The sequence below is a fragment of the Tenrec ecaudatus genome, chromosome 13, assembly GCF_050624435.1.
Source record: "Tenrec ecaudatus isolate mTenEca1 chromosome 13, mTenEca1.hap1, whole genome shotgun sequence".
NCBI lineage: Eukaryota > Metazoa > Chordata > Mammalia > Afrosoricida > Tenrecidae > Tenrec > Tenrec ecaudatus.
Window position 1 is genome coordinate 122,194,808 of NC_134542.1, and position 72,089 is coordinate 122,266,896.

A 72,089-nucleotide genomic window follows, 5' to 3' on the forward strand; every position below is an offset into this window, starting at 1 on the left:
TTATAAACTGAAGATTATTTTCTAGAGGAACTATAAATTGTAAAATCACTTAGAACAATGTAAAACTCACCATCAGGTAGAATTAGATGTATAAGCTGCTGATAGGACACAGGAGAACTGCTCTACAGTTTTGAAGACTATAAAGCCATGACAAGCAGTTGATGGGTTTGTACCTGTGACCTGGAGAATAGCAGTCCAACTCTTAACACATGTCAAAACCAGGGCTCCATATAAACACTCATATAGCATCTATTAGATTGAAATTTATATATAGATGCTGGAATGAAGTAAGAAGTATATATCCCCAATAGGGAGGGCACTTTTGAATACGAAGATAAATAACATTTTTAATGTAGCATTATTTGTAGTAACCTAACGCAATTTGATAGTTGACCTAGGCAGGCCTGTAGAGATGAGCTGGCAGGAAAGGAGTGCAGGCAATCTACTTCTAAGGTATTCTCCCTGAGGGGAAGATGATCTACATCTTTGGTTAATGATCAGAAGGAATTCAATTGGCACTCATTCAAGGTGGGGACACAGCAAAGAGACACTGTGTTGTTACTGTCATCAACAACCCAAACCTAAAACCCAACTCACTGCCATCAAGTGGATTCCAATTAGAGCAACCCTATAGGAGAAGGTGGAACTGCCCCTGGTGGCTTTCTGAGACTGTAACTCTTTACAAGAGTAGAAGCCCTGTCTTTCTCCCTAGGTGTTACTTGTAATTTGAACTGCTGACCCTGCAGGTAGCAGCCCAATCTGTAACCACTAGGCAACCAATAGGCCTTTTGCAAATTGATTACTTACCCAGTGAATCCTATCATTCAGGGAAATGCGAAAAGAACTTGGACCCTGATGGGCAGGACAGCCTGGGCCCTTGTACACTGGCACTCTCCTAGAGTCAGATCCCAGGAAGCATGGATCCCTCCTGCTTCCCCTCAGGCTCCTCCACCCAGCTCTGCCCCGAGGAACCCCAGGGTTGCTCACCCTGTCTGGAGCCAGGTGAATGGATTTGGTTCACAACCCAGTCAGAGGTTGAAATGCTTTCTTGTGATGCTTCAATGTGCAAGATACTACTGTACAAGCTTCAAAGTACAGTAGTAATAGATTTCTAACTCCCTAGACTGGACTGCATTTCACTGTGGAAAATCTTTGTTGACGAGCAGACAATGTTGAGAAAGGCTTGGCCTGTACTTCTTGTGCTAGTGACCACCCCCAACCCCTGGGATCAAAACCATGCTCTAATCTGAGGGTGTCTGCATTAAAAACAGAGCTGACTCTACGTTCACAGAGAAATTTTACTGATTTCTCAAATATCTTTATCAACTTTGGATCCACATCTGTATATTCATTATTTATTTTCAGAATAAGGTGGAAGTTTTTAAGGTCTCAAAACTCTCAAGCTCCATGGAAGGTAAACATCTTTTCACCAGTTGTCTAACTGAAAAAAAAAGTTTATTTTATGAAGAATATTCTTTGCCAGCCCACACTGCACCTAAGACCATATTCCTTGACATATTTGGCTAATGTGATCAAGTTGAATCATGCTCATATACGCCACTCCGACCGATGCTGAGCTTTTCATCAAGTTTAACCTGCTCCAATTCCCTGGCCTCCTGGGTACTCTTTAGAATATCTACTGTATGTGAAGAAATGCCTATCATTGGGTAGCCCATTTATGCACAGTAGAGTGTGGTAACTACAGAAACTTTCTATAGAGGTGGACAACGAGACAGAGGGACACCAATAGGACATCCGAAATGTACCTTGGCCAAGACAGAGATATCCTAAATAAGAAAACAAGCCAGGAGAATCCTTATTTGCTCCTCTCTTAAGCTATTGGATTTACAGTTGTCCAATTTTAAAGCCTTTGTGGAAGACTGCAGCCTATAGTCAAGGAATGACAAGGGGTAGGTAGGTGGGTGATGCCAAGAGCGAAGGTGAGGGCAGAAGCTTAAAAGTACAAGATGCATCCAGGAAAGAGATGAGTTATCAATGAGTTTGTCATCTTGGCCTAGATTCTGGATTCCAAGCTTTCTAGGTAATGCTGACAGATTGCAAACACCACAAACTGTAGGAGATGGGTTATTGGCTTGGGTCAAGGATATCCAATACCAAGTTTTGGTCTGCTAGGGAGAAGGGCAAAAGCTAGTGCCTAGGGTTGAGCTTGTGAAACATGCTCTGCCAGGAACCTAGTTTGGCAGGAAAACAAAATGAACGTGGTGGGAAGAGGCTGTGCTGTGATAAAGTAGGAGGCAGTAGTCTGAGTGGCTAGTTGGATATCATTGGCACTGCTCTTTTGCAACCCCCAGGGTGTCTCTGAAGGCAGGGGTGTGTGAGGTTGCAGTTGTAGGATCAAGGGTGCAGATTAGTGCTCCTCTAAAACTAATCAGCAAGTCAGGCTACTAGAGAAAAGCATAATTTGTTTAATGCCCAGTCATCAAGCATACTTTAAGGCTCACCATACCACCAAGTCTTAAGGACAGGCTTCAACTCAGGGGTCTTATATTGGTTGGTTGCAGAGAAAGGTTGCCTTCCAGGCCCCTCCGTGAGCAACATTCTTAATGTAAGCTTGACTAAGTTCTAACTCCTTCCAGAAAACTGAGAAGAAGAAGAAAAGAAGTAGAGGTGCAGTGAAACATAGGATTCACTCAACTAAATGGACTGACACAGTGATGGCAACAATGGCTTTATCCTAAAGTGTGCGTCTGGCAGAGGAGAAGGCAGTGTTTCCTTCTGTTGTGTACTGGGTCCCTATGATGTGGAATCAACTCAATGCCACCTAACAATGACAACCTCAGAAACCACTAATCAATACACAAGACAGGCACAAAATACCAGTATGTTAGTTATGTTTACAAAAGTTATTTCCATGGTACCGAATGCCAAACCTTTCATGTGACCTTTGCTGGAACATAAGCTCTCTTATTGAAAAGAAGGAATGGTCTTCCTTTGTTTAAAAAGAAAAATAGAACTAAGTGATGATAAAATCAAGAGGAATTCCTGTCCCTCATTGATTTACACCATTCTCCTGGAGGTGGGCTGAAGGACATTCTCTACAATCCACCCAGCATGTCTTATGACAGAGTATTTTCAAGTATGAGGGCAGCACTCAGTCACTCAGGTGTGAGCGACTATTTGTCTGTCAAAAGTAGTGTATATCATTTATCCCTCTATTCCAGCCGTTCTCAACCTGTGGGTCGCAACCCCTTTGGGGGTCCAATGACCCTTTCACAGGGGTCACCTAAGACCATTGGAAAACACATATTTCTGATGGTTTTAGGAACCGAGACACTCTATCCATCTCCAGGCAGGTTTTCCAACATGCAGATATACCCACATATGAATATCTGATGCTACACCATGCTTCAAGATGAAATTTCATTTATTTGTACTTCGAAATAAAATATTTCACAATATATAATTACATATTGTTTTTGTGATTAATCACTATGCTTTAATTATGTTCAATTTGTAACAATGGAAAAACATCCTGCATATCAGATATTTACATTAAAATTCATAAGAGTAGCAAAATTACAGTTATGAAGTAGCAACAAAAATAATTTTATGGTTGGGCATCACCACAACATGAGGAACTGTATTAAAGGGTCACAGCATTAGGAAGGTTGAGAAACACTGCTCTACACTGAGTGGTCAGCTGCAAGACCTGAGGATCCAGCTAGAACAAGTCATCTATGAGCTGAGTGGATTTCAGGATGCTCAGAAGGTCTACAATCAACTGAATCACAATTAAATTCCATGAGAAACTTCAAGGCTAACTGTATAACACATTAAAGATGAAAGGATTCACACAGTATGAATAAACATTTGCTTTTCTTGTTTAAGTTCAAGTTATTGGGTGAAAACATAATAATGGTTATGAGAATACACTTACTAATATTTTCTACAAGACCAGTAATAACTTGTTAACAAGGTCAGATAATGATACTTCAAGAAAATTGTAGACCAATATTTATAATGGATCTACATGAAAAAGTTCTTGAAAATATTGGGAACTGAGTCAGACAACACATTGAAATAATTATATACCATAATTAATTGAAATCTGTCCCAGAGTTGATTTAACATAAGAAAAGAAGCACCGTAATATAGCAATCAATGCAAAAGAGAATTAATTATCTAAATAGACAAATAAAACATACTAAACAAAGTCAAAGGTTTTTCATGTTAAAAAGATACCTCTACAAATCTAACATGAAATAATATTGTTCAATATGTGAATATGCTAATATACATTCCTATTTGTAAAAAGTCAAAATATCATACTTTGAGGAAAGAGAAAAAAAACATCACCCCACCTTAGAAAAAGGACAACCATAAATGTCCATGTTCACTACTGATATTAAAAAATGACTGTATCTTCTAACTAGAGCAATCAAAATAAGATTTTTTAAGGAAAAAAAAGGCTTCCAAAAAGAAATAAAATTTCCTGTAATCATAAATTAATGATCATATCCATAAAATATTCAAAATATGGCACAAATAGCTAATAAATATAAAAACATTGTAGGCTACATTTCAACATGCAAAAATAACTTTTGATACTTAACCCACTAACTATTGATTGCTAATCAACAACTGCCAAACCATTAACCCTTACACCTTAACACACTGAGCATCCTTACAACACACTGATAATCTCCTAAAATGCTGAACCCCTAACTACCTGAAAAGCTCCTTACCATCCACAATGTCTATTAACACCCTGAGCACTCCCTGGTACCCACAGTCAATTGAAGGAAAAAATGAGGACTTCCGTAACAAATCCTAATACCATACACACTCAAACTAGTCTAACTCATTTATCCCAATTTTTTGAATCAGGAACACAACTTTGACTATATTCTATAACCTTAATCCTAACTTTATGACACAATATCTCAAAATCAGAAACCATCTTCCGAAACTATACTGTTTAAACCATAGCTCTACATCTTCTATACAATAACACATAAGCCCCTAAGCAACTCCAAACATAAGCAGGTAGGCAGGACACATTCTAAACATAAAGCCCTTTCATCTGTCCACCAACATCTGACTCTTAACTCCTGACACTTATGTTCTATCTCTATCCATTGACTCTTCTTCTTGAACGGGGAACATTAATCCCAGGACCTAGATTCCAATCATAAGTACAGACTCTGACTCTAGCACCCTACAACCCAAAACTGAACCCAAATCTAACCTATCAAGGAACTCATTGCTAATTATGTATGTGGAGCTGTCGTCTCTCGCAGACTTTACCTAAATGTAAGGAACTACAGTAGGTAGACAGCCACAACCAGGAATCACAAGCACATTTTCAGTAAAATTTTAAGGCATTTGCATCTGATTCATGGCAGGCGGTAAAATAAAGTGATTTATAAATGTTTATATATGATAAACAACAACAAATGAAAAACTCATTAGCAACAAGTATACATGGGAATTCCCACACTGGAAAAATAAATGGATCATGAAGAAGCACTAGCAAAACAGTAAAACAAAAGAGGCAATAGTTAGAAGAAATGCAAATGAGGACTCTCAAGTTTACGACCAATATGTGAAGAGCCCAAGTCACCATTCCAGTGCCCAAGGAAAAAGGTGACCAGATTGAACTCAGAACACACAGGTTTTGTTCTGTTGCATATTAGAAATTTTAAAAAAAATCACTGTCATTGAGTCAATTCTCACAGCATCCCTATAGGGCAGGGTACAACAGGCCCTGTTTGTTTCTGAAACTGCAACTCTTTAAGGAACTAGAAAGCATCACCAGTTAATGGTTTTGAATTGCTGAACGTGTGGTTAGCAATCCAACACATAACCCACTACATCCCCATGGGTGCATCGTGTCGTTCTAAAGTGGGGAAACTAGATGGCAGCTCACAACTAGCAAGCTATTCTTTTCACTGCCTCTAATGAATTCATCTAATTAGGACCCTGAGAAAACATCTGTCCTCAAAACCCTGAGAGTGACGCATAGGTACACGCTCAGTTGATTTCTACTGTGAAATCATTCTATGAACTTGCCTATGGGACTGTTTTGTTTAGTGGTGGTTTTCATTCTATGCCCTTAGTAGTCTAAGTAATTGAATTCATTGAAAACAGTGATTTGAAGGATGTGATGGAATTAACTAAGAGATAGACCCAAAGAGTTTGTTCCAGGAGAAAATACCTTCTGAAGTTAGCCATTAAAAATCTTACGGAGTAAAGATTTACTCTGAAAACACATATGGTCACTGTACAGAATCAAATGGTGGGCCAAATAATCGCTATTTATCAAATTATCTAATTAAGATACAAGGAGCTCATTGGTAGCCAATCCTTCATGCCATGAATGCACAAGGGGGTTTCAAAAGTTCATGGAAAAATGGAATAAAAACAATGGAATTTATCCATGATCCTTTTGAAGCCCCTGCATATCTGTTCCTAATAGCTAATGCTAAACAGTGTAGTAGTCTTATGCTAAACAGAATAAAGTATAAATCTTTTATAATTCCTCAAATATTATACTTCTTAAAAAATTTTAGGAAACCTGTCCATCTTCCATGAAAATTCAGAAATAATATTAAGAAATTTACATAGAGTACCTCTCTTGAAGATCTATTAAATTTGATATTAATTTTCTCTAGCTTTGGTAAAGAGACCAGTTATGTTACAGTATAGCTACACAATTCACATAGAAACTTGTGAGAGCTGAAAATTAACAGAATGACTTTATTTTTCAGGGTCCTGCAAATTTTACATATTCAAAAAGGTTACAGTTAAAAATTCAACCTCATCGTATAGTTTTGAGTTTTCCTTCTTTGAAAGATTGCTAAGTTACATAGGTTCTGGCATGTCTGTACATGCATGCATGTGTACCTTGATTAGGTTGTGCTGTCCCTGAGCATTATAATGGTTAACATGGATAGGTGTTCATGGAAAGTCTGGAAGTTTATGTCTATTCAGGGTCTACAGGGAAGAAAGCCTGGGTGATGCATTTTGAGAAACCAGTCACAGCAACCCCTCTGCAACATCGCTGTGCTCTGACACACATGGAGTCTCCAGGCGTCGGTGTGGGTTTGATGGCATCTGTTTGACCTGGTTCATTTCTAGGGGGAAAAAGAGAATCCTGGCTTGATTTGCTACCCTCAAGCCTGGCAGCTCAACTGCACCAGCAGATCTGTAAAAGAAAAATGAGGCTGGTTGCTCCTGTATAGATTTTGAATCTCACACACCTATATAGGAACACTATGAGTCAGAACTGACTTTGTGGCAGTAGTTTGCTCTTTAGGGTTAAGGACAATGAGGGTTTGCAGGTGGCACAAACAGTTTGAACTAGACTGTTCCACTGAGGGTTGACGGATTAAATTCAGCCAGCATTACTGTGGAAGACAGGACTGGAGATCTGTTTCCACAAATGATACTCCAGAAACGCTATGGAACTGTTCTGCTCTACAACACATGAAGTTGCCATGAGATGGAATTAACATGACATGGCACCTAACCAAAGGGAAAATTAAACATGATGAAAACATATACATGTCTATGGATGCAAATTGGTTTTATGTTGAAAATATGACTAAATCATAAACACAAAAATAATTTTCATTAAGAATCATCATGCCCATAATGAAAAACATGTAAGCCTACTGGCATATCTAAATTACTTAGTGAGGAAGCCCTTCTGCTCCAGTAAGTGATTGGCAGCTCCATGAAATAAAAGCAGTTGTGTCCCATGATGTGGCAATTTGTTCACATATTGATTATAGCCTAGAAACCACAAGGAAGAGTTTAAGGTCCTATGGCATCACTAATGGAATGTACCTGAGAACAATAAACCAGTGAATAAGACAAGCCTTTTACCAACAATACTTGGATAAAAGCTTAGAACACTTTAATATTACCATGCAGTGGGAGATAGAAAATGGTGACTTTATTTTAAATAAGACAATACCTTACTATATATATCTGGATGTTACCTTGTATTAGGAATAATTATGACCCAATTTTCTTAAATGAGGAGCTTACAAAAGTAGGACAAAGTTCTCACACAGTAAAATCAAACAAATGGAAGAACAGTTAACTAATATAATAAATAAATCAAAAGGATTAAAGGAATTTACACAATTAGAATTGGGTTCCATGAAATATCTTCTGTATCCCCAGGATAACTGATAAGTGAACGCTTTAAATACTATGTCACTGTGGAAATAACTAAAAACAACCCCAAAATGCTTACCTTGAAGGCATGTGTCACTAAAAGATAATATTAAAGCACAAAACCAAAACTCACTGCCATGGAGTCAATTGTGACTCATCGTGACCTTATAGGGCAATGTAGAACTGCCCTCTGGATTTCAAAAACTGAAACTCTTTAGTTAAAGAAAAGCTATTCTTTCTCCAGATTAATACACAAAAGGACCTGAAAACAAATAAAATAATTGCTGGATTCTGCAAATCAAAAGGATAATAAAGGAAACCAAAACTCCCTATTCAAAAAATGAGTGGGCATTAAATCTGGGCCAGCAATGATGAGGGGGTGGTGGCAGGGGTGGAAGATCGCAGTGTTAAAGAGAGATGAGCCATTAACACAACCAATCTCTGAGCTGAGGTGCTCTTCACACTCCAAGTGGAAAGGTCAGCATCAGCAGAGACAAAACCCAGGAGCTGTATTAGAGCTTAAAGTCTTAGTGCCCCAGTTACTAAAGGGCTGTGGATGGCAGTGCATGCTTAAAGTCCACTTGAACGTTATCCCCATAGATTAAATACGCCACTGAATTCTTTCTGATCATTAATAAAGGTTCTCCTTCAATTTTATTCGAGATTGGAGTCCCTTTTGCAGTCTAAAACAGAGCGCAAGCTAGTTTCTGGTGGGCAGCAATGATTGAGGAAGAAGACTCAGTCAAGATCTGTTTTAGAGTAAAAAGGAGACCCCATTTTAAATATAGTTTAATGAGAACATTTGTTAAATCTTAAGAGACAAAGCAAAGACACAAACAAATCACCTATCTGGATGAGAGAAGCCAACAACAGGAGGTGGAAATGGCTTCCCAGGTCCATAATTGAGATGTAAATTAAAGAGGGCGTGGGGGAGGGGCAGGGCAAAGGAAACTGCCACAAAAGCATGATTGGTGGTCAGTACATCACAATGGCAGACACTTCCATCCTCAGATAGAGGGCTTAGGAGATGGGTCCAGGGCCTCCTGACCAATGCAGTCAGGGCAAGGCTGATGGCTAATGCCTTCGGTCTAGGAGACCCCCTGTACTGTCTCCAGCTTGGTGACCTTCATCAAGGACACACACGTAGGCAAACCTCCAAGAGAGACTGTTCTCCCTGGGCTGCCTGGAGAGGTGAATCTAATCCACACTCCAAAGTCCTCTGCCAGGGCAGAAAGCATTCAACAGAGGCTTATTCACTGCAATCCCAGTCAGGACCTAATCCGTGCGAGGATTTGGGGCTGTCACTGCTATTGTGCCCTCTTGCAAAGCACAGTGCTCAGAAGTTAAGCTCTAATGCAGACCTGGGTCATCAGTGGGGTGGCCTGATGACTGCAAGGCTGGCCTCTCCTTTCAGTAAAGGCCACCCTGGGGTCTCCTGCTCTCATGCTCGGGGGCCCCAGGCAAGAACCCACCCCCAATCGAGCCTTTCTGGCTTGAGGGGGTTAGGGTGCATGAGGGACTCTGGGCAGCATAAAGGAGGCAGAGTATCCCCATCCCTGAATGCACTGAGGCCTGTACCCAGCTCAGAAAGGATTTAAATGGAAACGTCTCAGAGGATCGTGGCGTCCTGGAACCGGGCGGACAGGGGGAGGGAACTGTAACGTCCTCAAGAACCAAGACACAGCTGGGAAGTCACCCTGCAGGGGACTCTGCACATGGGATCGACATACAAACATAGAGACTCACCTGTCCTTGTGGGAAACTCAAGCTGAACCTTCTCAGGCGGAGGAAGTAGGTTCAACAAGAAATTGCATCATCTAGGTAGGGCGTGGGGAAGTGACTGTCCCAAGGGGTGTGGCCTGGAAGAGTTGAGGTTGTTCTGGAGGGAGGGGCAGGGAGGTGAGGTTCAGCACCTGGAGTGGCAACTGATTCATTCTTAGTTTCTTAGTCTGGAAGCCCTGCTGAAACCTGTTCATTTTGGGTGACCCTGCCTGCATTTGAAACAAAACAACACACAAAGACAAACTGACAGAAAATGGTGGGTGGAGCTCATGCTTCCCAACTGGGAATTTTCCCAAGAGACACTCCAGTTGCATGGACTACAGTCACACTTGACAGCACTGAATGTCATCTGTTCCACTTGACTACGCCTCTGCTGCCCCATATGGCTTTCACATGAACTCCTCCAACCACGCACGTCAAAGAAGAGGCCTAAGCCTTGTAGAATCAAGAGCCACAATTGGAAGACCCTTCACAAAACTTCTTCACCCTCAAACACTGATTTCAGGCTCTGCTTCTTATGCTACACCACCCAGATTCCAGCCTCCTTTTTCCTGGTGCATGCTCAGGTGAGCGTCTAGATTAGAAATTCCTGAAAATGCCACAGTTGTCTTCTGCTCCTCCTCTTCTCCTTCCCGTCTCCATCTCCTCACTGTGATAGTTTATTGTCTCATTAGAGAACCCTGTCTAACACAGTTAAAGACTTATTCCCCCATCTGTAGGTTCTGTATTACTCTTTTGATGAGACCTTTCTGTGTGCATAAGTGTCTTATTTTCAGCAAGTTCCAGTCAAATAATTGTCCTTCACTGACTGTTTCCTTTAATACATTTGTTGTGTTGAGGTCTCTCCCTTCCATTTCTATATTATTGAGTGTTTGTATCAGGTATGGTGTTGGATATTGTCATGTGTCTTTTCTGTATCTATTAATATGATCACAGGGTTCTTATTCCTTGTCCTGTTTATGTGGTTGGTTACATTAAGAGTTTTTCTAATGTTGAAACATCCTTGCATCCCTGGTAATAATCCCACTCAGTCAAGGTGAAATATGAACTCAAAGGCAGGGACAGGTGCACTGTAACTCAATCCATCCATTTCCACAAATCTGTTGATAAACTATGAGGGTGTTTGAAGTAATCCTCCTTCTCAACTAATTAGTCATGAAATCATCAAATTTGTTACTGTGTTGTTAAAACACCACTATAATATATCCCGTTGTAGAGAGTATTTTATAAATACTTTTACCCCACATTCTCTGTAGTCTTAAAATTGTGTATTAAAGTTTCTCATGCATTAAGATTAAAAAATAATAAAGTCCTCATGCAAATCTACAGTTGTTCAATTTTGTCTTTGACTATTGATTCATCTTGCAGTTATATAATTTAAATCATAATTGCATGTTTTCAACAACTATTCTGGAATGATTATTACTTTACTGCTTATTAAAAAAACACGCTAACATTTTAGTACTTATTGTACATAGAGTCAGTGTACAAGGGAGGTTGTTATTGTTCGGTTTCATTAAGTGAGTTCCAAATCATAGTGACCCTGTGTACCACAGGGAGAAACACTGGCCTGTCCTACAACATCCTCATAATTGTTCTTATATTTGAGCCCATTGTTTCATCCTTTGTCAATCTAAAAAACTTTCCTCTTGTTGGGTGCCTCTCTACTTTACCAAGCACCACGGCTGAAATGATATATCTCTTGTATTTGCCTCTGGTTTGCAAATACACACTCTAAGGTTTTACTTATATGGAATAAGAAAATGCATTTAAAAGAAGATCAATAAAGTCAGAGGTGTCATGTGATTATGACTCATAGAACTATAGAGAGTAAAAGCTCCTTAGGCTTTTCTTTCCATTTCATAGAACATAATATTTCATCTTTACCACAGCAGGTGGTGTCCTTATAAACAATAATCCAAAACTAGACAGGTGATGTAGTGGTTTATTTTCAGAGTTTCAGAAATGGATTAGCACCACATGGAAGTTAAAGTGTACTTGACTATCCAAGTGATGAATAAAATATTGTTTGTTTTGTATAAAATTAAAATTGTGTTGATATGGGTGAAGTATATTGTTAATTATTTTATGTGGCCCTGAGGTCAGCTGTGAGATTCTGTTGTAAGAGAATGCTATCATGGGGCAAAGGGACACTTTCCAAACCACCTAGAAGATTCTCAGACTACTGAGGTGTCCCAACCTCCACTAATGCCCTGCTGCACTTATTTGGGTCAGATCTGAACTACGCAGGCCCCGTTTGGAGTAAGCTGAAGCAGGTCCAGGCCCTGCACGAGCTGCCTTGCACATCCCCAAGGTCAGCAGCGGCTGGCGCCAGATAAGATAACCAGTGAAACCAGATGTTAGGGGTTCAAAGAAAGCAGCAAGGAGTCGACCAGCAATTCTCCTGGTTTCCACGCCCCATATTCTAATTATCCTGCATTCCTCACCACCCCTTTATAGCCCTCGCCCCCAGCTGCTGAGCACGACTTCCCTGACCTGTTGGCCTAGGTCATAGAACTCGCCCCGGAGTTCCCCTCACCGAGTAAAGCTATTTCTGTTTCTGCTCTCTCTTGTCCTGTCATGTCCGTCTTCCTCCCTGTTCCTGAGTTTCTCTTTTACAGCACTAACATACTCTCACGGACACTCAACCATTTACTGACTGTGGTGGGCTGGAAGGAATGACACACAGAGCTTGTTCTGAAAACCTTCCCAGGTAGTTCTCCTACTCCGTTTCTCAAAGTGCCAATGAATTAATGATGCTTGTTTGATGATAATCAACAAAATTATTCTCTGTGAAAGATAAAAAAAGAGAGAATGATATCCTGACCCACTATCAAAGTGATTCAGGCGTCACCGTTTATGATGTGGATATTCAGTGTCACATAGGTAGGTTGATGCCTTTAGCTCAGTCCTTGCTGTTTATAAGGTGTGACTTTGATCATGCATCTGCTAATAATCTAACCGTTTGTCAGGATAAGAATCTTTTTCCACTAAGACCTGTACATTGTATTATTTCCAATTCATCAGAATTCCTTCCTGGATGGTGTTATGAAGAACAAACTTTCCAATATGTTGGTGGGAATTTAGGCACCAGGAACCCTGTTTATGACGTTATATTAATCTCTTCCACATCATGTAAGATCCATGTTTTCCTGAACGCCTATGCTTAATGAAGTCTTATCTCCGGATTGATTTTTCACCTACGTGTTTCCGGATCACACCCAGGACTATGCTCCTCCATTCCGAGTCTTGGTGAGATGGGGGCGGAAGTGGCGGTGTCCTAGCCAGAAGTGAGGATCAGAGCGCGAATCTTACTTGCAGTGTTGGGGCGTGGTGCCAGAGAAGCGCCAGCAGCCGGAGCCGTGTGTCGTGGGTGCGCCCAGGTGGGGGTCGCTCCAGACCATTTGGGGTGACCCTGGTGCACACAGCAGCCTGGCTGGGGTGCAAGCGCCCTTCTCCTCCCTCCCCCTCCCCGAGCAGCGCCCCTGGCTTGTTGGGATGTGGGAGGGTGTCCCAGAGGCTAGTCCCTCCCCCCCCCCCGCCCCTCTCGCCTCCCCCTTTTGGGAATTGGTTGGGGTTCGCAGGGAGAATCCCTGTTGGACAAGGGGGGATCCCAGACTGGGGCTTTGGTCATACAGGTTCCTTATTCTTCGCTTTGCGGGTCTCCTAGCCCCCTCCCTTGTTTCCTTTCACACAGCGGTGCCTCCTCCCCGAGACTCTTTGGAACGTCTTTAGCTCAAAGGTGAGCCCCGGGGTCTGTTATTTCTCTCACCAGGAGGAAATGGCTGCAGCTGGTGCACAAAACCGTAGAGCTTCCTCCGGAGGTTTGCCCAGTCTTGTCACCTGTGCAGTACCCTCTCCCTAGAGCGGGCGGAGATGAACCCAGTCCGGAAAGTCCCTGTGCGATAACTTCCCCCAGGAGCTGGGTGAACCTAAGTCACAGGTCTTGAAACGCCCTGGCTCCTTCGTGCCGGCTGGCCGGTAGGGCGGCTGTGGGGAGCGCGCTCAGCCTTATGGTTGTTGAAGTGATATTCCAGGCACCCACCGCGCACGGAGACATGATAGGCATTCCCAGGTTGCTGGGGGTAAGTCTTTCAAGGACTAGGGGCCTCAACAGAGGTGAACCAGTTTGGTGACTATCAACACTCTGGCAGGTGGAAAGTAAAAGGAGATAGAGATGGGCCCAGCTGTACAAAGATGGGGTTCAGTGGGCAGGAACACAGCCAAAGTGAAGGCCAGTCGTTCTTTAGGAAAGCATATAGGTCTCCATAGAAGGGCAAGACCCCTTAAGTAGGAAGATCCCTTTTCCCACATACACAAATCAAACGGAAGATCCCCCTTTCCCACATACTCTTAAAAAATTTTGCATGTTGTTTAATTTTTACAAAACCCAGTTTCTTTTAAACAGGAGAAAGAAGCTGGAGGAAAGCTTTCACAGTGGAGGACAGACAGCTGGAGGGAAGGTTTCTTTAAGAGGGACTGGAGAAAACTGCCCTCAATAGTAATTAATTGTCATGCAGAGAAAGTAGCCAGTAAGACACCCAGGGAATTGAACTGGATCCATTATCTCAGCAAATTTGCTAGTGTGGAAGCTGTGCCTGCTTATTGCCCAAAGGGATATTTCTGTTTTTGTTGCCTCTGAAGTGTCTAGTAGCTTGTCCTATGTTTAGAATTATGCCAACTCTATTTAAACTGTGTATTCCCACCTGAAATTGTTAGGTCTCTCTCTCTCTCCTGGCTAGATTTCAGCCTCGGTCCTTGGCTCTGCGCGAGAAAGATTTCACGCGAAGCCATGCTCGTGATCCAAGTGAATTTAATGAGAGTTAAAAAAAGCTTCAGGTTTTACGCGGCACCCATAGGATTCCTTTGACCATGCGGCCTGACAGAGACTGCTCAGGGTTCCGCAAGGATCTCTCTCCCAAGTTTCCTCCCACGAAGACAACCAGATAAGACCCCTCTCCCTTGCAGTCCCTGCCTTTTCAAAGGTTCCCTGGGAGGCGTGGTGAACGACCCCAGGTCGCTCCCATTGGCTGAACTGCAGTCACCTGGCCCAGATGGGCTGCTCCAGGTGTAACGCCCATCCGCGCCCACAGGTGGGAAAATCCAGCTTTGTCCTATGCTGGCTCTCCTGGGCATGAGTAAATGGACTTCCCATCCCTGATGCTAGCTACCTAACAGAACCATTTTATCCCTTTTCTAATGAAAATTCCCTGAGTGTGTTGCTTGGTTTGGGTGGTTCTTTTCGGTTTGGTTTTGTTTTTGAATAAGAGATTTTAGAAAAAGTTCCAGGTTTAATGAAGCCATGAACCAGGAACTGAAGGAGGCCGTAGAGCTGCTCAAGGAGATCATCCAGGTGGGTGTGGCTCTGACATTGAGGGACTGAGCGGCTGGCCTGGTGCTCCACATGATTCTTTGAACACGTGCTTGCATGATAAGTGGTAGTACTCCCCTCCAAACTTACTGCTGGTGATTCTAACCCAGAGACCATATGGACAGGGTCGAACTGACTCTGGGTTTCCCAGACTGTACCCACTCACAGGTGTAGAAAGCCTCATCTGTTTCCAGCCAGTGGTTTCCAGCTGATGGCTTTGTGGTTAGAAACCCAACATACAACCCACCAGACACCAGGATACCTGCTCTCTACTGTAGTCATAATTCTCCAACTCCCAATCTAACGGTTCTAGGAAAGCTCATCCCCACACCACATGGGACTTCCTACAGCCCCTCTGGCCAGAGGGAAGTTCTGCTCCAGTCCCTGCCTGAGTTTGGAGGGTGATTCATATCCAGAGACCTGCTCTTGTTCATTCCATGAAGGTTCACACTGTACTGTCTAGATGTCAGCTCCTGTGTAGAGACCAAAGCCCACAAACATGTCTGTGTAGGCTGAGAGGCCCTACAGTCAGAATTCTACAGACAGATCACATTCTAGTGCTTCTAATCATTAGCTGATTTCCTTGGGAAAGTCAGCCTCACTGGGCCTCTATTGGTTTGTGTCTCAAGTGGGCCAGATGTTTGCACTTGAGGGTTAAGTGACTCAGGGCAGGGTCTGCCAGGCAGTCAGTGGCTTCTGTGATCTGTGCCGCCGAGAGGCGTGCAAACACATCCTAATGATGGGCTGAGTGGAAATGAAGGTTATGGGAGATTTACACCTGAGCATGACGGTGCAGGAAAATTGCTTGAGCCTGTCCTCGGGGGCACGGGCATTTGAAAGGACAAGAAGGAGCTGGGCACAGGCCAGCCAGGTCCTGGTGCTAACAAGCCTCAAAGAACTCATATTCGGCTTCTTAGTGAGGACAGGGGACCTTTGGAGGGAGTTGAGCAGAGCAGGGACATGGTCACGGCAGCATTAGGTTTATCACAGGGGCCATCCCTACAATTGTGTTTGAACCTATGTGGCAGCCATTGCCAATCCATGTTATTCAGGATCTTGTTCTTCTTCAGTGACCCTCCATTTTACTTAGTGTGATATCCTTTTCCAGTAACTGGTCTCTCCTGACGACTCGTGAGACTAAGGCTTACCATCGTCATGTCTTAGGAGCATTCTGGCTATTCTTCCTCCAAGACCAATTTGGTTTATGCTTCTGACAGGTCACTTCCAATATTCTCTCCAAGTAGAGTTGACCTTAATCTGGATGAAGCAAGTTTTCGGGACCTTCATTGGCTAATATGGCATAACTCAAACGGAGAAGAAACTGTTGAAACCGTGCATTAATCAGGATGTGGAATGTACAAAATATGCGTCTTGGAAAATTTGAAAGCATCAAAAATATTTACTATGCTGGGAATTAACAATTGAAGAGGAATGGGATTGCATTTATCTTCTCCCTGAACACTGCTGAAATTGTGTTGCAAATTATCATTTTAAATTTCTAAAAGTGCAAAGACACCACTTTGAAGACTAAGGTGCTCCTTACCCGAGCTGTTGTATATCCAGTGACCTCACCTAGATTTTTAAAATGAACAATCAATAAGGGATGCCTGAGAAGAAATGATGCTTCCGAACTAGGTGTTGGTAAGGATTATTGAAATTTCAATTGAGTGCCAGATGAATTAACATGCGTTTTGGAGTAAGTACAGCTGAATGGATGCCAAGACTTCTCTCATACTTTGAACACATTATCAGAAGGATATGTTATAAGGCCTTGGAGAAGGACATTGTGCTTGGTAGAAGGATAACAAAGAAGACCCCCTACAGGATGAATTGATTCAGTGGCTGTAACAATGGGCTCTAACATAATAGTAATTGTGAGAATGGTGCAGGACCATGTACTCTATTATATATAGGGTCGCTATGAGTCTGAACTGATTGGATGGCATCTAACATCAAGCACCTGGTGGTATGTTTACTATTTTGAGGAACTTCAAGAGTGTTTCCCAAAGAGGCTGTACCATCTTTCAGTCCATAAGGACACTGATTTTTCAACATCCTAGACAATTTTTGTTATCTGTTTCATTATAGCCTTCTTTTGTGTGTAAGTGGCATTTCATTTGCATTTGCCAAATGATGAATTCTTTTAATACTTTGTCTTCCTGAGCTGCCTTTTGAGATTTTCTGTTCAGTTCTTTGACTTCTTCATTTTTTCCATTTGTCTTAGCTACCCTACAATTTTGAACAATTTCAAAGTCTCTTCTGACATCCACTTTGATTTTTTTCTTGATTTCCTGTCTGTAATGATCTTTTGCTTCCTTCACATATAATGTTCTTGCTATCTCTCTCACACACACACACCGCCCCATTTCATCAGGTCATTAAGTCTTTTCTTGAAATGTTCCCTTAAATCAGATCGGATAGCGTCAAAATATTATTTTGGCTGTCATGGACTTATTTTAATATTCTTCAGTTTCAAACTATTTACAGAAATTGTAGACTAAATCTATACTAGAGTTGTATAGTTTATGTTTAAAATACTTATAGCTTTAGAGTAGTAACTAACTTCTTGACTAATTTTTAATTTGTTGTCTTTTAGTTGTTGACTTGTAGCAGTTCTTCATATTATCTGAATACTAGATTATTAGATATCGCACTTAGAAATAGTTACTAATGTAGGTTGCCTTTTTCAAATTCTTAAATGTGTCTTTCTAATTAGAAGGAATTTAAAGTTTGATGAAGTTCAAGTCATATACATTTTCCTTGGGTTGCTTATGCTTAAGATGTCATAATTGCTTACAATGGAAGATATCTTTTTTTAAGAGAATTCTTTTGTTTAATTAGGGGATCATACAATTCTTATCACAATCCATACATACATCAGTTGTTTAAAGCACATTTGTACACTCATTGCTCTCATTCTCAAACATTTGCTCTCCATGAATCCTTGGTAATTTACAAATTATTTGTAAATTCTCCCTCATGAATCCTTGGTAATTTACAAATTATTTGTCATACCTTGACCTGTCCGACGTCTCCCTTCACCCACTTTTTTGTTGTCGGTTCCTCGGGGAGAAGGTCACTTGTATATTCTTGTAGTCGGTTACCCCTTTGCAACCCACCCACCCTCTACTCTCCAAGCATCACTATTCACAACACTGGCCCTGAAGGGATCATCCGCCCTGTATTCCCTGTTTCTAGTTCCTATCTGTACCAGTATACATCCTCTAGTCTAGCCATATTTGTAAGGTAGAATTAGGATCATGATAGTGGTAGGGGAGGAAGCATTTAGGAACTAGAGGAAAGTTGTATTTTTTTCATAGTTAAATCGCTTTTTACTTTTTTTACGCTTTTTTTTAAAAAAACATTTTATTAGGGACTCATACAACTCATCACAATCCATACATACATCAATTGTGTAAAGCACATTGTTCATTCTTTGCCCTTCATTTTCAAAGCATTTGCTCCACTTAAGCCCTTTGAATCAGGTCCTTTTTTCCCCTTCGCTCCCCACTCCCCCCTCCCTCATGAGCCCTTGATAATTTATAAATTATTATTTTGTCATATCTTGCCTTGTGCAAAATCTCCCTTCACCCCATTTTCTGTTGTCCGTCCCCCAGGGAGGAGAGCTCATGTAGATCCTTGTAATTGGTTCCCTCTTTCCAACCCACTAACCCTCTACCCTCCCAGTATCATCCCTCATACCCCTGGTCCAGAAGGTATCATCGCCCTGGATTCCCTGTGCCTCCAGCTCCTATCTGCACCAGTGTACCTCTGCTCTATCCAGACTTGCAAGGTAGAATTCGGATCATGGTAGTTGGTGGGGAGGAAGCATTTAGGAACTGCAGGAAAGCTGTATTCTTCATCGGTGCTACATCGCACCCTGACTGAGTCATCCCCTCCCCTAGACCCCTCTGTGAGAGGATCTCCAGTGGCTGACAAATGGGCTTTGGGTCTCCACTCTGCACTTCCCCCTTCATTCACTATGGTAAGTTTTTTTTTTAATTTTTATGATGATGACTTATACTTGAACCCTTTAACACCTCATGATCACACAGGGTGGTATGCTTCTTCCAGGTGGACTTTGTTGCTTCTGAGCTAGATGGCCGCTTGTTTACCTTCGGGCCTTTAAGACCCCAGACACTATCTCTTTTGATAGCTGGGCACTATCAGCTTTCTTTGCCACCTTTGCTCATGCACCCGTTTGTCCTCAGTGATCATATCATGGAGCTGTGCACCCAATGATATGATTTTTTGTTCCTTGATGCCTGATAATGGATCCCTTTGGAACCACGTGATCACACAGGCTGGTGTGTTCTTCCATGTGGGCTTTGTTGCTTCTTAGCTAGATGGCCACTTTTTATCTTCAAGCTTTTAAGACTCCAGACGCTATATCTTTTGATAGCTGGGCACCATCCGCTTTCTTCACCACATTTTAAACAATACTGACATCTTAAGCCCAAGGAAAATGTGCATAAAGTTGAACTTCATCAAAATTAAAGTCCCTTACGATCGGAAAGAAACAATCAAGAATTTCATGAGATATCTAACAATCTAGTATTCAGAATATATAAATAAGTTTTACAAGTCAACAACTAAAAGACAGTAAATTAAAAATTATTCAAGAAGTTAGTCAGTAATCTAAAGATATAAGTATTTTAAACATAAATTATACAACTCTGGTATAGATTTAGCCTATAATTTTTGTACATTGTTTGACACTGAAGAAAATAAAAACAAGTCCACGAGAGCCAAAATAATATTTTGAGGCTATCCGATGTGAGTTTAGGGAACATTTTAAGAACAGACTTAATGCAATGAACACTAATGACCTGATGAGCTGGGGTGGGTAGCGGGGCCGATATCAAGAACATCGTATGTGAAGGAAGCAAAGGCCATTAAAGACAGAAAATGAAGAAAAAAATGAAAGTGGGTATCAGAAGAGACTTTGAAATTGCTCATAATTTCTTAGAGTAGCTAAGGCAAATGGAAGAAATTATGAAGTTAAAGAGCTGAACAGATAATCCGAAGCACAGCTCAGGATAACAAAGTATTTAAGATTTGGCAAATGCAATCAAAATCAAAATGATATGCCTGTGGTAGTATGGGTACTTTAGAGAAACAAATCCACAGAAACGCATGTATAAGAGAGTGTTATACAACCTTTAATATTAAGTGTACTTCAAGAAAACATCCCAACCCAGTGCTGCCTAAGCCCACAAGTCCAACATTAACCCATTAACCAACATGTCCAGCACCAATTCACAAACTCCTCCTCCATCTCGCAAAACAGACACAATGACACCGACTGCAGGAGGAAAGCTGAGTCGGTGAATGTGAAAACATCTAAGCTCTGGCAGCAGTCTCCACATGGGTGCTCTAGCACCCAGGGCTGCATTGGGGTAGGTCCATGTGGCTTCTCAGGGATATCTTGCAGAAAGTGAGCCTGGCCAGCTGAAGCAGGGAACTGGTTAAGGCAGTGGCACCCTGGTCTGACCATCAGAAAGCAAGAGACCCGAGAACTAGAAAGTCGATGCTCACTGAGCCATTTATCCCTCTACCCTCCAATTAACTCCACATGTGTTTATCAGCCAGGTTGGCACAATAAACTACCTCAATGACACAGACACAAGAAGGCTATAATAAAACAAATAACAAAAATTGTCTAGGATGTTGAAAATCAAGTGTCCTCATGCACTGAAAGAAGATAGTCGGTTTGGCAAACAGTCTGGAAGTTCCTCAAAATAGTAAACATCCCACCACGTGGATGTTGTTAGATGCCATCCAATCAGTTCAGACTCATAGCGACCCTATGTATAATAGAAAGAAACACTGCATGATCCTGCCCCGTCCTCACAAGTACATTAGAGCCCATTGTCACAGCCACTGAACCATTTCATCTTGTTGGGGGTATTCTTTGTTATCCTTCTAGCAAGCACGATGTCCTTCTCCAAGGACTAATAACGTATCTTTCTGATAACATCTACAAAGTATGAGAGAAGTGTTCGCATCCTCGCTTCCAAGGGCCATTTAGCTGTACTTACTACAAGACACACGTTAGTTCATCCGACATGCTATTGTAATTTCAATATTCCTCACCAACACTTAGTTCAGATGCAGCATTTCTTCTCCGGTCTCCCTTACACATTGTCCATTTTAAACATCCATGAGGTCACTCTAAATACAACAGCTAGGGTAAGGAGCACCTTAGTCTTCAAAGTGGTGTCTGCACTTTTAACACTTAAAAAGATAATTTGCAACACAATTCCAGGCAGCAGTGTTCAGGCAGAAGATAAATGCAATGTCATGCCTCTTCAATATTTAATTCCCAGCATAGTAAACCAGAACCTGGTGTGCTGTGCCCAGCTCCTTCTTCTTGTCCTTTCAAATGCCTGTTCCCTAAGGACAGTCCCAAGCAACTTTTCTGCACCTTCACCCTCAGCTGTAAGTCTCCCATGACCTTCATTTCCACTCAGCCCAACATCATTAGGATGTGTTTGCACGCCTCTCGGCGGCACAGATCACAGGAGCAGCCACTGACTGCCTGGTAGACCCTGCACTGAGTCACTTAACCCTCAGTTGGAAACATCTGGCCCACTTGAGAGACAAACCAAAAGAGGCCCAGTGAGGCTCAAAGACTTTCCCAAGGAAATCAGCTAATGAATACAAGCAGTAGAATTTGCTACTTTGATTACTGGAATTTTGTTACCTTCAATAAGTTTTATAGCATTTTGAAAATTAGCTGCTTGATTGTGTACAAACTCTAGCCAAATGTTTGAAGAATCTTCTTCAAAAAACTCTTCTAAACTTCTAGGACATTTATTCTGTGATAGAAAGTAGGATTTCATAGGATCGTATATTTTCAAATTTCTTTCAACAGCTGGCAAAAGAGTTAACCAGCGTGTTTTACTGTATTCAAGTATGTTCTGATATTCGACTTCTGCAGTTTCACAATAGTCTTTAAGCATTTCAACACACAGTGTATATATAGAAATAAGAATGTATTTTAATAACAATATTTTCCACATCTACAGGCAACAAATCAGCAACTGTTTGAATGGCGCTATGTATGGTGTGCGCTGCACAACCAACACAAATAATGTTTTGATTAAGGTTTTTGTTTAACTTATGAAAAATATTATTTGTACCTCTTCTCGCTTTTCCTCCAAAGTTTGCGTTCATGTTGTATGCACAATATGCAATCATGCCATGTTTTAAGATGTTTTTTCCAAAATATTAATAATGGAACTGAAAATTATTTCAGAAGTTTCGGGGGACACAGAAATGAAATCTAAAATTCTAATTTTTATTCCAGTTTCCAAATCAAAAAATCTAATAATGGTTGGAAATAACTTTATATCCTATGATTAGAAGTGTCAGAATATATGGATATAAAATTAATGTTTTCTAGATTTTTGTTAAATTCTAAAAATGCATATAGGAAAAGCATATTACACACAATTGCCTCAGATTTTGTTCTAGCACAAGCAAATTTCTGGTTGATTAACTTTTTGAAAACTTGTGATATACAGTCTATAGATCTGAAGGAATGATTGTGACTAATAGCATGAAAAGACATAAGTCCTTCTGCTAATGCTAATTTCTTTTCTTTGTTTCCATAAGTTGTTTTCCAAAAAATTTCCTATATTTTGGAGGAAGAGGCATTAGTATGTTTTATGTTTCTATCTCCAAGTGCTTTGAAATATCATTCTTTCCACCGTGCGAAATAGAAAATTCATCATTACATTTTTCATATTTTACCATGTAATCGCTTGTTTCTTTTAATAAAAGGAAATCCACTCGGATCTAATTTACATCTTTTTTTCTTACTCATTATGTTAAAAATCTAAAAAAAAATAACTTAAAATTATATAAATTATTATATACCTATTGCTTAAAAGCACAGCAAGTAGGTACACAATTACATGAACATATTTTATTGTTAGTTTATAAATTACATTAATTGATGGTTATAAAGTAACTACATTTTAAAAATTATTTTAAATTTGATCCTATATTTCTTTCTAAATAAGAATACTCACTTGTATTAGTTTTTCCCTTAATTTGCTGTAACCTAAGTCTTACGTGTCACTTTCAAGGCCGGCGCTAGACATTTTTGTCGCCAGTATAAAATATAAATAATACGAGTACTGTCTGCTAAATTCAAGAAAATTTATGTATTTATGAAATAAATTACTTAGCTAAATTATCTGAATGGCTGATTTGTTGACATCACTTGTTTAGCACGCAGTACGATTGTATCGTCTAAGAAGAGACAGTTACAAAATGTTTTCCTCGTTGCCAACGCCCTAAAATGCCATTGTTCATTAAACCCAAACAATGGTGGCGAATTCCAACAATGCGAACTTTGATAAGCAGTTCTCGATAATCAGTGCTCAACAATTATTTGTTATTATTAAATTTTAACGTTATAAAATTAACAAAAATAATATAAAACTCATATCCTGGCGAAATAGCCACATGGCAGCCGAAAACAGTATATTCCAATTTTCCCGCCTTTCCCTCGTTTGTCTGCATTCTTTCCAAAAATCGGGACTTTTTTAAAACGCTGCGGGGTGCGGGGCGATTTGTTAAAAATCGGGGCTGTCCCGCCAAAAGCAGGGCGTCTGGTCACCTTAGCGTTGGGCTCCAGCTGCAGCCACTCGCTTCCTGACCGCATTCATCCTTCGTGGTGAGAGAAGCACCTGTGAGCTGCAGACGTGCAGAGACTCCGGGAGGGGGCGCCGCTGTGCGAGAGGAAACAAGGAGGGGGGTGAGGGGAGACCTGCAAGGCGATGAGGGAACCCCGACGCCCAAAGCGCCAGTCTGGAATCCCTCTTTCTCCAGCAGGGAGTCTCCCCACAAAGCCCTACCAATCCCAACACTGAGGGATGGGACCAGTCTCTGGGACACCCCACCACATCCCAACACACTGCTGCTCGGGGAGGGGGGGAAGGGCGCTTGCACCCCAGCCAGGCTGCTGTGTGCACCAGGGTCACCCCAAATGGTCCGGAGCGACCCCCACCTGGGCGCGCCCACTACACACAGCTCCAGCTGAGGGCGCTTCTCTGGCACCACGCCCTGAGAATGGCAAGTAAGACTCCCACTCCGACCCTCACTTCCTGCTAGGACACCGCCACTTCCGGCCCATCTCAGCGTGACCCGGAATGGGAGGAGCACAGTCATGAAACGGTGTAAGTGAAAAATCAGTGCGAAGATAAGACTTCATTAAGCATAGGCATTTAGGAAAACACGTATCGTACGTGATGTGGAAGAGATTAATATCACACAAACGGCAGTGCCTAAATTGCCACCACCATATTTGAAAGTTTGTTCTTCATAATACTGACCATCCAGGAAGGGATTCCAATGAATTGTAAATAATACAATGTGTAGGTCTTAGAAAAAACAAACACCCAGATTCTTATCCTGACAAACAGTTAGATTATTATCAGATGTATGATCAAAGTCACATACCCCAGTGACTGAGCTAAAGGCATCAGCCTCCCTATGATACACTGAATATCCACATCATAAAAGGTGACACCGGAGTCACTTTGATCATGGATCAGGATATCATTCTCTTACAACCAGAATCTGACAGCTGTGCTCAGGGTCACGCAAAAACAATTGACAATGTACTTCTACCATATCAACACAATTTTAATGTTACACAAAACAAACAGTATTTTCTTCATCTCTGGGATATTCAAGTAAGCTTTAACTTCCATGTGGTGTTTATCCATGTCTGAGAGTGAGAAAATAAACCACTACATCACCTGTCTAGTTCTTGACTATTGCTTAAGGACACTACCTGCTATGCTAAAGATGAAACCGTATGTTCTATAAAATGGAAAAAACAAAAGCCTAAGGAGCTTTTACTCTGCTCTCTATGGTTCTGAGTCAGAAATCATACAAAAGTTCTGACTTTATTGTTCTTCTTTTAAATATATTTTCTTATTCCATATAAGTAAAACCTTAGAGTGTTTGTGTATTTGCAAACCAGAGGCAAATACAAGAGATACATCGCTTCAACCATGCTGCTTGGTAACAAACAAGAGGAAAACTTTTTAGATGCACAAAGGCTGAAACAATGGGCTCAAATATAAGAACAATTATGAGGATGGTGTAGGACAGGCCAGTGTTTCTCCCTGTGGTAACAGGAAGAAACATGATTTGGAGATAGCTTAGTGACACCTAACAACCACCTCCCTTGTACAGGGACTCTATGTACAATAAGTACTGAAATATTAGAGTTTCTTTTTAAAATAAGCAGTAAAGTAATAATCATTCCAGAATCATTGTCAAAAATATATATTCATGGTTTTAATATATATACCTGCACGATGAATCAATAGTCAAGGACAAAATTGAACAATGGTAGATTTGTATTAGAAACTATATTTATTACGTTAATGCATGAGAAACTTCATAAGAAAATTTTAAGACTACAGGGAATATGGGGTAAAATCATTTATAAAATACACCACAACAGGATATATACTGGTGTTTTAACAGTAAAGTAACATATTTGATGATTACATAACTATTGGTTTAGGAGAGTGATTAGATCATACATCCGAGCAGTTTATCTTTAGATTTGTGGAAATGGATGGATTGAGTTAGAGAGCACCTATCTCCACCTTTGAGTTCATACTTTAACTTGACTAAGAAGGATTATTACCAGGGATGCAAGTATCTTTCATTAGAAAAACCAACCACATAAATAGGACAAAGAATAAGAACCATGATCATATTCATAGATGCAGAAGAGGCATTTGATAATATCTAACACCCATTCCTGATTAAAAAAATACTCAATTACATAGAAACAGAAAGGAGAGACCTCAACACGTGAAATGTATTAAAGGAAACACAGTCTGCAAAGGACAATTAGTTGACTGGAACTTGCTGAAAAGACAGTTATTCTCATAGAAAGGTTTCATCAAAATAGCAATACAGAACCCACAGATTGGGAGGAAATAAATCTTTAGCTGTGAGGAGAGAGGGCGAGAGCAGGGGAGGAGAGGAGGAGATGGCAACTGAAGGACGGTGGCGTTTTCAGGAATTCCCCATCTCCATGCTCACCTGCGCATGCACAAGGGAAAGGAGCCTTGAGTCTGGGTGCTGAGGCACAGGGAGCAGAGCCTGAAATCCGTGTCTGAGGATGAAGCAGGTTGTGAAGGGTCTTCCTATTGTGGCTCTTGATTCTACAAGGCTCGGGCCTCTTCGAGTTGGGTGGTTGAGGAGCGTTCAGGGGGAACCCAGGAAAGACATGGTCAAGGGGAGCAGATGGCATCAGACGCCTTTAGTGTGGGTCTGTGGTCCTAGCAGCTGGAGTTGTCTCTTGCGGAAGTTCTCACTTGGGAAGCATGCCTTCCACCCCCCGCTGTGTCTGGGCTTGTGTGTTGTTGTGATTCAAATGTTAACGCATTTCAAATGCAAGCAGACCCACCCAAAGAGCACAGGTTTCAGCAGGGTTTCCAGACTAACAATGAACGAATCCATTGCCACTCAGGGTCCTTCCTGAGCCTCACCTCCAGGCCCCGCCCTCCCCAACTCTCCCATTATCTCCAGGCCCCGCCCCTTCGCACAGGCACCGCCCCTCTATCCCCACATGATGCAATTTCCTGAGGACCCCACTTCCTCCGCCTGAGAAGATCCGAGTGAGCGTCCCACGTGTTTCTACGGGTGAGTGGGTTTCGTGTTTCTGTGCTGGGCCCAGGTGCGGAGTCCCCGCAGGCCTGGCTCCCCAGCTGTGTCCGGGGTCCTGCGGACGTTACGCTTCCCGCACCCCGTCCGCCAGTGTTCCAGGTCGCCGCCAGCCCCTGGGACATTTCCAGTGAAATCCTTTCGGAGCTGGCTACAGGCCTCTGCCCTGGGCCCGGGAGTCCTCTGGCCGCTTTTCTTGCTCAGAGCTCCGCCTGCACCCTCACCCCTCCCTCCCGAAAGGCGTGGGTTCTTCCTGGGGCCGGTCCTTTCCGTGTCAGGTCACGGGCCTGAGAGCATGGGGACCCCAGAGTGGCCTTACTAAGAGTTTAACTTCTCAGCACCTTGCTTTGCAAAATGGTACCATCGCAGCACGGTCCCAAATCCCCGCATAGTTTAAGTCCTCACAGAGATTGCAATCTCCCCACAGAGTAAACCTCCATTGAGTGCTTTCTGCCCGGGAAGCAAGATCGTAGCTAATATGACCGCCAGGCAGAGGGGGCTTTGGAGTGCGGCCAGCTCCAGGAAAGCTTTTCATTTGGACCTTTTCGGTGTGGACCTGAGTAATCTTGAGACCTGCATAGAAGTTTCTTGGAACCAAATTCTAAGTATGTAAATTCTTTTTTCCTTTTGAATTATTTTTTCATATGTTAACTGTTTCACCAATTTGTTTGAATTTACTGTGTAAGAACTGTGTCCTATAATAGCTCCTCATTTTAAAAATGTGTCATAATTATTTCTAATACAAGATAACATCCAGATATATAACTCTTGCATATCGTAAGAGAGGATCTTATTAAAATAAGCTACCATTTTCTCTATGCCCCCACTGCATGGTAATGCTGGAATGCGCTAGCCTTTTATCAAAGTGTTCTTGATAGAGGCTTGTGTGACCCTCTGCACTGCAGTGGATTCTGGGAGTGATGCCATAGCACCTTAAACTCCTCCTTATTGTTTCTAGAATATAATACACGTGGTACCAGATGGCCACCTCATGGGACACAACTGCTTTCATTTCAAGGAGCTGCCAGTCCTGTAACCACTGGAGCAGGAGGGCTTCTTCACAGACTAATTTAGATAGGCCACGCTGACATGTTTTTCATTATGGACATGGTGATTCTTTATGGGAATTGTTTTTGTTATTTTGATTTGGTCATATTTTCAACATGACATCCATGTGCATACTTAGACATGCATATGTGATCATGTTCAATTTCCCCTTTGGTTAGGTGTCATGGAGGTAAATCCATCTCGTGGCTACGTCATGTGTTACAGAGTAGAACAGTTCCATTGTGTTCTGGAGCATCATATTGGTGGAAGCAGATCTCCTGTTCTTCCACAGTAATGCAGGCTGTTTACCCCTTGAAGCCTCAGGGGGGCAGTCTAGTGCAAGCTGTTTGTGCCACCTGGAAAAGTTCATTGTCCCTGACCCACCAAAACAAACTCACTGCCACAAAGTCAATTCTGACTCATAGTGTTCCTCTGTAGGTGTCTGAGATCAAAATCTACACAGGAGCAACCAGCCTCGTTTTCCTATTGCAGATGTGCTGGTGGGGTTGAACTGCCAGCCTTGAGGGTAGCAAATGATGCCAGAATCCATTTCTTTCCCCTTAGAAATGAACCAAATCAAGCAGATGCCATCAAATCCGCACCAACTCCTGCAGACTCCATGTGTGTCAGAGCGCAGCACTGTTGCAGAGGGGTTTCAGTGACTGGTTTCTCAAAGTGCATCACCCAGACTTTCTTCCCTGGAGACTCTGAGTAGACACAAACTTCCAATCGCTCCATGAACACTTATCCATGGTAACCATCTGTAATGCTCAGGGACATCAAAAACAAAGCAAGATACCCATGTGTGCGCATACACACAATTAGAAAAGCCAGAACCTGTATCAGTTGGAAATATTTCAGAGAAGGAAAACTCAAAACTAAAGTGAAGTTGAGTTTCGAACTATAACATGAGAAACCACACAGTTGAATTTGTAAAATTTGCAGTGCCCAGAAAAATAAAGTCATTCTGTTAATTTTCAGCTATCAAGTTTTTATATGAATCATACAGATATACTGTAACTGAACTGGACTTTTTACAGTAGCTACAGCATAAAATTAATATCAACTTTAATAGATCTTCAAGAGAGATGTTATATGTAAATAGCTTAATGTTCTTTCTGAGTTTTCATGGAAGATAAATCCTAAAGATTTTTAAGATGTACAGTATTTGAGGAATTAAAAAAGATTTATTACATTATTCTCTTTAGCATAATATTGTACTGTTAGAATAATCTCTTAGGAACAGATCTGCAGCGGCTTGAAAAGGTTCATGGATAAATTGCATCATCTTTATTCCATTTTTCCATGACCTTTTTGAAAGCCCCTTGTGCATTCATGGCATGAATGATTGGCTAACAATGAGCTCCTGTATCTCAATTCGATAACAGTTGGATAAATAGCAGTTATTTTTCCTAACATATGATTCCCTATGGTGCCCATATGTGGTTTCAGAGTAAAACTCATCGTAATATTTTCAGTGGCTAACGTCAGAAGTTGGGTGATTTCTTCTAAGGTACTGCTACTTTGCCTTCAGTCTCCAGTCTTTTGTTTGATAGCTGAGCACTCAGTTGGTTGCATTACTCGGCACTCCACGTAAGGACCTACATCTTGAAGTGTGAGTGCTTAATGTCAGAGCCCTGTATTTCCTGATGTGTCATGAATTAGCTTCCCTTACAAATTGGTGAGTGTTTTCTCTGGGGCAGCTTTTCTTTTTCTGTTGGTCTTTCATGTGTTACTAGAATGGTACTTTATTGTATGTGGAATATATCAACAAAAGCACCCCTTTGTCACAGTGGGTTAAACATTGGCCTGCTACCGCAAGGGCAGCTGTGCAAACTTGGCAGACATGCGCAGAAGATGAGTCTGCCTGCTCCAGTAAAGATGTACAGGCGTGGGAGTCCCATAGGGAGTTCTACTCTGATAGCTCTGCTGTGAGTTGGACCAGATGTGGTGGCAGGCAGTCCTGTGTGGACAAGTCAATGGCTTATTCTTGACCACTTATTGGCTATTTGACACTAAATGCAGTTAGATTCACATTTTTGTGCACTCTTGTGAAGTGCAAAAAAAAATTGCAACAGTTTTGGGAACTGATCTATTTGTGGAGGAGAGTTGTTTTGGAAATGCTACCTTTGTATTGACTTCAGTCTTTTTGTATATCTTCATTGATGAGTCAATGACACACCTTTCTGACATCTTTTATCCTTATTAAAATTCATTTGGTCAACCTGGGGCTTAACTATTAAAACATGTGAAGTACACTCCTTCCAGATGCCCTGTGGTCTGGTATTTTCTCCTCCAGGAACAAACTCTTGGTTAATTCCTTAGTTAATTCCATCAACAAACTGTTGGTTAATCCCTTGGTTAATTCCATCACATCCTTCAAATCACTGTTATCAGTGAGTTCAATTAATTCGACTATTAAGCACAGAGGACGAAGACCTCCCCTAAACAAAAGTGTCCCATAAGCAGACACGCAGAATGGTTTCACTGTAGAAGTCAGCTGAGAGAGTACCTGTGTGTCCTTCCCCCTGTTTTGAGGACAGAAGTTTGCTCTGGGTCCTAATTAGATGAATTCATTAGAGGCAGTGAAAAGAATAGCTTTCTGGTTGTTAGCTGCCATCTAGTTTCCCCACTTTAGAACGACACGATGCACCCATGCAGTGGGTTATGCGTTGGGTTGCTAAGCACACATCTCAGCAATTCAAAACCACTTACTGGTCCCCAGGAGAAAGAGGAGGCTTGCTACTCCTTTAAAGAGTTGCGGTTTCAGAAACCCACAGGGCCTGTGCTACTCTGCCCTACAGAGATGTTTTGAGTCAGAATTGACTCAATGACAGTGATTTTTTTTTAATATACAACAGACGAAACCGTGCCTTGTTCTTTAAGAATGGAATGGTGAATTTGGGCTCTTCACATCTTGATCATTAACCTGAAAGCTCCCATTTGCATTTCTTATTAACTGTTGCTTGTTTTGTTTTATTTTCTTGCTAGTGTGTCTTCATGCTCTTTTTATTTTTCCAGTGTGGGCATTTCCATGTATTCTTACTGCTAATGAGCTTTTCATTTGGTGAGTGAACATGGAGCTTCCCTTTCCTGGCCATGAAGACCTGAGTGCTCTTTGACTCCTTTAGCCTGTACATTGAGAGTTCAAGTCTTTGAGCAACTGAAATCTGAGCATTTGCAAACTCATCACAGGACCCTCCCATGTTGTTAAAATCTTGATCGTGCCAGGGTTTGCTGTTCCCTAAAGTGATCATTTTTGTTTCTCCCTACGCTAGCTCACGACATGTAAACATGATTGTGTTACTGCATAGATTCCACCTCTGTTGCATTTCTCATAAAAGTTAAGACCATTTGACCTTGTGTTTTTGTTCTTGTTAGTTGCTGTGGATTCATTTTCAACTCATAGCCACCTCATGTGTCCAGGGTAGAACTCTTGGTTTTGGAATGGTGTGTCCTCTCAGAACATATTTGCCTTGTTTTGTTTTGATGTGTTCAATGTTGTATCTGTTTGCTTGGTGTTTATATTATCTCAATCAATCTAATAAATGAAAGAGCCGGATATATGGGCCTGAGGTAAGCAGTCTTTGTCTGACACTCATGGCTTTCTGGGGAAAATGAGTTCCAGTTATCTGAATTCAATAGTTTGTTTTTTCCATCTCCTGTTCGTACTACACAGAAGCTCTCCAGATCACCTCTGTAACTGATGACTGACAGACTAACAAACTCATGGCATATGAACGGAAATGTAGCTGCCAGGCATTTAGCTGTACACTCATGGACCTGCATGCCGACCTGTTTCAACAACTCCCCATTTGAACAACACGGAAATGTACTTACTGGTTGGGGACTCTCTTCAGCTGTATCCTATTGAAAAGAACATCTGCTTAAAAGAGACAAGAGGACTAAATGAGCCAATGTGAACAAATCTTTTTGGAAATTGTTTCAAAATTGTGGTTGTGGGGTAAATGCACTGTGTTACCATGAACATGCTGTGTGAGAGACCCTAGTGGTCATTGGTGTAAATGATTGGTTGCTGACCATGGCCTCTGTGGTTCAAGCAAACCGGGCACATCAAGGGAGGTCGATGAGGCTGTTTGCGCCCATAAAGAATGAGTCTTGGAAACACTACTGAGCAGTTTCACTCACTGTTTTATATTCAGAATGGGTTAGAATTGACCCAAAAGCACTGCATGTGTCTTGTTCATCATAAAGGAATGGAACTTAGACTTGTGAAGGCTTTAAAATACGTCACTTGGTGCACTGTGCGGATGAGACTTTTGAGAGGTTAATTGGATTGACATTTACATTCCACTGTCAGAGCAGAATTGTAGAGTGACCGTGGCCACTCGTGTCACTGTACATTATAGCTGTGCTGTGAAATTTTAGCATCAAAGTACAGCCTTTTCTATGCTGTTGTTAGGTGTCATCGTGTCCACTCCAACACCTAAAACACTATCTGTAGCAGAACGAAGCACTGCCCTGCACCATCCTCACAAATGTCCCCATGTTTGAGCCCACTGTGACAGCCCCTGGGTCGGTCCATTTTGTTGAAGGCCTTTCTATTTTTTGCTTCTCTTTTCCATTACGAAGCATGATGGCCTTCTCCAGGGACTGGTCTCTCCTGAAAAAAGTGGGAACAAAAGTATGACAAGTCATAGAGGCCAGCCTCACGGCTGAGAGAACGCTAGCGGTCATCATGTTCAGCTAGTCTGCTTTCCATGATCTGTAAATGTGAAAAATCTTGGAGTGGCCCATCTCAAAGCCTGGTGTGTAAGTCCTTGCACAGTTTAACAGTTAAATACAGTGAAATTCAGTCAAAGTAAAAGAAAATTGAAATCTTAACTACTTTTTGCCAATCAGCCAAAAGAAGGGTATGTTATACAGAGTTCTCTAGAGAAACAAAACCAGGACACTTAGGATTTTATGTATATTTATATAGGTAGATAACTTAAGAAATAAACAACTAATTAATCTACACAGCAATACAAATGGCTCCATGCAACTCACTTCCAATAGACAGTTAGTGCACTGGCAGTCCTTTCAGTCTTGAGGGCCACCGGGTGCAAGTCAAGGAAGCACACAGCTGAGTCCCATGTAGAACAATTCAGACTGTCCAGCCACAGGCAGCAAACAGCAAGGCAGGTCACCAACAGCCAGATGACAGGGTCCAACAGTCTCCAGCCCAAACGATGTGCACTCCAGTAGTGTGGCGAAGCAAGTCTTGAAGATGCCTCAAACTACAGCGACACATTCCACAGGTTAGGTGTCCCACAGGTAGTGTAGCTTGCAAATTGAGGCAGAGAACCAGCTAAGGCAGCCACACACTGGTCCGATCATCACATAGCAAGAGACAAGAAAGGCAAGGCTTGCAAAACCATTTATCTCTGCCCTTCAATTACTCCCACACGTTCATTTGCCAGGTTGGTACAATAAACCTACCTATCACAAAGGGCGTGCTATTATGATACTTCACATATTGTGCTCTTTTGTCAGTATATCCTGTGAGCTTAGTGTGGATTTATGTGTGGATCCAGGTCGTTTTTGACGGGAGCAGTCCATAATAATTACATGACAGTAGCTTTACGTCTCAGAGTGGGAGAAGTTTTGCGAATACCTATGTTTTATTTTTACCTTTCACTCTCGCCCTATTTCCCTTTTCAATAGCCTAGTCTCCATGAAGGTACAAAATACACAAATGTGCAACCATAGAGTGAATGAAAAGTAGGGGAGTAACATGGAAACACTATAGAAAATGTCATAATTTCCCCAAATAATGCTCTGTTTCAGTAGGTAATATGCCAGCTCTTCATCCAAGAGAATACCATGAATTCAGGGCTTTGGGTTGCTACTTTGTTGGTTCACATCAGTAGCTCTCCAGTGGCTAATGAAGGGCTACAGGAAAAAATTTAAATTCTGCAGTGTTTTCCTGTTGTTACCTTGCTTTCACCCTGTGCTTCATGTTCTGATAAATATTCTAGGTGGTCCTGTGCAAGGAGGTGAATTTCTCCCTCCTTCCAGTGGAAGAGGGGATATAAATCTCGAGGCTTATGTTTCTGATCATTTGTCTGGTTTATGTGATCTGACTGTTCTCTTCCTGAACCGTAAAAAGAGAGAGGAATAAGCTTGCACTTGGTCACAGACAAACTGTCCGGAGATAAGCTCATTGTGCTAGAAGAATGCAGTCCTTGGGATAGCATGTCATTAGTGAGGAAGTGAGTGTAGTGAGTGAAGGGATGAGGCTGCCAGCTAAACCCTGATGGTGATCCTTAATAGAACAAGACCCCTGTGTCTAATCGCCATGTGAAGTCCCAGTTTCCCAGAACTGTCCTCTTCTCCCTTTTCACATATTGCAGTGAATGGTACCTTGCTGAACCAGATAGATGGGATGTTTTTGGACACCGTGACGGTTGAACAGGTGGCCGTGGACTTCTAGGGAGAATAGGCATTGCTGGATCTTTCTTAGAGGAAACTTCTGTAGACATATGATGAAGGAAACTTTTAGAAACCTGGCCTCAGTAGGCATGAGTATTTTCATTGAAAAGACAAATGTCTTACTCAGTGATGCTACTCTATATATGGACTGAGTCATGGGAATACCTGGTTAAATGAACTGGTGTAGTAATCTCTTCTCAGGAGCATGCAGGTCATGCTTCCCCCATGAATATAAGGCTCTTTGTATCATACTAGTGACATCGAGTGTCACTATGAGTCTACTAAGTGTCCTTACATGTTAGAAATGTGAGTGTTGACTTTTGGTGCAGAGAGAATATGTGTGTTGTTCCATGCAAGTGCTCTGTGTTTTTTACAAGGTGACCATGATTCTTTTATTAGAAATAGAATTACACCCACCTAAAACCCACAGACCTAGAGGAACAGAGCATTGACGCGGTGTCAGGGAAGTGTTGGTTATCTTTTCAGATTTTCCTTGTGATGTGCCTTTCTCCAAGAGCAGCTTGTCAGATTCACATTCTCGCCATCATGACACAGTGTGGTGGGGACCTTAGTTAGCCTAGCTTGTCTAGGACAATAAAACTATAGACACTGACATATGCATAAGGAAGAGCTTTACATTAAGAAGTAAACTCCCCCACCCCCATCATGATCCGAATTCTACTTTGCAGGTCTGACTAGAGAGGATGTACACTGGTGCAGATAGGAGTGGAGGCACAGGGAATCCAGGGCGGATGATACCTTCAGGACCAGACCTGTGAGGGGCGATATAGGGAGGGTAGAAGGAGAGTAGTTTGGAAAGAGGGAAACAATTACAAGGATCTATGTGTGACCTCCTCCCCGTTGGACAGACAGCAGAAAAGGGGGTGAAGGCAGATGTCGGACAGGGAAGATATGACAAAATAATAATTTATAAGTTATCAAGGGCTCATGAGGGAGAGGGAACGGGGAGGGAGGGGGAAAAAGAGGACCTGATGCCAAGGGTTTAAGTGGAGAGCAAATGCTTTGAATATGATTAGGGCAATGAATGTACAGATGTGCTTTACACAATTGATGTATGTATGGATTGTGATAAGAGTTGTATGAGGCCCTAATAAAACGTTTAAAAAAAAAGGAAAGGAAAAAAAATAAACTACTCCCCATGGGTCCAATGATAGCTGGAGCATCCATGACTCAATGTGTTCTAGTCCCCAAACTAGTTTTGCTGTGTGCATCAACCCTTTCTGCTGTCCAGCTCAACACATGTGTATGTTTCATATACATATATGTAACTATGTAGTCATTCTATGTGCACAAAAATTCCTTGTTTTAGTCCATAAATTCATCAGAATGTGAGGAGCTTCAACACTACAGAAAACTTTCAGGTTCTAATCTGAATAATTTCGCACTTCCTTTTCTGTAAGATAAATGCTGTAATCTTTATCATGCTGTATTTTCTTTAATCATGTTTGAAAGACTTGTTTTATTCAGCAAGGCAACTCGCTTGCCATTGTGTGCCCGTTTCTTCGGTATGGGATTAGAGTACAGCTGGATTATTGCAATTTCATTGTCTATCAGTCAGTACACATACGTCTTCACTGTTTGAAGGGTGTTCACAGCTGTTAGGGAACCTTCATAGAGCTGGAGTAGATCTTGTGACCTTGCTGTAGGACAGTAACATTTCCCTATTGCACATGTTATATTCACAGCTATGAGAGATAGGTGCAGAATTACAAGACACGTTCAGCACTCCTCTAAGGCAGCTGCTTTTCTAGGGTTTGTTTACAACCTAAGGGAGATCCCTCCCTTCAGACCTGCAGTTAACACCTTCTTTTCTGGTCATCGATTTCTATACTTTCTCTTAAATGAAAACTGGCTCTGACCGAAGTGATGATCTCTAAAGACAAATAGTTCACATACAGATTATTTTAACTTCTAAGGAAGCCCGATACATGAATTCATAGATCTCAGGGCTTTGCAACATAATCATACAAATAGAGATGTTTTCTTGGGGAAACTATGAAACTGAAAATTCCAAGGCTGCAACAGGAAACCCACCCTGACAACCCATCTCTCCCTGCCTCAGAGCCTGGTTCTTGTGCTCACTTGATCATAAACATCCCTGTAGCCCATTCCTGAAGGTGCGGTTTGTCCCTGGGTTCACACTGACTTCCCTTACTGTGTCTCACACAGTGCTAGCTGGCCATGTCCCACATTCCAGCTATGGATTTATACAGGTATAGCTCATCCTTGACACTCACTCAGCTCTTCCTGGAGTCTGCATATTCTTAGCACAAGCATCAGGTTGTATTGGGCAGTCCATTGCAAGCCTTGTCGTGGAGCCTGACACACCCAGGACATCAGTGATTACTGAAGAGGAATGCAGAGGGGGCACAGCTCTGAGGCTGCCCCAAGTCTCCCCTAGCCTCCTCCAGAGTCATGAGTATACACTCCATGTTAAATAGCTTCCATGGTCTCTTACTTTCACTCGGCTTCCCCATTCCCTCTGCTTAGGTGTAGTTCTTACCTGCTACCTGTTTAGTGTTTCCTGTGTGTGTCTGTAATCAAAGGTGTTCCCAATGCTGCCCAGTGTTCTCTAAGAACACCCCCCAGAAGCAACCTACCGTCATCAACCTTGGGTCTACTCTAGCTTCATCTGGACTAACCCAAGCATGGCTGTTCCAATAAGCAAGGTACTGGAGAATAAATTATATTGATTTGTTGATCATGCTGACGTAATTTCTGGGTAATCACCATTTAATCTGTCCCTCACCACCCCTTTACTTCCCAGTTTGTGCTCGGAACCCAGGTGAGCCTGGAGACAGATAATTCGAGGTGCTGAAATGGGGGCAGATGTGGGTCTTAGATCAGGCTATGATGTGTGGGAAGGTAATAGATCGTTCTTGGTTAGATGTTTTGTGCTGCCTGGAAGGTAACAGATCCTGGAACCTGGGCAGAGGGCCTTATCCTAGGCCAGGTACCCTCAGCCAATAGGTATGGATGACAGGCTCAGGGAGGAACTCTGCCTTTTGCCTCTTGAAGCCTCTGGGAATGAGCTCAAAGGTACTCAGTCCTGTGCCATTATCCGGATTTTGAAACATCCACTAGTGACTTTTTATTTGCTGATTTGTCTACACCAAGGCCTCACTTTCACTGCAGAGTTTATTGAGATATCCATGTGCCCAGGGAGCCTGGTCAGTATTTCACAGGGAAGGTCAGAGAGGGTTTGGCCTGCTGCTGTTATCCTGAGACAGTCTTTGAGGACTTACTTCTCCATGAGTGAAGAACCCCAGTGTGCTCTGAGGGGAAGTTCCTGGCACTGGACACACAGGGTGCCCATAGGATTGACACGTTTCAAGTATGGGGGTGAAGATAGAGCCCCACTTGCTGTATGTCCTGTGTGGTTAAGTTGTTGGCTCACATCAATCCAAAGGACACAGGGAGCCAAATAGTTTAGGGCCACCAGCTAACGCTGGTAGAGGGGGTAAACAAAATCTTTCTCTGGACCTTTCCCTAGGTCTGGGCCAGTGTTAGTTTTGAAACATGGATACAGTGGTTTCAATGTATGCACCTTAAATTTTCTCCCTCCTATATCTCTTGTGACATGAGTGTCCACTGGGAATGAGTGGCAGGAGCGGATGATGACAGAATAACCAGTAATGAATATGCCTTATTTGACATGGGTTTTGAAATTGGGATTTACAAATTAGTAAATAAATACAGTTGAACCCTCCGGCACCTTGCTTACTGGTTAACACATCCCTGCATTTGTGAAAGGGCAGAAAAGGCTGCTTGAGGCCAGGACACAGTAGAGGGGAGCTCCACAAGAGACCTGTGATAGCCCTTGGACATGTTATTTATCACATATAAACATTTATAAGTCACTTTATTTTGCCAACTACCGTGAATCAGACACAAATGATTTGAAAGTTTGCTGAAATGTACTTGTGACTCCTGGTTAGTTCCTTGCATTGAGGTAAAATCTGAGAGAGAAGACGGTTCCACATACATAATTAGCAATGTGAGTTTCTTGATGGGTTAGATTTGGGTTCAGCGTAGGGTTTGTAGAGTGCTAAAGTCAGAGTCTATGTAAGATTGGAATCTAGGTCCTGGGATTAATGTTCCCTGTTCAAAAAGGCGAGTCAGTGGATAGAAAAAGAACCTAAGTGTCATGAGTTAAGAGTCAGATGTTAGTGGACAGTTTAAAGGGCTTTATGTTTAGGATGTGTCCTGCCTAACAGCCTATATTTGGAGTTGAGTTGGGTTTATGTGTTATGGTATAAAGATGTAGCATTGTGGTTTGTAAGATTGGTTTGTGAATTTGAGACATTGGATCACAAAGTTAGGATTCAGATAATAGAATATACTCAAAGTTGTGTTCCTGAATTAAAGAATGGGATTAAATGAATAAGGCTAGTTTTAGAGTGTCTGGTGTTTTATTTTTTTTCATTGGTTGTGGGTATCAATGAATCTTCAGGGTGTAATAGGCATTCTGGATGGTAAGGAGCTTTTCAGGTAGTTAGAGATTATCAGTGTGTTGTGAGGATGTTCAGCATGCTAAGGTGTAAGGTTTAGTGTTTTGGGGAGTTTTTGATTAGCAGTTAATGGTTAGTGAGTAAAGTACCAAAAGTTATTTTTATGTGTTGAAATGTATCTTATTATGTTGTTGTATTTATTGCCTATTTATGGCTTATCTTGAATATTTGTGGATACGATCATTAATTTATGATTAGAGGAATTTTAATTTATTTTTGGAAGCCTCTTTTCTTCCTTTAAAAAAATCTCGTTCTGATTGCTCTAGTTAGAACATATAGTCATTTTTTAATATCTGTAGTGAAATTGGATATTTATGTTTGTCCTTTTTCTGAGGTGGGGTGATGTTTTTCTCTTTCCTTTAAATGTGACATTTTGACTTTTCAAAAAATAAGAGTGTATATTAGCATATTAACATATTGAACTATATCTGTTTCCTGTTAGTTTTGTAGAGGTTTTTTTTAACATGAAAAGCCTTTGATCAGTATGTTTTATGTTTAGATAATTTTAAAAATTATTTGCTATATTACAGTGCTTATTTTCTTATGTTAAATCAACTCTTGGACAGATTCCAATTAATCATGGTATATTAATTATTGTAATGGGTTGTCTGACTCAGTTCCCAATGTTTTTAAGAACTTTTTCTTGTAGATCCATTTTCAATCTTGATCTATAATTTTCTTGAAGTATTATCTGACCTTGGTATCAGGTTATTACTGGTCTCATAGAAAATGTTAGTAATGTACTCTCACAACCATTGTTATGTCTGCAGCCAATAACTTGAACTTAAACAAGCAGAAAAAGTGAAGTGTTTATTCATACTGTGTGAATCCTTTGTTGTCTAGCTACCAGAACCTTCAACTTTAATCAGTCTTACGGTTAACCTTGAAGTTTCTCATGGAGTTTTATTTTGATTCAATTGATCATAGACCTTCTTAGCATCCTGCAACCCATTCAACTCTCACAGATCACTTGCTCTGCTTGGATCCTCTTTTCTTACAGTTGACCACTCAGTGTAGAGATAAATGATTTACACGACTTTTGACTGACAGGCACATCGTCACTCACACCTGAACAACTGTGTGCTGCCCTCACACTTGAGGCTGTGTGGGAAATACTGAGCCATAAGACATGCTGTGTGGATCTTAGAGAATTTCATTCAGCTTACCTCCAGGAGAATGGTGTAAATCAGTGACACAGGAATTCCTCAGTGATTTTTGTCATCACTTTGTTCTGTCATTACTATTATTGTTTAAATCATTTTATTGGGGGCTCTTACAACTCATCACCATCCATCCATCCATGTTTCAAGCACATTTGTACATTTGTTGCCATCATCATTCTCAAAATAATTGCTTTCTACTTGATCCCCTGGTATCAGCTCCTCATCCCCCCCCCGAACCCTTGATAATTTATCAATTATTGTTATTTTGTCATGTCTTATACTGTCCAACATCTGCCTTCACCCACTTTTCTGTTGTCCGTCCCCAGGGAGGGGGTTATATGTAGATCCTTGTAATTGGATCCCCCTCTCTCCTTCTTTCCCTCTACCCTCCCGTTATCATCACTCTCACCACTGGTCCTGAAGGATTCATCTGTCCTAGATTCCCTATGTTTCTAGTTTCCATCTGTACCACTGTACATCCTCTGGTCTAGGCGTATTTGTAAGGTAGAATTGGGATCATGATAGTGGGAGGGAGGAAGCATTGAAGAACTGGAGGAAAGTTATATGTTTCATTGTTGCTACACTGTGCCCTGACTGGCTCATCTCCTCCCTGCAACCCTTCTGTAAAGGGATGACCAGGTGCCTACAGATGGGCTTTGAGTCTCCACTCCACACCTCCCCCTCATTCACAATGACATGATTTTTTTGTTCTTTGATGCCTGATACCTGACCCATCGACAACTTGTGACACACAGGCTGCTGTGATTCTTCCATGTGGGCTTTGTTGCTTCTCAATTAGATAGCCTATTGTTTATCTTCAAGACTTTAAGACCCCAGACACTATATATTTTGATAGCCAAGCACCATCAGCTTTCTTTACCACATTTGTTTATGCACCAGTTTTGTCTTCACGATCATATGAGCATCATGGAATGCCAGTTTTATAGAACAATGGAAGGTGAGCATCATGGAACGCCAGTTTTATAGAACAAAGTGTTCTTGCATTTAGGGAGTTCTTGAGTGGAGGCCCAATGTCCATCTGATACCTTAATACTAAACCTATAAATAAATTCATGTAGATCTATTTCCCAATCATCTTATATAAATATATTTATATGTACATGCCTGTATTTAGACTTCTATAAATGCCCTTTGCTTCCCAATTCTCTCTTATTTCCTTTTACTTTCCTCTTGTCCCACTATCATGCTCAGCCTTCATTTGGGTTTCAGTACTTCCTCTTGGTTACATTGCCCTTGATCAAGCCCTACCAGGCCTCTTACACCCTCTTCACCATGGATATGTGTTTATTATTGAGCCCTGGTATTGACATGTGTTAAGAGTTGGACTGCTAACCTCATGGTCAGAAGTACAAATCCACTAACTGTCTGTCATGGCTTTATAATCTCAGAAACTCTGTAGAGCCGTTGTCCTGTGTCCTATTGCCTACTTATATGTCTAACTCTACTTGATGGTGAGTTTTAAAGTGTCTCTAAAGTGATTGTACAATTTATAGTTCCTCTAGAAAATAATCATCAGTTTATAATAGCTCTTTATACAACCCACTTAAAATGTTTCCAGATGCTTTAATTAACATAACCATCTTCAAGGTTCATTAATTTTTCATTCTCCAGAGTCACACAGTAAAGAACTGATAATTTTGTGTGTTGTGAGGTAGGGATCCAGCTTTTTTGTTTCTTCTTTTTGACATGGATATTTGATTGTGCAATCTCTATTTATTATAAAGTCATATTTTACTCACATGCCTGAAAATTATGAGTTTTGGATTTTATTGCTAATGGTGTACACGTGTTTTCTGTCACTCAATAAGGAACAGTTAACAGTATTGGGGACTTTGTGTAAGAAGAGGAACAGAACTGTAACAGCATCTGGACCTACGGGTTATGTATTACTCACATTGTATTCTCCCATCAGCCTGCATGCAGATTTTGAATCACCCGCAGCTGAAATGAAGGAGGAAGTCGTGCCTGGATTGGGTGTTACTATTTCTGGGATGTCCTCATGAGCGATTGAAGTTTGTGAACATCATTCGCGCTGATCGAGATAAGACAAACATAGAGCTTCCCAGTTGCCGGCTGTGTCCTAAAGACCAAAGAAAATAACCAAGACTCAGGTGATCCTTTTCTGTATTTCCTCCTGGAAGTGTAGTAACCTGAATTATACTGATTCGGTTCCTTGGAAAAGTAGAAATGTGAAATAGTAGAAGTTAGAGATAAACTTTGACTCTGACTTCAGCATTGGACTTGAGAAGATTAGGAATATATTGATCATAGGATTAAAACTAAATGAATCACACTGACTAATGTCACTAAGGATTTTTTGGATGACATTATCTTTCAACTCATAATTCATTATTCTTTCTTTTAATCATTTTATTGGGTTATCATGCAACTCTTATCTCAATTCATACATTCATAAAAGCACATTTGTCCATTTGTTGCTATCATCATTGTCAAAACATTTGCTTTCTACTTGAGCCCTTAGTATCAGCTCCTCATCCGCCACCCCATGAACCCTTGGTAATTTATAAATTCAGCACTGGTCCTGAAGGGTTCATCTGTCCTGGATTCCCTGTTTCTAGTTTTTATCTGTACCACTGTACATCCTCTGGTCTAGGCGGATTTGGCAGGAAGAATTGGGATCATGATCATGGAGGGGAAGAAGCATTGAAGAACTAGAGGAAAGGTGTATGTTTCATCATTGCTACACTGTACTGTGACTGGCTCGTGTCTTCCCAACGACCTTTCCGTAAGGAGTTGTACAGTTGCCTACAGATGGACTTTGGGTCCTCACACCGCACCCACCCACCCCCATTCACAATGATAGGATTTTTTGTTCTTTGATGTCCGATGCCTGATGCATCCACACCTCGTGATCACACAGGCTCCTTTGCTTCTTCCATGTTGGCTTTCTTGCTTCTGAGCTAGATTGCTGCTTGTTTACCTTCAAGCCTTTAAGACCCCAGATGCTATATCTTTTGATAGCCGGACATCATCAGCTTTCTTCATCACATTTGCTTATGCACCCGCGTTGTCTTCAGCAATCATGTTGGGAAGGTGAGCATCATAGAATGGCAGTTTAATAGAACAAAGTGGTCTTGCATTAAGGGAGAACATGAGTGGAGGCCCAATGTCCATCTACTACCTTAATACTAAACCTATAAATACATGCACGTAGATGTATTTCCCAATCATATATATATATATATATATATATATATATATAATATATATATGCCTATATTTAGACCTCTATAAATGCTCTTTGCCTCCCAGTTCTTTCCTTTATTTCCTTTTACTTTCCTCTTGTCCCACTATCATGTTCAGCCATTATTACCCTTGAAAATCCCTACTAGTCCTCTTACACCCTGCTCTTCACTGATATTGGATCACTTGTTGCTCCCTTGTCCCTGGTTTGTTAACACTACTTGTCCCTGGTTTCCTTTCCCCCACCTCCCCTTCTCCCATGTCCCCCCGGAACTGTTGGTCCGGTTGTTTTCTCCTCCAGCTTGCGTATCCAGCCTCTCTTATCTAGATAGACCTCCAGAGATAATTATATGCACTAAAACAAGACACAGCAAAGCAACAGTGACAAAAATAAAACCTTGTAAATAGTTCACTTCTCTTTGTTGATCTTTAGGAGTGATTTCCCCTCCCCCAGAAGAATTTTCTTCATTGGACAGCTCTGAAGCTACAGTTCCGGGAGAGAGATATGTCTGATATGAGCACTTGGAGCAAATGAAGTGGGTGGAAGAGAGAGTGGAGCTCATCCTGACCCACCAAGCCTTAAGAATGATACTCCTGCTCAGAGCAGCCAATGCAGAGAGAAGACCATATGGCCAACATCCGTCACTAACCCATACCCCTACAGGGGACAACACTGGAGACACTGGAAATTGCACCTGGTCTGACCCTACCACACCGAGGCAAAACACTATGGGCATGCAACAGAACAGCAAGGAGAGCAGAGCAAAGAAGTCCCGAGGGAGGACTCAAAATAGACCTGGCACCCCATCAGACTCAACGCTAATGCCTAGTGTTTAAGGACAATAAGATCACTTCTATAGGAGAGTTCAGTATTCCATGGGATTTTTGTCTGCGTAAATTTCTTTCACGCTGTCTGAGGTGATGTGTTACATATTCTCCCAAACAGCAGCCTTCTCTTTAATGCCTCTGAAATGGGCATTGTAGCAATAGGAGTTCTAAAATGGTTGACAGCTTCTCCCCTCCTCAAACTATAGTTGTAGGACAGAGTCAACCGTCAGCCTCAGCCCTGATTCATGCGAGGCAGAACTTAAATATACTGATACCCTCCAGTACTTTTCCACTTCTGACACCAGTTATCTTTCCCACAGTCCTCTCCTTCTCAGCTCATTAATTGTTGCAGTGGCCATGTACAGATTACACAGGTACAAGTTTTATTAAGTAGCAGAATATAACTTGGTATGAGAATCAATAGGCTACATATTAGGATTCATATTAAAGAACCATGTAAGCGAATTTGCTCTTCTTCAGGGCAGGCCTGTCTCTCTGTCCGTCTCAGACATTTTCCCTGAAGGTAGGTTCCTTTCTCAGTTCTATCTGTTTAGGCTCCTCTCATCTCCTTGGGGTTATCCTTCTCTTGATCTTACCTGCCTGTCCCACTATCTTGCCTTAAAAGCGCTTTCTGGACCTGTCATCTTTGGCTCTGTCACTATGTCCCTCTGCCCTGGTCATTATCTCCATTGGTACAACTCTTGACCCCTGATTATTACAGTTCATTGTGCAGGAGCAGCAGTAGACCAGTCCTTGTGAGGTAGAGGTGCAAGATGTTCCATGATTTGCTCTGCAGCATCTCACAAAACCAAATAGCCATCAAGTAAATAAGTCTGCAGGATGTGGAGACTGGTGAGTCCCAAATCCATAGGTCAGGTGTCAGTCTGGAGGGTTGTCCTCATGGATGTGTTTGCCAAGGCTGATGAACCAGATCATCAGATCGGACAACAGTCCACTTCACTACAAGGTGAAGTTGTAGTATCTGGTCAGAGAATAGGTTGCAGGGGTTGAGGGACCCACATTGAAAGGTCACCGAGCAGGCTGTTGGTTCCTGGAGTGGAGGAAACTCTCAAATCAGGTCTCATGGGTGCTCCCAGTTGCAGGGATATCAAGGACATGGCTCATGCATTTCTGGAACCTGGCAACCCATGGATTCATTCTGAACTCTGTGGCTGCAGGAGCAACAAAACCAAATCAACAGGTCAGATTACAGGCCAATGTCTCACTGTTTCTTCTCAACCATACCTGCAGGCAGTTCTCTCTCTCTCCCTCCCTCTCGCTCTTGATATGATGACTTCATGGGCCAACCTTGTACCTCCATGCCCAGGCAAGACTAGGAGGGCTCCAGAGGTCGAGCCAATGGCAACAGAACTGGGAGGGGCCCATTGGAGAGCATGTGATGAAATGTGGCAGGTCAAGAGGAACTTGTCATTACAGTTAAGGCAATACTGTCCGAAGGTAGTTGAGAGGAATTTGTCCTAAGATAGGCAAGATATGCTTGTCCTTAGGTGACCTCTAAGAGCTTAGAAAGTTGTTCTCCACTCAGGAAGGAAGATTTTGCCTATGAGCTTTCTGATCTTGGTCCTGATTTGTTGCTTCTTGGTCCTGATCCTGAATTGTACCTTTTTCATTAATGAACCACTTTCATCTATGAGCTTTGTGTGGCCATAGAAACGGATTATCACATCCAGAAGAGAGACAAAGAGTGGTGTAGGTGGAATGACTTGTGTAAGATCTGAGGTATGTTTGACCTCCCACCTGTAAACTAAGCCTGATAGCTCGTGCCACGGAAGGTTCAGAGCCTTGCATAATGGTAACAATGCTAAGACTCCTGATTCCATTTCCCAGCGTACTGCAAACTTGTTTAATATAAACTGGTATCGTTTTATGTATTGTGTACCATTTTTAGCTCTTTCAGATCATTTCACTGCTACTCAAAATTCTAATTTTATGAGTAGGTGCATTATTGTTGGGGTATGATTGTCCGCAGCACTCAACGGTCCACAGGAGTGACTTTGATTGTGGGAAATATCAGAGAGAGACTGACAGCAGTGCACAGGGGTTCCTCATACCATGCCAGGACTGAGAGAGTGAATATATTTTTCAATGGATATATATAATGTAGCATAGGGATCTTTCATAAGGCATGCATGTCACACATTTAAACGTATACATAGTTGATGGATAATGTCATAAGCAGGTAATATAGTAAACAAGCAAGGAGGTAAGTCACCATCTATCTGGACCTAGTGTTAGTTGACCTCAAACCCCGTATCCCCACCCTGAGCCATGCCCAGGGCTTTACGATGTTTATGGTGGGTTGACTATAGGACCTCATTGCTCTCATCTACAGATAACCTTCAGGCATAGTGAAGTATCCAGACCCAGAAATGATTCTTCTACTGTGATAGCTTCTTTAAGGCTGCTCCTTAATGGAGTGTGATTGGGCTGCGAGGGGGCAGTAAGAGGGGGGAGTCTCACACACACACACACACACACACACACACACACATTATTTGGCCTGGAGAAAATGTATTTCAAAACATTCGTATCTCAGAACCATGGAGATCTTTCTCTAAATAGGACTTGTTTTCCATGCTATAGTTGAAATGTAAAAACAAAGTCAAATACTCTGTACCAAATCTTCAGTTTACCACACATTGTTGAATGCACTATCATAGAATAGTTTTTATTACTGCAAGATATTTTTTGAAATCTTCAACCAGAAATACTTTATTAAACAGACTCCTTTTACTACAGGAATCACTGACATTCAATGATGTGGCTGTAAAGTTCACCTGGGAGGAATGGCAGCTCCTGAACCCTGCTCAGAAGACCCTATGTCAGGAAGTGATGTTGGAGAACTATCGCAACCTGGTTTCGATTGGTGAGGAGAATTCCTACCTTATGTGTTAAAATCTTTGCATAAAATTTGGTTTTCTCAAAGAGGGCGATTCTCATTGCATTCTAGTTATGGTACTAGGTTAGTGGTACAGCCTTCTACCCTTGAGAGAACACCCTTTATTTTGTTGCTTTGAGCATTAGTTTTTCCAGAAATTAAACATTTTGCAGACTTCACACACTTAAGCTTAATTTTGGTGTCTGAGGTTCTGTAAGTTCTCATCAACTGGTTATCTAGTTGTCCCCTCAGAAGCTTTCTCCCAAGTAGAACAAGGAGAAAACTGTGGTCTGTACTAGAAAAAAGCCATAGTGCAGTTTTTCAGGTGCGTGAGCAAAAAACCTTAAGGGGAAATGGCTGGGCGTACTGATTTAACTGGGAGCAGGCCTCACATACACAGTAAGTGTCAGATAGTACGTTAAAGTGTATACTTCTTTGAATGCGAGACCTTACTTTTCCTAGAAGTTTTGAGAAATATTCCTCTAACTCTTCTGAGATTAGATTTCCATTTATTTAATTTACAATATTGTACATTTGTTTCCACAATTTTCTTTCTTGAAGATTCTCAAGCCTTGCCCTCTTTCATGTCCTTCTACCTTACTGTGAAACCCATCGTGCAGGTCTCTCTCCAGTAGCAGCGCCGTCTTGGATCTTGAGCTCCCACCATAAAAGTTCTCCTTTGTGTTTCCTTAGCTTCCCCCTTGGAGCTTCTCTAAGTTTTGGTTTCCATTTTCTCGTTTGTTCTCCTAACCCATTAAAGTTTTCTTCATTCTGGTGATACAAGTTCTTTCTGTTTTCTAATAGAGATGGTCCAATTTCCATCTCTGTTGGAATTAACTTAAGAACTATATTTTAGTTCTTTTTGTGGAACATGTTTATGACTTCTCATTTTTTCATTGTCCAAGATCATCTTCACAGAAGGAACATTGTTATCACCTTGGGATGTCTAAGCAGTATACCTTCAATTTTTTTCCACGGATTTTCTTTTTTTTCCTCAAAAAATTATTTTTTTCAAAATAATTTATTACAACTCCACTCCGGACAGACCTATGTACAAGCTTGAGCCCGACTACCCTGCCTAAGGGGTCTTCTTCTTTCCCCAGGCCCTTTGGACCTCCTCAATCAGGTCTTTCAGTTACTGGATCTCCTTGGCCAGTGAATGCACCCTCTCCTTCAGAGCCTCGTTCTTCTTCTCCAGCACCTTGCACTCACTGGCCAGGGCCTCCTGCTCCGCCCGCTTCTTCTTGTGGTACTTGGTGGCTGTGGTTTTGTTCTGCTCCATCTTTTTCAGCTTCTTCTCCAATTTCTCTCCCTTGACCTTTGCTGCCACTACCTTCTCTCCAGGAGGGTCATAAGGCTTAGAGCGAGCAGAGCCACCAAGAGCAGGTGAAGGCAGCAGTCTACTTGGGGAGTCCCCAGAGGTGGGGGGGCTGTGCTGGGGAGACGCCAGGTAGGGCTCTGGACTCAAGTCATTATCTGAGGGAGCATCATCCTCCTTGATGCATGGAGGGGAGACTGTGCTGAACGAGTGAGGGTCGGCCTTCCTGCCCCCCTCAAAGATGTCCACTTCGCTGCCGAGCTCTAAACTAAAACAATGATCTGGAATGGAGGTCATGGCCCCCAGGGACTCGGGAAGAGACTGCAGGAGGGTGAATGGAGCAACCTGGTCAGTGTGGGGACGACTTTCTGGGAGATGCCCAACTGGGTTCACTGCTTGGGGGGCTCCTTAGGGTCAGTCTCCTGGACCAGAGGATCAAAGAGATCACAGGTGTCATCCAATGTGGCCAGAAGCTCTTCAGGCATGGTTTCCAGGCCACCCAGACTCAGCAGGACATCGAAGTCAAACTCTTTCAGGTCCATCTTCTCCACCATCCAGTCTGTCCCGGAGAAGGCATCCTCCTTGCCGTAGTTGGAGGCATCCGACCAGTCAGCCACTGCCAGCCACTCGGAGGAGCCTGCATTAACTTGGTCCCTGGTGAACCCATGTGGTCAGAAGTGCTTGGCCACCTCCAGGTAGTCATCTAGGAGACCGAGGCTCTCTTCAGTCCCCAAACCCGACTGGTTGAAAGGGGACATCAAGTCCCCACCTAACACCTCGCTGTGCGTGAAGCTCATCTCGGTCATATCATAAGGCTACGCTGGAATTGAATAAAGTGCGGGATTCCAAGACGTCTTGGTCGATTACAGCAAGGCTGCTGCTGAGTTCCGTGAGAAGGCGCCATGGCTTAGGCTGCTGTGGTTGCCGCTGCAGAGCCTGGTGCTACTGCCGCCGCTGGAAGGGCCTACGTTGCCACCGCACTAATACGCCATGGAGCCTGTGGGAGGGGAGGGAGGGGAGGGAGAGGACGTCGCGGAGCGAGGCGTGTTCTACATCAAAGAGCCAGCGAATCCACTTGCAGGATTTTCTTTCAGGTTGTCTGCTCCTCTGATAATTTTGCATGTGGAAAGGACATTTTTAACATCTTACATTCTTGGGTCTTTCATTGACCTTGTATACTGCCTGCTCTGCAGTATGCCGTCCTTAAACCTGCCTCCTCCTAACATGTCCAATATGGGAAAGATGACCTTTGCTTCTCCTATAGAACTTTTTGGCTGTATTTTCCAGCACTGATTTTTTGGTTGTTACTCAAACAATGCCTTGCCTGTTCACTATTGCTCTCTTTTGTTTTCTGTCTTTTGATAGCCTTTTGGTTTCCATATGTGTGATGTTCCCAGTCTCATCCCATAACTCATCTGGTCTCAGCCATTAGTCTTCAGTCACCAGTCCTTTATTTCTCAAGTTTATTCTTTAGATAGTCTTGAAAGTCAAGTGAACAAGGCACTTTGGCTACTGTGGACTTCCTTGAACTTTTCTCCAGTTTCAACTTGGATTTGAGCAGTTGATGATCTGTTCTACAGTTGAGCCTTCATCTTGTTTTGACTGATGAGCTTCTCCAACATTTCTGTCTACATATGTGATTGATTTGATTTTTGTGTAATCCATTCATAAAAGTCCTTATGCATAGTATCCATTTCTGTTGTTGACTAAGGAATTTGCTATGAATTCATCATTAGTCTCAAACTTTTATTGTTAATGTTGTCTATCATTTCTATTACTAAGGCTACATTGTCAAACTACTGATATTGTTTCCAAATTTTTCTTGATAGTAGTTCACACATTCCATCTTACAATTATTAGTGCATATTTTCAGCTATTTTCTCTCATTTTCAGTCATGCTTTGTCACCCACTGAAGGTCCCCAATGCTTTGCTGCATTGACATCATTGCTGTTGTCTGGATTTAGGGAATTTAAAACCTGAGGGTCTCTTGTTCCAAAAGTAGATCAACAGGTCCTCCTCCCAGTCTGAATTTCTGGAAATTCCACTAATCTCTGTGCACCATGGGCAACCCTGCTTGTATTTGAAATCCTGAGGGGCTTTGCTTCTGTAATGACAGCACCATGCAAGACACTACAGGACAATACTGGAAGATGACTGGTTAAGCTAGGCTCCATAAGCATAAGGAATATGTTTGTGTACCGTAACGCCTTTTATAAAAATGTGTAAAAATGGAACATTCTGCATTTTTCACACTCCCAACGTTGTCTAGTACTGAGTTGTCTTTCATTAAAGATTGATAGAATGAATACAACTGATCTCTAGCAATTGAAATCAGCAGGTCTTACTATCCCTGTGGTCTTTGGGTCTCAGTGTCTTGCATATATTTACATTCTTAGTATATATTCATGGTCCTATTTAAGCAACTACCAAATCAATGTTCATTCATTATTTTCACACTAAATCTGGTTTCTACAGTCATTGCTTTTACCATTTGTATTGTTTACACAATTTTATTTCCACCATTGTCCAAGAAACATTAAGCATAGTGTTTTATTTGCATTCATTAAGAGTGCTGTCACTAAAGAGCTACCTTGTATCAATCAAGGGGTGTTTTCAAGGTTCCATTGTAAATGAAAATAATGAAGAGTTTCAATGTTCTGTTCTTTTATAGAGATCCCAAAATTTGATCATTTGCTCGATCAGTCACAACATGGAAGGAATGTCGACAGAACCGAACAGTTCTATAAATTTAATACATTGGAAAATATTCTTCATCAGCACAAAAACAATTTTCCTCGAAACAAAAATTATGAGATAGTTCGCATACATGAAAAAATAGGAAAACCAGATTTAATCATACAAGTATTAAATCAAAAGAGTAGTAGCGAAATAAAGAAGTTAATTGTGCTCAATGGAGATGAGGATACTTTTTCGATTGTTGAAGAAAACCAATTTTGTACAGAAGTGAAATTCTCTGTGTGTGAAAAATCCAGTAGGATGAAGTCACAAAGCATTCAGCATCAGGAACCTGACAAAGTTGAGAAACCAGGCATAGGTAATAAATGTGGGAAAAACTTCATCAAGGAGTGGTTCCTCTGTGAGGATGTACAAGATAAGACCTATGAATGCAGTCAGTGTGGGCAGGAATTCGACAAAGTGTTCAAACTCACTGCACATTGTCGAACAGCTCATAAAGGACAAAAACCATATACATGCTTGGAATGCGGCAAAGCTTGTCACAGTAAATCATACCTCCAGGAACATCAGAAAACTCATGTGGCAGGGATGCCCTGTGTATGCAGTGAATGTGGGAAAGGCTTCACCAGGAACAGTGATCTCAGTGCTCATCAGCGAACTCATAGTGGAGAGAAAGCCCATGTACGTGGTAATTGTGGTAAAGCTTTCAGCCAGAAGCAATGCCTTACAGCACAGCAGACATTTCACACAAGAAAGAAACCCCATGTATGCGGTGAATGTGTAAAAGCCTTAAGCTGTAAACAATCCCTTATAGCAAATCAGACATTTCACACAGGAATGAAACCCCATGTATGTGGTGAATGTGGAAAAACCTTTAGCTGGAAGAATGTTCTCACTGCTCATCAGCGAACTCATACTGGGGAGAAACCGTATGTATGTGGTAGATGTGGGAAAGCCTTTATCAGGAAGAATGCTCTCACTGTTCATCAGCAAACTCATAATGGAGAGAAACCCCATGTATGTGGTGAGTGTGGAAAAACCTTTACCTGGAAGCATTCTCTAACTGTTCATCAGCGAACTCATACTGGAGAAAAACCCCATGTATGTGGTGAATGTGGAAAAGCTTCCAGCTGGAAACGATATCTTACAGCACATCACACATGTCACACAGGAAAGAAACCCCATGTATGTGGTGAATGTGGAAAAGCCTTTATCAGGAAGAATAACCTCACTTTTCATCAGCGAACTCATACTGGAGAGAAACCCTATTTATGCGGTGAATGTGGAAAAGCCTTTAACAGGAAGGATGGTCTCACTGCTCATCAGCGATTTCATACTGGAGAGAAACCCCATGTGTGTGCTGAGTGTGGTAAAGCCTTTATCAGGAAGCATATGCTCACTGCTCATCAGCGAATTCATACTGGAGAATAACCTTATATATGCAGTGAGTGTGGTAAAGCTTTCAGCCGAGAGCGATCCCTTACAGCACATCAGAAATTTCACACAGGAATGAAACCCCATATATGTGGTTAATGTGGGAACACCTTTATCTTGAAGAATGAACTCACTGTTCATCAGCAAACTCATACTGGGTCAAAAGCACATGTATGTGGTGAATGTGGTAAAGCTTTCAGCCAGAAACGATTCTTCATAGCACATCAGACATTTCACACAGGAAAGACGCCCTTTGCATAACATGAACGTGGAAAATCATATCTGCCACTCAGGTATCCATCAACATGAGAAAATTCTTAATGAGAAAACTTTTCAATGGTGTAAGTGTAGCAAAGCTTTCAAAACCCAGGAAGCGGCTCTAGGGTTTGGCCTGGGCTTTTTGTGGGGCCAAACGGTTGTGACTTAAAATGTGGCTACCCAGTTTGTGAATTGCTGTCCCTCTACTGATGACCCACCATTGTGGGGAGAGGGAGAGGAGCGTCCAGACCTTCCCAGGGCACATAGGCACCTCATTTCTCTTCCAGCTTCCAGTGCCCAAAAGAGAGTTGGATCTCCTATTTCTGGATCACAGCTATACCAAGCAGTAGAGTGCCCACCCAAATGCCAGGAGTGCCTGCCCCACCTGCGTGCTCTTTGTTACACCCCACCCCCTACCCCCCGACAGCACAAAAAATAAGAATGAAGGAAATGGAAGACGTTTGGGGATAATTAGTCCAGATGACTTAAGGATCACAGCAAACCTCAGCCTCCACAACCCTGAGACCAGAAAAACTAGATGGTGCCGAGCTACCACTGCTAATTACTTCAAAAAGGATCACAATAGAGGGACCTGAGGAGAGTGAGAGTGCAAAGTGGAACAAAACCCCCAATCATAGACTAGGCTTACTGCTCTGATGGATACTTGTAATCCCAACAATGTCCTTTAGCAGCTTCACTCCAGAAATTGTACTTCCTCCTCTGACTCAGCTTTCAGCCAAAAAACATACAGACATGGAGGGGAAGAATAACATTCGAGAGGTACACACTCCACAATATTACCAAGTGTTCAAAACCAAAAGGACAGCATTTGCTAATGGATAAAACTCTTGAAAGCAGGAAGGGACAGGAAAGAACGATGAATAATTATGGGGGGAAACAGGGAGGGCGGAAGTGGGAAGAGTGCTTGTTTTTCTTGGGAACTGCAGTCAATGTACAAATTGATGAATATAAAACCAATTTACCCTGTAAAATTTTAAATCAGAATAAAAAATTCATAAAAAACAAAGAGCTCATGTCTCATCGATAATATGGAGGACAGTTACCATGTAACTGTAATGATTTTTACTTGTGTTCCAAAGTTTTCTTGACATAAACACAGAAAAATGAAAAAGTTTTAAATTCTGTCAAGTTGGGAAAGCTGTCCCTAGGGAGTCGTGTCACATATCAGTGATCGGCAGATGGAAAACCCTATCAATCTAGTGACTTTGTATAGGTCTTCTCTGGCTTCTCTCATGTATCATTAAACCTCAGTGGCATCCTAACTGATGTAGTTCTGGTGGGATGGCTTTTAGCCAGAAAGGAGTCAAGTGACAATAGACAGTAGAGTACAACAGAGAAACCATATGAGTACAGTGATTGTGGCAGTACGTATGCGTTTAGTGACTTTGGTATCAAATTATGTTTTGTTTTATAAAGCCCATAAGTTTAGCTGTGATTCACTAATTGGATAGGAGGGTTGAACAAAATGTCTTCCTCATTGTATGACTACAGTAGGTATCCTGCAGGAAATCATGAATACAGAGCCTGGGAAAGCCTGATAGACTCATCCTGTGTGTTTATACACATTGATATCAAGACAAATCTGATTTTACATTTGATGTCCCTTTTGATCCATGTTAATGTACTTTAAGTCTTAAAAAAAAAAGTGAAGAAAAACAACTCTCACCTTAGACCAAAAATGTGAATGGCCTTGCTATATCATGTAGAATGCATTGGAAAGTGAATTGTTGCAGATGCCGTTAGGTTAAATTATAACCCTTTACCCTCTGAGCTCCTTTTTGACTCATTTTAAATCTATTGTACTTTCTAATGTTCTTTTTTATATTGAATTTTATCTTTTAATTTGTTATTGGTAAATGTATATATATACATCTATACACACACAAAATCCATAATGCTTAATAGTGGTATTGTTGGATCATATGGGATTTCAATTTCTGGTAACTTAAGTAACCCCATATCGTTTTCCACAATGACTGTGTGTATTTATAAGTCCGACAGCAGTATATATGTGTTCCGATCTCTCCATGCCTTCTCCTTTATTTGTTTTCTGTTTCTTTGATTTGGGCTGGCATTGTGGGAGTAAGGTGTTATTGTGTTTTAATTTCCAACTCCCTGAAGGCTAGTGATTGTGAGCATTTTCTCCTGTGTTACTCATCTGTACTTCAGTGTTGGTCAACTTTCTCTTTATATCTTTTTTCCCATTTTTTAATGGTGTCTCATCATTTTATTGAGATGTTGTACAGTTTAGTATATTTTCATAATTAGCCCTTTGTCCAATGTGTCATTGGTAAAAATTGTTTCCCAAATTGTGGTATCCTGATGCAGGGTTTTTTGTTTTTTTTAATGGTTTTATTAGGGACTCCTACATCTCTTATTACAAGCCATACATAACATCAATTGTGTATAACACATTTGTACATTGATTGCCCTCATCATTCTCATAACATTTGCTCTCCACATCAGCCCCTCATTTTACCCCTTCCTCCTCACTCCCAGCTCCCTCATGCACCCTTGATAATGTATAAATTATTTTGCCATATCTTGCCCTGTCCAATGTATCCCTTCACCCAGTTTTCTGTTGTCCGTCCCCTAGGGGGACAACAAGCATGTAGATGCATGTAATCTTTTCTCCCTTTTCAACCCATCCTCCCTTTACCCTCCCAGTATTGCCACTCACACCACTGGCCCTGAAGGGATCACGGGCCCTGGACTCCCTGTGTTTCCAGTTCCTATTTGTACCAGTGTACATCCTCTGGTCTAGCCAGACTTGCAAGGTAAAATTGGGATCATGACAGTGTGGGGGTGGGCCGGGGGAGGAAGCATTTAGGAACTAGAGGGAAGTTAAATTTTTCATCATTGCTACATCACACCCTGACTGGCTGGTCTCCTCTAAGAGAACCTTCTGTAAGGGGATGCCAGATGGGCTTTGGGTCTCCTCTCCGTGCTCCTCTCCTCATTCACTATGGTAAGATTTTTTTGTTGTGATGATGCCTGATACCTGATCTCTTCGACACCTTATGATCACACCGGCTGGTGTGCTTCTTCCATGTGGGCTTTCTTCTGAGCTAGATGGACACCTGTTTACCTTTAAGACCCCAGACGCTATATCTTTCGATAGCCGGACACCATCAGCTTTCTTCGCCACATTTGCTTATTCACCCATTTGTCTCCAGCGATCATGTGGATGTGAGCACACAAAGATGACTTTTTTGTTGTTCCATGCCTGATAACTCTTCCCTTCAGCACCCCGTGGTCACACAGGCTGTTGTGCTTCTTCTATGTGGGCTTTGTTGCTTCTGAGCTCGAGGGCCACTTGCTTACCTTCAAGCCTTTAAGACCCCAGACACTCTTTTCAAAGCTGGGCACCATCATCTTTCTTCACCACATTTGCTTAGTCACCCACTTGGCCTTCAGCATTTGTGTTGGGAAGGTGAACATCATAGAATGCCAATTCAATAGAAGAAAGTATTGCATTGAGGGAGTACTTGAGTGGCGGCCCATTATCCATCTGTTACCTTAATACGAAACCTATAAATATATGCACATAGATCAATTTCCCCATCTGCATATATAAATATATTTGCATATATACATGTTCCTATCTAGACCTCTATAAATATCCTTTGCCTCCCAGCTCTTTCCTCTATTTTCCTTGACCTTCCTCCTGTCCCACTATCATGCTCAGTCCCCATCAGTGTTTCATCAATTCCTCTTGGTTACATTACCCTTGATCATGCCCCCACCAGGCCTCCCACAACCTCCTCACAACCGATTTGGGTCACTTGTTCCCTTGTCCCTGGGTTTGTTAACACCACTACCTTCCCCCCTTCTCCTATGTCCCCCCGAAATTGCCGGTCCCATATTGTTTTCTCCTCCAGATTGTTCATCAAGCCTATCTTATTTAGACAAACCTGCGGAGATAACAACACGCACAAAAACAACACAGAGCAAAACCAAGCAACAATATATAACAACAACAACAAACTAATTACAGAACAAAACACAACAAGAAAGAAAAGCTTGTAGTTTAGGATTATTTGGGCACCACGCCCTGGCCCCAAAGTCCACCTTCAGCATTCCCTGCGGATCTTGCCACTCCATTCCCTTGCTGTTCTGTTGCAGCCCCTTAGTGTTTTGCCTTGGTGTGGTGGGATCCTATCGGGTGCACTTCCCACACTATGTCTGGTGTTGTCCCATGTTGGGCTATGGGTCATTAGGGGCGTCATGTGTCATAGTGGGGCCGGTCATGTGGTCTTTTCTGTGCTCTGGCTGCTCTGTTTGGGAACATTGTCCTCGCAGCCTGGTTGGCTGATGCAGTGTTTTCATGTGCATAAGTGATGTCATTTAAGCATGTACAGTGGTCTATCTTTTCTTTGCTGAATGTACCTCCTCCTCCATTATACTTGGTAGTCTATGCATGCCCTGCAATAAGGTTGTTCTGTGGCGTGTAGTGTCGATATGGGTCATTGCAAACAAACAACTAATTTGGAAGAAGACTTGTCTTACATATTTTGGATATATTGTATTGTTTGTCGTGAGAAATTAATAGCCACTATAATGCCATTTATGTACAAATTGGGCGTTTTTTTCTACCTGGGGGCCATTGGGAGGATTCAAGTCTCAGAAACTCCCAGAGGCCCAAAATGATACTTAGGCTGAGTTTATAAGGACAAAGCTGAAGCTGGTTTGGCAGTAAGGAGGGTATTACATTACTTTCAGTGGGTAAGCAGGGAGGGGCTGAGGCCTCGGCATTCCTTTGAGCAAGTGGTTTACAGAGGGTGAGATAAGCATTCATCTTTTCCTAACTTTGGGAGGCAGGAGAGAATGGAGTAAGGGACAAACTACAAAGGATTGGTCTTATGGGTCACTGTCAGTACTTCTTTCAGGACCAAAAGGGATGTTTTGAGGATTCTCACTATGGGTGTGTAGAGGAGACAAAGCCTGGTCTTTTGATTCTGCAGGTGTTAATGGGGCACTTCCTTCCTGCTAGGGTTTGACAGGCAGGGGAAGGTCTGACTCCTTGGGAAGTGCAGGGTAGACTGCCTTGGAAGACTGGCTTCTGAGGGCCTGGGCTAGGTGGTGCACTACCCTTAGTTGTCAACAAAGACCCTGAGTGCAAATTTTCTAACCTAGCCTGGAGACTTGCCTTCTTGGCATTTTTTTTAACCACACTAGGTGTTCTAAAGATTTAGATTGGGGCAAGGAACAAAGGGCACTTTCTGAGAAGAGGATATTGGCATTGGATAACACACTGAAGGGGCAAAATCAACTGTGGGGTAGAAAGACTTTACATACTTCTAGGATGAAAGAGACTTGGACAAGATTTTTAAAATTCTAAAATGGGGTCACAGGAGTCAAGGTTGGGAGAGGTTCTTACAGCACTGCACTGCTAATCAAATGACTGGTTATGCTAACTCACCCAGGATGTCTTGGAAGTCAGATTTAGTGAATTCTCAGAGGTCTTAACCTTTAAAATAGAAACTCAATTCTACCTTGTTTACAATGTATCACAGCGAATCAGAATCACCCTCATGGAATCTCAAACAATACTAGACTGCTTTGGTTTTGTTTCATTTCTATAAGCATATCAAAACCTTGGTAGCATGGTGAGTAGGGTATTGACCACCTGAAATACAGCTTCTATTGGAATTGACTTGGTGACTGTGTTTATGGCCTAATTGTAAGATTTGAGTCAGGGAGCGTGTACCTCCTATTTTTTGTAGCTGGTTTAACAGCCCCTAACTGAAAATATTTCACAAGAAGTGAAATATTACTTTTTTTTTCTTCACTAAGCGTTAAACACCTTTTTAAAAAAGGACAGCAAATTGTGAAAGTCATTCCCCCTAAATTGTGCCCAATCTGAATTCAACACACTGAAGTAAAACACTAAGGGTGTGCAACAGAACAGCAATGGGACCGAACAAGGAACTCCTGATGGAATATCAAAATACGACTTTGGGACCATGGTGTGGAACCCCATCAGACTCTACCGGAAAACACTCCTAAAGGTCAAGAAACAGACCTTGAACTATTTTCAGGCTTTTCTTTGTTTCCATCATTCTTTTTGTTATTGTTTTCTTTTGTTGCTTTGCTTTGCTCTGTCTTCTTTTTTGTGCATATTACTATCTCTGCAGGTCAGTCTAGATAAGATAGGCTGGATAAACAATCTGAAGGAGAAAACAATGGGACCAACAGTACAGGGGGTGTTGGCTGGGCAAGGGAGAGAGGGAGGTGGAGGAAAGGAAGTGGTGTTAAACTCAGGAACAAGGTAAAAATAAGTGATCAAAATTCACTGGCGAGAAGGTTGTAAGAGGCCTGGTAGGGCTTGATGAAGGGCAGTGTAACCGAGAAGAATTACTGAAACCCAAATGAAGGCTGAGCACGAGAGTGGGACCAGAGGAAAGTAAAATAGAGGAAAGAACGAGGAAGCAAGGGACATTTATAGAGGTCTAAATAAAGGGATGTACCAGTTAAATATAGATGATGGAGAAATAAATATGTGCATCTATTTATAGGTGTGTTAATGTGGGTACTTTAGAGAAATCCACAGAAATCCTGTAAAAGAGTTTTATATAACGGTTAAGTGCACATCAAGAAAACATCCCAACCCACTGCTACCCAAGCCCACAAGACCCAACATTAATCCATATGTAACACCAATCCATAAATTCCTCCTCCATCTCACAACTACACCCAATGACGCCACCTGCAGAAGGAAAGCCAAATCAGTGAATGTGTAAGCATCTCGGCGCTGGCAGGGGTCTCCGCACTGCTACTCCAACACCCAGGGCTGCATCAGGGTAGGTCCATGTAGCTTCTCCTTAAGGATGTTTTGCAACATTCCGCTTTGCCAGCTGGAGCAGAGAACTGGCTAAGGCAGCTGCACCCTGGTCCAACCATCACAAAGCAAGAGACCTGTGAACTAAAACGGTGAGGCTCAGTGAGCCATTTATTTCTCCATCCTTCAATTGACCCCACATCAGTCATGTTGGCATAATAAACTGTCTCAGTCAACCTCTTGCCAATGTGGCACCTGTACATAATTCTTTAGCTTCACAATTGCAATTAAATAATACCTACACCTTAATCCTATAATCCTGTGAATCTTTTCCCCCACCTATAAAAGTTTGTAAGCCAACTACTTTATGCCTTTATTCCCCCCATTTTGGGTATCGAATTTATATACTGCCCACTTACATCAACCCAGTGCTCTGAGGAGACAGTCACATTTTTCTATATGAAGAGTCTTCATTCCGGTTGGAACCTTGTTAAGTCTGCATCCATAAGTAAAGTCAAATGTACACCAGTTCACAGGCTCAAAATTCTCCATCTGTTCGAGTTCTGGTCAATGTAGGCTGCCTCCTCAGCCTCCACAGGGTGCCCATTGGTTGCCTTGCCTTTAGACCATGGTCTCTCACCAATACTCAGCATGTCTAGCTAGCCCCCTCATATTGGTCATGAACTTTAGACCAGTCAAACTGCCCTTATTTTCTCTTTCCTGTAAACCAAGTCCACAGGTGTCAGTTTCCAAACTCAACCCATCTCTTTATTACTGCATTATCTCCTGCTTCCACTCAACAAGTAGATCCAGGTGGTCTCCTAGCAAGCCTGCCCACAGACTGCCTTTAATGTTTAGTCCCAGAGAGGATTTTTCTTCATGACTCCAGATGTTTTCCAGTTTCTGACAAAGAACATTGGTTCTCGAGTACTCCTAAACACTGTGTGGGGCATATATTTTCAAAGCTTTCTTTGCACGCATGGCCTAAACCCATCTGAAGACCAAGTTTTAATCGCTGAAAGTAAGTGGGCGTACAAGCTTTCTATTTTCATATTTCCCTTATTTTCCCCAGAAAACAACCGAGTAAACAGTGTGGCTTTATCTGACCTCTGGCTAGACAAAGAGGAAAAACTACCAGGATGGCGAGGGCAAACAAACATCTACTCTCCATCTTATGATTTGTTTCTCCAGTAGCCCATTCCCAAGGCATTGTAATGTGATAGTCTGGGTACATTAGAGAAACAAATCCACAGAAATTCGTGTATAAGCGAGAGTTTTATATAAAGGTTATGTGCATATCAAGAAAGCTTCCCAACCCACTGCTACCCAAGCCCACAAGTCCAACATGAACCCATATGCCTGACACCAATCCACAAAGTCCTCCTCTATCTCACAAAACAGACATAATGACGCTGACTGCAGAAGGAAAACCAAGTCAGTGAATGTATAAACATCTCAGCGCTGGCAGGGGTCTCCACACGGGTGCTCCAGCACCCAGTGCTGCATTGGGGTAGATCCACGTGGCTTCTTCTCGGGTGGCTTGCAGGAAGTGAGCCTTGCCATCTGGAGCAGGGAACTGGCTAAGGCAGTTGCACCCTCTCTGACTATCACAAAGCAAGAGAACTAGAAAGACGAGGCTCACCAAGCATTTATCTCTCTGCCTTTTAATTAACTCCACATATGTTTATTGGCCAGGTTGCCACAATAAGCTTTAACTGTCTCAATAGGTTTAGTATTAAGGTAGCAGATGGACATTGGGCCTCCACTCAAGTGCTCCCTCAATGCAAGAATATTTTGTTCTATTAAATTGGCATTCCATGATGCTCACCTTCCCAACATGATTGATGAAAACAGCGGCTGCAGTCCCCACTCCAGTCACTGAAACTTCTCACCACTGTTGGCCACAAAGCCATTGAGGAACTCTGTGTACACGGCAGTCTAACCCATTGCTATAGTAGGTCATATGAAGCCCTCTGAAAGAATCCTTAATAGCAACGCAGAGAAGGGTCCTCTGGTATCCTAAAAAAGGATCCAGGAAAAATCAGACCACATCACTCCCAACAACAACAATAACAAAACAGAGACAAGAGTAGCAGAGCTAATGTCTCTCATAGAAGAATCAGACACGGATCTGTCACAGAAGGAAATCTTCAGAAGTCTGATCCCAGTAATACAAGAGCTGAGGGGAGCAACGCACTATAAGGATGTAATGATAGAAGAGATGAAGTCCACAATAGAGGGATGCAGTCCACAACAGAGGGAAGAAGTTCACAATAGAGGGGATGAAGTCCACACCAAAGGGAATTACAGGAAATAACAGAGTTAGAATAGCCACACATGAGGTCATTGAATTTACCATTAGGTTTGAGGAGGCAGAGTACTGTATCAGTGATCTCAAGGACACTCAAACTGACCTAAGCAAGTGGGAAAGACAAATAGGAAAATTAAAGAAGTAGAAGATAACCTGAGATCAATGACAGATGCTATGAAGAGGAATAATATTCCATGAATTGGTCTACCTGATCACAACACACTACACAAGTCAACAGCCAAGATAGCGAAGGAGTTTCTGGAAGATAACTTTCCCACTCTAACGAGTGAGAACCAGGCGCTCACACAGGAAGCAGAAAAGATACCAGCTAGATTATACCCCAAGAAGAACACGCCATGACATATAATAGTAAAAATATCCAATATCGAGGAGAAAGAGAAAATTTCAAGAGCAGCAGGAAAAAGGAAGACAGTCACATACAAAGGAGCTCAGCTAGAACATGCTCAAACCTATCAGCAGATACCGTGAAGAGTAGAGTGGAGCAGCATCTTCGAAAAGCTGAAAGAAAAAAACACCTCCCCCAAATCCTTTGCCCTGCTAATTAACTATTAAGATAGATGGTGAGATAAGGGTCTTCCAGGACAATGAAAGACTCACATATACTGCAAGACACACGACCTTGTGGAAGGTACTGGCTGACATTATGGCCAGAGGATTAACCTCCACCAAGAACAAACAGGAGACAACCATATAGCCCATCTCCATCTAGAAACCAATGTGCCAGCAACACTTACCAGGACAGCAGAGTCTCAGAGGGAAAAGAAGACAAAATAGAAACTCCCCACACAAACAGCACACTGATATGAAGGGAGATAGGAGAACACCCAGAACACAAGATGGTATGACAACTATGAATCCATACTGAACTCCAATGGACTCAATTTCATACATTAAAATAAAAAGGATGGAGGACTGGCCTGGAAAACAATCCATCAGTCTGTTACCTGCAAGGCACAATTTAAGCACACCGACAAAAATAAGCTAAGAATAAAAGGCTGGTGGAAAGTATACCAAGAAAATGGCAACTTAAGAAAAACAGAGGTGGCTAACTTAATCTCTCACAAAAAGGACCTCAAGGTTCAGACTATTAAAAGAGACAAGGAGTAGAAGGCAAATGTGAAGGAGAATGATGGTGACAACAAATGTACATATGTGCTTGACACAATGGATGTATGTATGGATTGTGATAAGAATTGTACAAGCCCCCAATAAAATGTTTTTTTTTAAAAAAAAGAGACAAGGAGGGACACTGCATAATGCTCAAAGGCTTAGTAAACCAACAATGAGTTGGTATATTGGATATTTACGCACCCAACAATGGTGCAGTGAATTTCATCAAACTATTAAACATGAAAAATGTAATCAGGGATTAAACAATCATAGTAGAAACTGGATCTCCACATGTAAAAAAATGAAACCAGGCGTTTGCTTCACCCCATGCAAAAGAATAAACTCAAAGTGGATCACAGACTTAGAAGTTAAACCCCAAACCATCAGGACAATCCAAGAGGGAATCGGGACAAACCTAAGAGCACTGGCCCAGGGAATTCATAGGCTCATTGCAATAGGGAAGGGTACACACACAGGTGAACTGGAAATCAACAGATGGGATTTAATAAGAACAAACCGCCTGTGAACCTCAAATAACGTCACCAAGAGGGTGCCAAGAAAACCCACAGACTGGGAGAGGTTTTTAGTAATGACACATTGGACAAAGGGCTTATTACTAAAATCTATAACACCCTCATTAATTTAGTTTATTGTGCCAACCTGGCCAATAAACACATGCGGGATTAATAGAAGGGTGAGGGATAAATGGCTCGGTGAGCCTCGCCTTTCTAGTTCTCAGGTCTCTTGTCTTTCATCATTGGACCAGTGTGCGGTTGCCTTCTTTGTTCTGTGCCTCAATTTACAAGCTACACTACCTGTGGGACACCTAACGCATGGACTGTCGCTGTTATTTGAGGTTCCTTTAAGACCTGATTCACCACACAATTGGAATTTACATTTCTTGAGCTGGGGACTGTCAGACCCTGTAATCTGGCTGACTGTTGGGGCCCTGCCTTCCTGTTTGCTGCCTGTGCCTGGATAGCCTGAATTGTTCTACAAGACTGGAAGGACTGCCAGTGTCTCACAACTGTCTCATGGAAGTGAGTTGCACTGAGTCATTTGTGCTGCTTTATAACTTAACTGTTTATTTCTTGTGTTATGTATCCATCTATCTGTATAAATACATATATATATGTATAATTAACAATCTGGTTTTGTCTCTCTAGAGAACCCTAACACACTCATGGCCTGCAAAAAGAGGAAAACATTTTCCCCCCTAAGGAAGTGGGCAAAAGAACTGAAAAGAACTTTCACTAGGGAGGAGATCCATATGGCCAACAAGCATATGAGAAAGTGTTCCGATCATTAGCCATAAGAGAAATGCAAATGAAAACAACCATGAGATACCACTTAACACCCCTGAGTCTAGCCCAAATCAGCAAATCAAAGAGCAACAAGTGTTGGAGGGCTTGTGGTGAAGTAGGAACCCTCCTCCACTGCTGTTGGTCATGTCGATTTATACAGCTAATCTAGAAAGCAATCTGGAGATACTTAAAGAAAATTTAAATTGTTCTACCTATGACCCAGTTATTCCTCTACTGGGCATATATCCAGAAGAGGTAACAATTAAAACACGACCAGTCATCTGCGCTCCAATGTTTATTGCAGTGCAATTCACAAACACAAAGACTTGGAAACAGCCTAAGTTTCCATCGATAGATGAATGGATTAGTAAACTGTGGCACATACACACAATGGAGTACTATGTAAGACTGAAAAGCATGGACGATCACATGAAACACGTCGGAAAGAGTTGGAAGGAATCATGTTAAATGAGGTAAGCCAATCTCAAAGGGACAGGTATAACACGAGTCCCCCGTGGTAAGTACAATCATCAGGGCAGGAATAGAAGAATAATACTTACCTCGCAATAAACGTGTAGAAGCATAGGTAGTTGGGTGTAGGCCAGACCACACCCAAGGAGGTATATGTGAGTCCAACATAAAGAAGGGGAAAGGGGGAATGAGGAAGGAGGCCCAGGATGGGGATAAACTGACATGCTGATATGGAGGGAACAGGACACTAATCCACCCAGGGGGAGAGTATTGGTTGTGTCCCCACAAAGTTGGAATGGGCATACAGACCCCACCATGATGCGCCAAACCAGGAAGGCAACACAACACACAGAGGAATCCATTAAAAGACTGGACTATATTCCCAACCATAACCAGAATCATCCTGACTCCCACCATGGAAGGGTGTGCCACAGAGAATGACAATAGACCATCTGGTGAGGGAAAGGAACCAACCTACCATACCAAGAAGGAAGTGGAAGTGAATGAACCGGGAGGAAGGGAGTGGAGCACACCCTAGCTCACCAAGCTCAGAGGACAATAGCCCCACTTAGAGCAGCCAATGCACAGAGAGAACCATATGGACGGCCCCACTATGGGATGCGGTATCCTGTGTTGACCTATAGCCCTACAAGGGACAACACTGGAGACACACTATGGAATGTGTGACTGAGCTGTCCCCTCCACACCAAGGCAAAACACTCAAGGCGTGCAATAGTACAGCAACTGGAGCAGAATAAGGAAGTCCCGAGGGAGTTTCAAAAAAAGACTTTGGGGCCAGGGTGTGGCACCCAATCAGACTTGACCGGAAAACACTCCTAAAGGTCAACAAACAGACTTTGAACTATTTACAAGCTTTTCTTTCTTTTTTTCTTCTTATAGATTTTGTATGTCATTTGCTATATTTGTTGTTACTGCTGCTGCCATTGTTGCTTTTTTTCCCTGTCACTTTGGCGCTGTAGAGATTTTATGTGCATATCATTATCTCTGCAGGTCTATCTAGATAAGATAGGCTAGGTAAACAATGTGGAGGAGAAAATTACGGGAATGGTGGTTTCGGGGGGACACGGGAGAGTGGGAGGTGGGGGAAGGGAAGTGGTTTTAACCAACCCAGGGACAAGGGAACTACAAGTGATTCAAAACCAGTGGTAAGAAGCGGGTGGGAGGACTGGTAGGGAGTGATCAAGGGCAATGTCACTGAGAGGAATTACTGAAACCCTAATAAAGGTTGAGCATGATTAGTGGGACAAGAGGAAAGCAAAAGGAAATAGAGGAAAGAAGTAACAGGCAAAGAGCATACATTGTTCTATAAAACTGGCATTCCATGATGCTCACCTTCCCGACACAATCATTGAAGACAAACCGGGTGCATAAACAAATGTAGTGAAGACAACTGATTGTGCCTGGCTATCAAAAGATACGGCGCCTGGGGTCTTAAAGACTTGAAAGTAAACATGCAGCCATCTAGCTCAGAAGCAACAAAGCCCACATGGAAGAAGCATACCAGCCTGTGTGATCACGGGGCGTCAAAGGGATCAGGAATCAAGCATCAAAGTACAAAAAAGTCATATCATAGTGTGTGGGAAGCCGCAGCTCTGCCGCCATTACAAGATGGCGCCAGGCAGTCAGGGCGGTGGCCCAGTTAAGTGGTAAACAACCACTTAGAGCATGCGCACTGCTTAGATGACAGTAGTCATAACTCCACCCTGGAGTATGCTAATAAGGGTTCTGGCGAACGCACCAATCAATGCACAGCACGTCCCCATAGAGCGCATATAAGCAGCAGTAGTTTGGGGCTTCGGGGTCTTTTTCCGCATCTGCAAATCGAACCCGCATTAAACGCCTGTGGAAGAATCCTGTTGTGGCGCGTCCTTGCTGGCGAGACTGAGCGCGCGACAATAGTGAATGAGGGGGAGTGTGGGTTGGGGATCCAATGCCCATCTGTAGGCAACTGGACATCCCTTTGTAGAGGGGTAACGGGGAGGAGTCACTCAGGGTGTAGTGTAGTATCGATGAAACACTCAACTATCCTCTGGTTCCTAAATGCCTTCTCCACTACCCCAACCCCCAATATCATGATCCCAATCGTACCTTGCAAACCTGGTTAGACGAGAGGATGTACAGTGGTGCAGATAGGAACTGGAAATACAGGGAAGGGAATCCAGGACACATGAACCCCTCAGGACCAGTGCTGAGAGTGGCGATGGGAGGGTGGAGGATAAAGGAAGGTGGGGTAGAAAAGGGGATCTGATTACAAGGATCTACATATAACCTCCTCTCTGGGGGTTGGACAACAGCAAAGTGGGTGAAGGAAGAAGTTGGGCAGTGTAAAATATGATAAAATAACAATTTATAAATTATCAAGGCTTCACGAGGGAGGAGGGAATGGGGAAGGAGGGAAAAAAAGGAGGAGCTGATTCCAAGAGCCCAAGTGGAAAGAAGTTGTTTTGAGACTGATGAAGGCAACAAATGTACAAATGTGCTTTACACAATTGTTGTATGCAGGGATTGTGATAAGAGTTGTATAACCCCCCCCAATAAAATGATAAAAAAGTTGTCTGAGCCCCAATAAAATGATATTTTAAAGTCCTCATCAAGAAAGAACAGTAGGATCCATTTGAGCCACATTTCCTAAATTGTGTATGTCTGAATGTGTGCCTGTTTGCAAATCTCACTCTTTACTATTTCATTCCAGCTGGTTAGATAATATAACCCATTCTCGAGTGTTTTTATAAGAAAGCTTACATTTAAAAATATATAAGAATGAAATAGAAGAATCATAGAATAATTAATGCTTTTTGTATTGTTTTTTGACAGGTGTGACTTTCACAGTTTCCCGGCCATTCCTCACCTCTCTTTTCTTTTCTTTCATATTAACCAAGAATTACCCCGTGTGGCTCTTAGTGGATTTTCTGAAAGAACTGGTCTAGTCCTGAAGGACCTGGGTTACTGACTCCTACCTGTGAATGACTCATGGTCTAAAGTCCAGCATCTCTACGTAAAAAAGTTTGTTCCCCTTTATAGAAAAAAGAGATTTCTACTCATATAGGTCAGGTCACGGTGTACTACACCCCATAAAAGCAGGGAATAGTTACATGAGGACGGACATTGGCTTCTGGTCCCATAAAAAACAAACAAACATATATATAATCTCTCTCGAGGAAATATAGTAAGGAATGGGAGCCCAGGTAGAGAGTTAGACTGAGCATGTCAGAATTTATGCAATTACTTGGGATGATATTTTCCAGCAACTCTTTCTACTACCAATGTTATTAATTCTTCCACCTATGTATTTAAAAACCATTTTTCAGGTTGGCAAGTCAACAAAGAAGTACCATAGAGCCAGATATGGAGGCTAGTGTGTTGAAATCTCTCTGTCTCTCTCTCTCTGATTGTTAATAAGATTTCTCTACAGGAATCTCCCCCCCCCCCCAAAAAAAAATTCTGCATCAAAAGAGTTAACAGAGAACACAGTTATGGGTAATTAGTAATCATATATCAGATCAAATTTAATCTCCAAAAACTATTGAAAACTACATTTTAGGGAAGGGGAGAAAATGGCGACCAGACAGGACTCATCCGTCCGGAACTCCTGCAGACAAACCAGAAAATTGGGAGGTAAGGCAAAAGAAGCGGGGAGGTTGAGTTCTGAAATTAGAAGTAGGATGCCAGGGTTTCTCCTGAACCCCTTTTTGTGTTGAATCTCCACTCACAAAGCAAGCCAGGGACACTTTAAAGTGCTCTAGCTTTGGCAAGCCCACAGGCGCCGGCTGTGCCCTTGCCGGGAGAAGCGATTTCTGCAGGCAGATGCCTGAGAAGGGATAGAATCCCAGGCACAAGGGGGACCCCACTCCAGAGCTTTCCGCGTGGTTGGCTGCCTTGAGCCCACATCCAGGGGAGTGGTGGTGGGTAACCATAATTTAAAGTAGAAAAAAATATATTATTACCTTAGGAAGATCGCGGTGTGGGAGAAAATAGGCAGAAAGTCGGGAGTCCAGGGAGCAAATTTAATTCCAATTGGCCGAGATGTGAACAACCACCCCTAATAAGCTGGATCTACTGCTTTCACCTTTGTTTACTCTATGAATTTCAGTTGTGAGTGAGGGTCAGTTTACTTGGCATTATTGCCACAGTCTGTGTCTTCCTCTTCCTCTCTTTTTCCTCTCCATTCATTCTTTCCTGTCACAAGACACTAGGGGCCTCCAGGCCACTCCCATCTGCCTAGGGCAACTCTGAAGGCACAACAGGGGCAGCTCTTACCCGCATTTATTGGCTTGGCAAGCAGCTGGGGAATTCAACCCGGTCCTCTCCCATACACCAAGCAGCAGAGGGTTCTTCCCTACAAAAAGTGGGGACATCCCACCCTAAATCCTGAGGCCTTACAAGTGATGGGGGGGAAACACCTAACCACCACGTGTGGGGCTTCACGCTACTGCGGGAACATCCACCCAACCTCCAAGGCGATCTCTCTGTCTACGTTAATTCCCCTGCCAGCTACAGAGCTCCACACTAAGGAGGGTACACCGTCCTCAGCACTACGGTTTCAGAGAAAAACATCACAGGACAGCCGAGGTGTTCCAATAACTGGGAAGCATACTTAGAGATCGGCCAGGGACATGACGCCATCGTGGGCCCACAACAATCCGACCAGTGTCACATGAGAGGAATATCCAACACACATTTCAAGTAACAGAATTCTGGACGGTTAGGATAAGGGTGAAACCACAGGGAGATATAGCGATAGCCTGACTTCTCAGAACACCTACCGGCAGGTAGTTCATAGAAGTACTCATACAAATCCCCCAAGAGAGAGCTCAGGGATCTTCGACTCAGGAAGATGGTTTCAGGCTCCTATAAAACAACACGTAAACAGCAACCAGTTATAACAGCTTCAACGAAAAAGCAGGTAAAACAGAAAACAACGAGGGAAGAAGTCATGAACATACGATGTGCATAGAAGCAGATAGTAACCTGCCACAAAAAGAAATTTTCAAAATGCTGCTTAAAGTCATAAAGGATATGAAGGAATCAATTCAGAAAAAAGATGAAATGATAGAGGACATAAGGGCAACGCATCAAAGGGAAATACAAGAGGAGTCACAAATAGACAAGTGGGATATACTAAAGATAAGACACCTGTGTACATCGAAAGAATTCACCAAGAGAGTAATAAGAGAGTCCACCGACTGGGAAAACATCTTTAGGAACGGCACATCAGACAATGGCCTTATTACTAAAATCTACAATACTTTTCAAGCTTTCAGTAAGAGAAATACTAATTGTCCACTGAGGAGGCGGGCAAAGGACCTGAACAGAAGTTTCACAGTCTGAAAACTGAATGTCCAATAAACATATGAGAAAATGTTCCCGATCATTAGCCATAAGAGAAATGCAAATCAAAACAACTGTGAGATACCACCTAACACCCTCAAAGATAGCCCAATTCAAAAAATCAGAAAGCAGTAAGTGTTGAAGGGGCTATGGTGAGATAGGAACTCTCATCCACTGCTGGTGGACCTGTAGGTATGTACAGCCACTATGGAAATCGATTTGGCGATTTATCAAACAGAAACTGAGTTACCATATGACCCAGCAATCCCCCTATTGGGCATATACCCCGAAGAGGCAGGAAACAAACCACGGCCAGACATCGGTGCTCCAGTGTTCATTGCGGCACAGTTTACAATCTCAAGGAGTTGGAAACAACCCAAATTTCCATCAACAGACAAAGGGATTAAAAAACTGTGGTACATACATAAAATGGAGTACTATGCATCGCTAAAAAGCGGTGATGAACACATGAAGCATATCAACACATGGGAAGAACTGGAGGAAATTATCCTAAGTGAAGTAAGCCAAGCACAAAAGGACAAGTATAACATAAGTCCGCTAAGGTAAGTTTATATATAAAAGTTTATATATATATATATATATAAATTAAAAAGTTTATATATATATGAGAACAGAAAGGTAAGTGCAAAAGAGGCACAGGGAAAAAGCTACTGTATACAAACACTCCGGGGGTAAGGTCCAGGTTGTATGGCAAGGGCCTGACCAAATGCAGGGGTACATATGGTAGCCAACTAAAATGGGGGTGGAGGGAGGAAAGGGGAAAGGGAAAAAAAAGATGTGATGGGGAAATAGGGCACTGACCCACCCTAGGGGAGGGTATTGTTTGTGGCTCCACAGGGAAAGAGGGACCAGATATAAAGGCAGTGCCAGACGAATGCAGTGTGCCTAAAGGAGTAGGGAGGCAGTGGAGGGGCCTGAGGGCTCAGACCCCATACCATCCACGTGGACAACTGCCCCTCACCCCAGAAGAATTTACTTGAGAGGATGGCACTGAAGCTGCAGCTAGGGGAGGGGCATTTTTGATCAGAGCAAAGGGGAGCAAAGAAGGGGGAGGAAGAGAGAGTAGAGCACAGCCTGGCCCATCAGACCTGGAGTACGACATTCCCGCTCTGAACAGCCAATGGACAGAGTCGACAATATGACTGATCCCACTTTGAGACACACCATCCCTTGATGGCCCAGGGCCCTAAGGGGGACAACACTGGGACTCAGGGCTGGCAGTGGCCCAGACTGATCCTGTGACACCGAGGCAAACCCCTAAACACGTGCGTCAGAGCAACTGTGGGAGCAGAGCAGGGACCCCCTGGGGGAGTACAAAGGACAGACTCTGGGGCCAAAGCATGGTACCCCATTGAACCTGACTGAAAGACACATCTAGAGATAAAAAATCAGACCTAGATCTATTTACAGGTTTTTCTTTCTTTTTAAAATTTTTTTCTTTTAATTAATTTATTCTTCTATGGGTAATTGGTTTCCTTTTTTGTTGTCATAGCTGTGTTCTCACTCATTACCTATTATGCTGTGACTTGATTTTTGGTGCATATTATTATCTCTACAGATCTACCTATAAATACAATCAATTCAAAATACCCTTTCCCTGACACTGACCTCATGGTACAACCAGCACCTTCAGGAGAAAGAGGGGTAGGAAGGGGATAGACATTTCTGAACTAAATTCATCCTGGCTCAGCAGGCTCCGGAGTCTACTCCTGAAGAGGTCACTTTTAACCAGGAACTATACCAAGTATTTCCCTATGAGTGGAACTCACTGGTATACGATCTGGGATCCATGACCAATTTGCTAATGCCACCACTCCACCAGGACAGTTTTACCAAGCTGCTTTCCGAATCAA

The 72,089-nt window shown here is 42.2% G+C and overlaps 1 protein-coding gene, 1 long non-coding RNA gene and 1 pseudogene across 4 annotated transcripts; 2 read left to right on the forward strand and 1 right to left on the reverse strand.

Annotated features, from left to right (window-relative positions):
- Window positions 1-26,902: 26,902 nt before the first annotated feature.
- On the forward strand, window positions 26,903-35,869 carry LOC142424681 (uncharacterized). Of its 3 annotated transcripts, none has more exons than XR_012779383.1 (3): window positions 26,903-26,989; window positions 27,438-27,615; window positions 31,737-35,869. It is a non-coding gene; the product is annotated as an uncharacterized LOC142424681 (long non-coding RNA). The 3 variants fall into 3 exon arrangements; XR_012779385.1 differs by lacking the exon at window positions 31,737-35,869 and adding an exon at window positions 31,079-31,722; XR_012779384.1 differs by lacking the exon at window positions 31,737-35,869 and adding an exon at window positions 28,622-29,037.
- An 8,472-nt stretch (window positions 35,870-44,341) lies between these two features.
- On the forward strand, window positions 44,342-53,846 carry LOC142424679 (uncharacterized). Its single transcript, XM_075530078.1, has 3 exons — window positions 44,342-45,441; window positions 47,001-47,127; window positions 51,130-53,846. Exons 1-3 carry the CDS (start codon window positions 45,364-45,366, stop codon window positions 52,584-52,586), a joined length of 1,662 nt encoding a protein of 553 aa, XP_075386193.1. The 5' UTR covers window positions 44,342-45,363; the 3' UTR covers window positions 52,587-53,846.
- On the reverse strand, window positions 48,158-49,263 carry LOC142424680 (cyclic AMP-dependent transcription factor ATF-4 pseudogene; annotated as a pseudogene).
- Window positions 53,847-72,089: the final 18,243 nt, after the last annotated feature.

Excerpts from the sequence above, each read along its gene's own strand:
- LOC142424679 (XM_075530078.1), top strand. The coding sequence starts at position 45,364 with ATGCATTTCTGGAACCTGGCAACCCATGGATTCATTCTGAACTCTGTG. Across the intron at positions 45,442-47,000 it reads CAACAAAACCAAATCAACAG|GAATCACTGACATTCAATGA; the intron begins GTCAGATTACAG and ends CTTTTACTACAG. Across the intron at positions 47,128-51,129 it reads TCGCAACCTGGTTTCGATTG|AGATCCCAAAATTTGATCAT; the intron begins GTGAGGAGAATT and ends GTTCTTTTATAG.